Source organism: Triticum urartu, chromosome 5A (genome assembly GCF_056163025.1).
Source record: "Triticum urartu cultivar PI428250 chromosome 5A, HENAU_Tu73, whole genome shotgun sequence".
Taxonomy (NCBI): Eukaryota; Viridiplantae; Streptophyta; class Magnoliopsida; order Poales; family Poaceae; genus Triticum; species Triticum urartu.
In genome coordinates, this window is record NC_141877.1 from 116,708,888 (window position 1) to 116,780,976 (window position 72,089).

At 43.5% G+C, this 72,089-nt stretch overlaps 1 pseudogene; it reads left to right on the top strand.

Moving 5' to 3' along the window:
* The first annotated feature begins 21,254 nt into the window (after positions 1-21,254).
* Positions 21,255-22,620, top strand: LOC147970508 (uncharacterized; annotated as a pseudogene).
* The last annotated feature ends 49,469 nt before the right edge of the window (positions 22,621-72,089 follow it).

A 72,089-nucleotide genomic window follows, 5' to 3' on the forward strand; every position in this document is an offset into this window, starting at 1 on the left:
ACCTTACGATGGATAGACCGGTACACCTACTTTCCCCTACATCTGCTAGTCTACCCTGTAAGAGTTCGCACGACTTAGTCAACTATGCCAGAGCCCATAATGGCTTGTGGCTGCACACGGAAGTTACTAGCATGAATGATCATATGATCCCTTTGAGCCTGGGTGGCGGTCCGAAATAAAAACAGGCAAGTCCCGATAGACATCAGGTGCCTCAATCCACCCAGATGTGTATTTAAGTTGCCACCTTATGTAAACCATTAAAATTTAACAAACTCACATCTGTCATGGATATCACTCACCCAATCCACGTCTACTAGCATAGCATGGCATAATAAGCAAACGTAGAAGTAACTCCCAAAGGTTTCATAATAAACGGCAAAGTTGAGTGTAGAAATCGTAACCCTAACGTATCACTTACTCGTCGTAAGATAATCCTGCAACACGAGACGTTGCAGCCCGAAACGGGTCAGTACATTGAATGTACTGGCAAATTCACACCATAGAGAATAATGAATAATGACTATCACTACATGCATATTTGGCTGGTGGAAAAGCTCTATGGTTATAAGGTTTTTGCGTAAAGCCAATTTTTCCCTACTGCAAAAGAATACATTTTAATTAACTATCATGGTGGTTGTTGAACATTGACAATGGTAGACAGCATTCTCAATCCCAATTAAGTAACATCATTAAACCCAACCATATTCATTTAAAGTAACGTGATGAGATCAACAGGATAATCCAAGAACTAGATACTCAAGATGTCCATAACCGGGGACATGGCTAATCATGATTAGTTTATACACTCTGCAGAGGTTTGCGCACTTTTCCCCACAAGACTCGATCGCCTACGTTTGGTTTCTCGCACTACATGGTGTTTGAGAAGACGGATGACCGAGACACAGTTTTTCTGAAGCGCTAGCACCTTACGATGGATAGACCGGTACACCTACTTTCCCCTACATCTGCTAGTCTACCCTGTAAGAGTTCGCACGACTTAGTCAACTATGCCAGAGCCCATAATGGCTTGTGGATGCACACGAAAGTTACTAGCATGAATGATCTTATGATCCCTTTGAGCCTGGGTGGTGGTCCGAAATAAAAACAGGCAAGTCCCGATAGACATCAGGTGCCTCAATCCACCCAGATGTGTATTTAAGTTGCCACCTTAAGTAAACCATTAAAATTTAACAAACTCACATATGTCATGGATATCACTCACCCAATCCACGTCTACTAGCATAGCATGGCATAATAAGCAAACGTAGAAGTAACTCCCAAAGGTTTCATAATAAACAGGTAATAGGTACTACCTCATCTACTCCCATCCCACAATTTAATTAGATCCTAATCATGCAATGTGTGAGGATTGATCTAATGCAATAAAACTGGGTTGTAGAAAAGGTATGATCAAAGTGTTACTTGCCTGCAATGTTGATGAAGATGATTCGCACTCAAAACTCTTGATAGTTCTACTCGTCACACTCCGGTCAATCTATCGTAAGCAAACAATAGTAACCACACATAAGCAATCACTCAAAAGATCAGAAAGATCGAAGAAGACGATTCGGAAAACATCAAAACCAAGCAAATAGCTCTTGCAACATAAAACAATTTCTAACAGTACCAAAATTATATGAATTTGGCCTTATCAGAAAGTTTAGGTCAAGAGCTTCGACTTGCAAAAAGAATCAACTCAAACGGAGTTACGGATAAAAAGATATGATCAAAAGAAGTTTGAATTCAAATCTGATCTAATTCAAATTTTAAAATTTTCAAAAACATGTTTGGGTTGGAATTCTGGATAGAGGACATCATAATGAAGAAGTGGGCGTTGGTTTCGTTGGATTTGGACTAACGAGTAAAAAGTTATAGTCATCTGAAGTACAGGGACTAAACTGTGAAGAGATTTATCACGATTAGGTCCCTGGACGAAAAATAACAGAAAAAGAAGAAAAAAAACTAAAGGGCGAACGTTCGTTAACTAGTTCTTAAACAGAGAACGTTCTCTAAATAGATCTAATTAAAAAAACTAAACCGTTTTTTTTAAACGAAAACCGAACCCTAAAAAAATCAGGCGAACCGGGCGGTTTTATTACCGGTTCGGCAGCGGGTCGTCGGCAGCGGAAGATCGGCGATGGCGGCTCTCCGGCGAGGCAGGGCGAGGCGCAGGGCAATGCGGCGTGGGGCGGCGCTGCGAACGGCGGGGCAGAGTGCGGCGCGGGCAGCAGCAACGGGCGGCGGCGAGCGGCGGCGGCGCATGCGGCGTCGGCGGCGAGAGGCGGCGAGAGGCGACGCAGGCAGCGGCGAGAGGCGGCGAGAGGCGACGCAGGCAGCGGCGAGATGCGGGAGGGGCGGCGCGGCGCAGCAGAGAAAGAGAAGTCGGGGCGGCGGCGGCGGCTTTATAGGGGAGGGGAGGAGAGGGCGGCTTGGGCGAGGGGCCATGGAGAGGCGGCGGCGCAACGGACTCCGGGGAGGAGTCCCGGTCGGGGACGACGGGCGAGGCGGCGCGGAGCTGGGCCTTGGCCTGGCTTCGGCTGGGCCGGCCCAGTTGGCGAGAAGGTTTTTTTTATAAACATTTTTTTTCAGAGAACTAAAATAATAAAAACAATATAACTAAAAATATTATATAGGCATATAATATATCAAAATTTTCAGAAAAAGATTTCCAACAACATGGACATTTTTCTAGCATTAAATAAAGTACACACAAATTCCAATAATTCAAAGAGTGCTACTGGTCTATTAAAATCCAACAAAAATCATTTTTAAAAATACCAAAATGATTTCAAATTAATTTTTTCTCCAAGTTTCTATTGTAGGGAATCATGTTACCCTAATTTCCATATATTTTATTTTTGGGGAAAAATAATTTGAATAAAACTCAAATAAATCCAAATTGAAAAAATTAATTCCAAAAGGACTTGAAATTGATCCTTCGAAACTCCCAACTCATATTTCATAATTTGAAGAAGTCATTTTATCTTCTCTCGTGAAAATCATTGAGTTGCATGAAGTTTATGAATTGAAATATTTCCAAATGAAATTCAATTATTTTCAAATACCCTTTCATTTAATTTTTTAAATGGAAGAAGTCATATCATCTTCGCTCAAGGGTTTTGTATTTGAAAATAATTTGAATACATGGAGATCAGAAAGCAAATATGAAAGTTTGGGAAAGTCCTTTTATTCCCTCTCATTTAACTTTCAAAAAGTTTCGAATTCACTCACTTTCAGACAATCAATCAAATAATCAATCAAATCTATCTATTTATTATAACATTCCAAAATTTAGAATTTTGGGATGTTACAAACCTACCACCCTTAAAATGAATCTCGTCCTCGAGATTCGGAGAGGATAGAAAGAAATAGGTTAGGGTTGGGGTCTCCTAAAAATCCATCAATTGTCTCCGGGGTCTGGGGTGCTACCACCCTTAGAAGCATGGTTACAGCTCCATCGAAACTCATATACTTCATCCATATTGTTAACAGTGTCGGTCTTCTCAAATCCTCGGAAAATTCCTTCTCTGGCTCTTCCGGTAGTGGCATAACCTTTTCCTCAATTCTTCTGTCCTTTCCTCTTGGTAAGGTTATTCCGAGATTGGGTCTTCTTAGCTGACGGGTCGGGCGCCAAAACTAAACAACTATCGATATCTCATGGTGGTCAACAATTTATGGTTTCTCCTGCAGGAAATGGGTCTGGGTTGATCCTCACCGTATAACCTATGGTTGGCAAAAAGCTGCCGTGTACAAGGGAAAAATCTTATACCATTCTAAGGTTTAACAAGGTTTAATATCGTCGTCTCTCTACTATAGGCAAGTCACTCAGATTTACCATCCCATATAGCAAGGCGAATAATAAGAGTAAGTCGGTATGGTGATCAATCCATCCCGCACCCAAATCATTACCTTGTATATGGTTTAGCAAATCTCGCATTGTAACACTCGGTCACCCTCACAAGCATTGCAGAATTTCTCTCGTCGACGAACCAAGTTCGGAATAATCCATTGATTCTGCAAGCCCGACAAACATCTATCGTTCCTTCACAACTCTCAAGTTTTGCGTAAACTCCTATAAAATCGTCTGTCGACAAAGGTATATCCACTTCCAGGGTTTTTCCTTCAGCAAGAATGTGCTTGCTTCTTGGCAGGTCCTGGGGCCTGTGGGTTATGGCCCATCTCATCACTTGTAGTCCTTGAACTTATCATCGGGCAACTGATCATTTTTCCAACTTCCTAGTATTCTTAAATCCATCCAATTGTACTGTCTTCCTTCCTTCTATTGGCACCAAACTAAGACGTGTGTACTCAGACTTGTCATGGGGTTGCCATTGCTCCATATTACCAACATCATACCTCCTTTATATCCAATAGTACTTCATCTCTTCGTCCTCGTGGGATTTCCCACATACCGAGGTAAAACTTATACTTATGAAGTCCATACTCTACTTCGTGGAACATCATTATCCTTTCCAGGGTCAAGCGTCCTTACACGGGAATATTGTCCATCTCTGCATGGCACTTCTTCAATTGGGAAATGTGAAACACATCACGAACTCCTGAAAGTCCTTTGGGTGACTCCAACTTGTTGGCCACTTCTCCCATATGCCCCAAAACTCGGTACGGTCCTACTTTCCTTAACTCCAAATCATTTAACTCCTCGCAGAGGGAACATATGAAGACATGCTTTTTCTCCAATTTCATAGACTACCTCCTTGAGTTTTTGAGTCTACATAACTCTTCTGTCTGGACTGAGCTACCTTCAGTCTATCTCGAATCTACTTAAAATTCTCTTCTGACTCCTTGATCACATTTGGTCCAAATAACTGACGTCTCCAACTTCATCCCACATACTCTTGGGGCATCACACATATTGAGACAAAACTCGTATTCATTTTTGTCCGAAATCCACTCAGTGGAGTATCCTTATCTTTTCCAGGGGTCAATGGTTCTTACAGGGTACTACCCCCCTTAAAATGCACAAACCTTCCATAGACCATATTTCTCTTATCCTCAAAAATGGTCAAAATCCTTCTTCATAGAGTAACAACTCATAAAATCCATATCAGTACCAACGATGCTACTTTATTCATTCTCAAATGATTTCAATCTCTCGCTTCTCCATTACAAGTCTCAACTCACCACCTCAATATAAAAGAAAATGTTCTCACTTCTACTACTCCACTTCTTTTGTTGCAAACTCAACTATCTAGCACAAGTTTCCTTCTCCTTGGGGCATTCTCTGGCAAAGTGCCCTGCTTCATTACAACTAAAACATATTACTTCTGACAAGTTTCGAGGTTTCCTTGTGATTACGTAGCCTACTTGGGTCCTTGGCTTCCTTTTTGGGCAATTGTTGAGGTAGTGCCCTGACTCCTTGCACTTATAACAGGTGACATGACTCAGATCCTTCCTGGAATCCAATCTACTTCTCTTTCTGGACTTTTCCATTCCCATTAGAGCTTCTATTTCCAGTGGGTCATACTCTACTTCCTCTATCGGGAATTCTACTAAATCCCCATTCAAACAATTCTGGGAGATGTGTCCTTCTTCTCCACATGAATAGCAAGACTTAGTGCAGGGTTTACTCGGGTCTTCTTTAGGTGTGTCCTCCACCTATTCCTTCACCATAGTTTCTTCTAAAATTCCCATAAGGGCTCCTTTCTTTACTTCTTTCTTCTACTGGATGGTTCATTGTACCATGGGGTAAATGTGACACTGAGCAGGATAGTGGGTAGTCCCTTCACCCAAGAAACAAGTGATCTGCCTAGTTGGGCATTCTTCAGCTGGGTGACTTCCTTCACAATTAGGGCATACATCCTTGTGTTCTTTATGGGTGTGTCCTATTTCTCCAAAAATCTTGCATGCACCATGTTTCTTCATATCCTTTCCATAAGGTTTCAACTTCTGGGACACAAACCGAGACTTTGGCAAAGTCAACTTAAATTCTTTCCAAGTGGTTACTCCTTGCCATCCATTCATTGTTTGGTACATCCTCCAACAAGTAGCAGCACCTCTTTCAAAGCACAGAAGAGCATGCTGGGTCATATCATGTCCAACTATAGGGTTATTCTCCATGTGATCCTCCATGTTCTAAATCCATCGGTCTGCCTCCAACTGACTCATCGGTCCAGAAAATACAAGCTCATCTCCATTCATCCTCTATTGGGTCCATGGGTTTGGGGTAAGATAAGAGAGATAGAGAGGGATGCACACAATACAAACAAAAGTTTTGAAAAGACAGATTTTATTGTGGCTGTCGGAAAAACAACAAACAAATGACAGCTCACAATCATCGCATCTAACGTAGGTGTATAACAGGGGTTTGGTCTTCTAAGGTCAACGTCGCCAGACTCTTCAAGTCTTGTTCATGCCTCCAATGGCTTCTTCCGATCGTGTTTGTCCTTCTCAATTTCTTCTGCCAGATCCTCTCTGTTGACGTGAAATCTCTCGTGACATCCTTTAATATTCTGGAGTTGTATTTCAAACTTCTAGGTTTCAACATCCTTCACATGAACCATGGTCATACTATCCTGAAGTTCCTGACAAATCTCCGGTATCTCAAGGTTTTGCTCCTCTAGCTTGGCTACTTTCAGTTTCTAGGTCCTGAGTTCCTCATGAAATACTTCCTTGTCAAAATACTGCTTCTTGTAGGTCCATCTTAACTTCTTGATGTAACACTTCCAGATCCTGGTGATACACCAGCTAAGGTTAAAACTGCATCCTTAACTCAGCATGGTGACAATAGCATCAGCGGGCGATGACATCACGGATAACCGTGTTTCTGCTCTTGTCATTCCCATGAGCTATCATTCCCTATTTGATATCTCCTACCTTACGGTTTTCCTTGAAAAATCCTTGAGTTCTTAACTCTACATGCTCCGGTCTTTCTCCAACACACCTCGATCTCGGGCATTGACAACTTCCATAGTCTGCCAAGTTCCATAAGGGTAGCCTTCCTAGGTCATATAAATCTGGGAATTCTTCAGAGCCTTCAAATTCTACTTGTCTTCGGTCTTCAACCGTTGTAGTTTCCATTATTCGGAGGCATGGAAAAATACTCTTCATTCCGAAGTGGTCTTAGCTGTCCGATGTCTTGTACTTCTTGGAGTGGTCTCATCAGTCGAATCTTCGTGTGGTCAAAAGGGGAAAGGGGTATGGTCTCCCTAAAGGGGATTTTGAATAAGCTCAGAAGAGAAAAGGGGTAAAAGATCTTTTTGTAGAGAAAAATCTTTGCTATGGGCTTGCCAGTTTCTAGGGTCACGTCCTATAGTCAACATGTGCTCTGATACCATCTTGTAGCGACCTGACCCGAATGGATCAAGTCTCTGTGCTTAAGTGTCATCCCTGGATCGGTATGCTGACACACACAGTACTCGAAGGATTTATAACAGAGGTAAATCACATGTATAAAGTAACATAAATACTATTACCTCAATCCATATAGCGGAAGCAACAAGGTTGTGGATTCCCATCAACACCAACGGCAAAGTTGAGTGTAGAAATCGTAACCCTAATGTATCACTTACTCGTCGTAAGATAATCCTGCAACATGAGACGTTGCAGCCCGAAACGGGTCAGTACATTGAATGTACCGGCAAATTCACACCATAGAGAATAATGAATAATGACTATCACTACATGCATATTTGGCTGGTGGAAAAGCTCTATGGTTATAAGGTTTTTGCGTGAAGCCAATTTTTCCCTACTGCAAAGGAATACATTTTAATTAACTATCATGGTGGTTGTTGAACATTGAGAATGGTTGACAGCATTCTCAATCCCAATTAAGTAACATCATTAAACCCAACCATATTCATTTAAGGTAACATGATGAGATCAACAGGATAATCCAAGAACTAGATACTCAAGATGTCCATAACCGGGGACATGGCTAATCATGATTAGTTTATACACTCTGCAGAGGTTTGCGCACTTTCCCCCACAAGACTCAATCGCCTCCTTTTGGTTTCTCGCACTACATGGTGTTTGAGAAGACGGATGACCGAGACACAGTTTTTCAGAAGCGCTAGCACCTTACGATGGATAGACCGGTACACCTACTTTCCCCTACATCTGCTAGTCTACCCTGTAAGAGTTCGCACGACTTAGTCAACTATGCCAGAGCCCATAATGGCTTGTGGCTGCACACGGAAGTTACTAGCATGAATGATCATATGATCCCTTTGAGCCTGGGTGGTGGTCCGAAATAAAAATAGGCAAGTCCCGATAGACATCTGGTGCCTCAATCCACCCAGATGTGTATTTAAGTTGCCACCTTATGTAAACCATTAAAATTTAACAAACTCACATCTGTCATGGATATCACTCACCCAATCCACGTCTACTAGCATAGCATGGCATAATAAGCAAACGTAGAAGTAACTCCCAAAGGTTTCATAATAAACAGGTAATAGGTACTACCTCATCTACTCCCATCCCACAATTTAATTAGATCCTAATCATGCAATGTGTGAGGATTGATCTAATGCAATAAAACTGGGTTGTAGAAAAGGTATGATCAAAGTGTTACTTGCCTGCAATGTTGATGAAGATGATTCGCACTCAAAACTCTTGATAGTTCTACTCGTCACACTCCGGTCAATCTATCATAAGCAAACAATAGTAACCACACATAAGCAATCACTCAAAAGATCAGAAAGATCGAAGAAGACGATTCGGAAAACATCAAAACCAAGCAAATAGCTCTTGCAACATAAAACAATTTCTAACAGTACCAAAATTATATGAATTTGGCCTTATCAGAAAGTTTAGGTCAAGAGCTTCGACTTGCAAAAAGAATCAACTCAAACGGAGTTACGGATAAAAAGATATGATCAAAAGAAGTTTGAATTCAAATCTTATCTAATTCAAATTTTCAAATTTTCAAAAACATGTTTGGGTTGGAATTCTGGATAGAGGACATCATAACGAAGAAGTGGGCGTTGGTTTCGTTGGATTTGGACTAACGAGTAAAAAGTTATAGTCATCTGAAGTACAGGGACTAAACTGTGAAGAGATTTATCACGATTAGGTCCCTGGACGAAAAATAACAGAAAAAGAAGAAAAAAAACTAAAGGGCGAACGTTCGTTAACTAGTTCTTAAACAGAGAACGTTCTCTAAATAGATCTAATTAAAAAAAAACTAAACCGTTTTTTTAAACGAAAACTGAACCCTAAAAAAACCAGCGAACCGGGCGGTTTTATTACCGGTTCGGCAGCGGGTCGTCGGCGGCTGCAGATCGGCGACGGCGGCTCTCCGGCGAGGCAGAGCGAGGCGCGGGGCGGCACTGCGAACGGCGGGGCAGAGTGCGGCGCGGGCAGCAGCAGCGGGCGGCGGCGAGCGGCGGCGGCGCATGCGGCGTCGGCGGCGAGAGGCGGCGAGAGGCGACGCAGGCAGCAGCGAGATGCGGGAGGGGCGGCGCGGCGCGGCAGAGAGAGAAGCCGGGGCGGCGGCGGCTTTATAGGGGAGGGGAGGAGAGGGCGGCTTGGGCAAGGGGCCATGGAGAGGCGGCGGCGCAACGGACTCCAGGGAGGAGTCCCGGTCGGGGACGACGGGCGAGGCGGCGCGGAGCTGGGCCTTGGCCGGGCTTCGGCCGGGCCGGCCCAGTTGGCGGGAAGGTTTTTTTTTATAAACATTTTTTTCCAGAGAACTAAAATAATAAAAACAAAATAACTAAAAATATTATATAGGCATATAATATATCAAAATTTTTAGAAAAAGATTTCCAACAACATGGACATTTTTCTAGCATTAAATAAAATACACACAAATTCCAATAATTCAAAGGGTGCTACTGGTCTATTAAAATCCAACAAAAATCATTTTAAAAAATACCAAAATGATTTCAAATTAATTTTTTCTCCAAGTTTCTATTGTAGGGAATCATGTTACCCTAATTTCCATATATTTTATTTTTGGAGAAAAATAATTTGAATAAAACTCAAATAAATCCAAATTGAAAAAATTAATTCCAAAAGGACTTGAAATTGATCCTTCGAAACTCCCAACTCATATTTCATAATTTGAAGAAGTCATTTTATCTTCTCTCGTGAAAATCATTGAGTTGCATGAAGTTTATGAATTGAAATATTTCCAAATGAAATTCAATTATTTTCAAATACCCTTTCATTTAATTTTTTAAATGGAAGAAGTCATATCATCTTCGCTCAAGGGTTTTGTATTTGAAAATAATTTGAATACATGGAGATCAGAAAGCAAGTATGAAAGTTTGGGAAAGTCCTTTTATTCCCTCTCATTTAACTTTCAAAAAGTTTCGAATTCACTCACTTTCAGACAATCAATCAAACAATCAATCAAATCTATCTATTTATTATAACATTCCAAAATTTAGAATTTTGGGATGTTACAAAGATGCAATGCACAAGATGCAAAGATGAATGCAATAAACCAACAACTCACACGACAAAAACCCGGAAAACCTGGAAGACATCTGAAGCTCCGGTCTTGGGGCATCACAACACTCCACCACTACGAGAGGATCTCGTCCCGAGATCTAGGATGGCACCGGAGGGAAGCGGTAGAGGAAGAGAAAAGGTAAAACTAAGTTGCTTCTTTGCCAAACGAGTGAAACCAATAAACCTTGTGAGGTTGAACAAATTGAAAAGAAGAAAACAACGGAGATGAACAAAGTTGAAAGCGCTCTGTTAGGAAAGAGGAACAAGGAAGAACAAATTCGGACAACACTCCGGTTGAAAAGAGAAGCAAGACTTGATAAGGCAAAAAGAACTTGAGCAAAGGGCACAACACTCTGGTTAACTGGAAAAGCATGAAGAGATCACGATCCTGGCAAAACAAGAAGATGGGTTGAAAAGAACAACATCACAATACCTCCGGAAGAAAGGAATAGAAGACATAATTGAAAGAAAAGAATGGAGAAGAAAATGCCAGCTTCTGCCACAAAAGAGCTTGAGAAGGCATCCTTAGGAGAAGGGTCGAACGGAGTTGTTAGAAAGTCAACAACGAAAAAATAAGATTGTAGTGGGCTTCTGGAGAACATCTCAAAACTAAGTTGAAATTCTGCCACTGACAGAAACGATAGATTGGATTGGTATCCACAAGGAGACGAGAAACTATTTCACCGGGAGGATAAATGACGAACTTGGATCATTTATAAGCACCATAATTAGCAATAATCCTTAGGGAAAGTTTTAGGTGAAATATAACCCAAGATAACTCCAATGAAGAGGTTGATGGATTTAAAATACCTCATTCTTAACAACATGTGAATCATGAAACAAGAACTCAAATTATCAAGAATGACATAATACCACCTCCAATGATACGGAAGAAAGAATTGCACTCCGGATTGCAAAATGAAGAATGATTGAGATCCTCTAAAAAGAATCTTGATGAACACTTCGAGAAGGAATTAAATCCTTGATGAACCATCATGTAGAACCTTCATGAAGAACTCCGGTAACAAAAGGAATGACCGAACAGAATGAAAGAGACGTTGAAAACACAAAGTGAAGCCTTGCGATGATTTAGATGAATCTCTGTGATCATATAGTAGCGAGAGCTTTGAACTCCGTAAAAGAAAGATGAGCACTTGAAACCAAGAATTTAATCATCGTGAACAAACTCCGGAAGAAAGGGTTAACATATGGATGAAACAAGAATAAGAATTACATTATGCGTATCCTTCATCAATTAAATTGATGACAAACAATGGATTTGGCACACTACTTATTCTCGAAAAAAGGATTAAGATAACATAAACTTGAGAATGTCTTCCATGAACTACCGTTAGGATTTGGAAGAACGAATAAATTGATATGGTAACCAAGGAAGAGAACTCTTGAACGAACCACCGTAAGAATTGAAAATGATCGAAGTAGGGGTGAATCACCGGTAAGAATTAGCAATTGAATGAAGATATATGAGAGAGTTTAGATATAAGAGAACGAAGAGATCATGAACTGATTAGAGAATATTTGAATGATGCACCGGTAACATTTGGAGAATGTGAGGTGAAAGCTGGAATGAATAATATTTGAAAAGATGGCCTTCGTAGGAAAGAAATGGAAACAACTCATTAAATGTTTCGGGTGGGTGAAAAGAATCCTCACAATCAAAACAATTATGAGAGGATGTCATAAGGCTAGCACCATGAATCTTCAAGAGAACGGAGAGAGAGGAACTCATCTTCGGTCTTCACAATCCAAGAATGACGACGAGAAACACCATGAATTATTGGGCACACGGGAATGAAAAATAGAAAAGGTTGAGCCAATGATGAAAGAATTTGAAAGATCTTGGAGAAAAGGCATTTGACTGATGATAAATCATTCTGACGTCAAACTTTGAAAGATTAGAGAATAGCTCCGGTAAAATAAGAAGAGTCAGGTAAGACCCTGTGAAAAGACCTGTGGGTTAGGGCCCACTCAAAAGTTACACCGTTGGACAATTTCAAAGAGAGATTGCACCGGTTGAATAAATGACTTGAATGAGATAACAACCTCAAAATATCTTGGACGGATTGATAATGGAGACACAAATCTTCTAAGATATCTTCAGCACTCCAGAACAAAAGAATAGCGAGACGTGAATTATTATGAGGTGCACCGGTATGAGAAGGCATTGAAACGAGGAAAAATATGAACGACAAAGCTTGAATTTAATCCACCGGAGAAGAAAAAGAATGAGGAATGATGAACTTGAAGCTCCGTTAGAATCTTCATGAGAATCGTCAGATTAGAATATTGACGGAAAAGAATGGAGAGACTTCACATCAAAAAGATGGATACTCGATAAAGAAATCCGAGTCCTTGAAAAAACAAGGGTGGGAGGGTGGGAAAAACAAAGGCAACTTGTGATGGATGAAACAAACAACATTGAGAAGACTTGGAGTTGATCTTGCTGATGTTGAAATGGTCGGATCCACTTGAAGAGAGACACACCGGTTCAGAAGAAATTGAGATGGAAAACTCGAAGATCAAGAAGGATTGTATTCACATAGGATTATGAGAACACCATTTAGGAAAGGTATGGAATCAACACTTGACATTGAAGCAACTCGAATACCACAACTGAAAAAACAAAACAAAGGATTGGCTTGCAGAATAAGCCGGAACAAACATATGATAGAGATTTCGTCCAAAGTTTTCGTGGTGGGGCCTACATGGGCTCGATCGTACATCACCATCATGTACAAGGCAGTGCACATGACATACGAAGCGTCCCCGAGTCGGTATAGCCAAGGACTCTTTAAGACACAACGAGACCACTGTAAAACCAACCGTGGATAGGCGGACCACTAGACGTCGAACCCCAATTTCATATCATACATATGTCGGAAAGATATCCTAAGAGCTACTTGAAATCCCACTTATAAACTCCCGAAACTTTCCGGTTATGCAATCAGGTGTTGGGGATACAGGGGAAGTATAATATCTCACCCAAAACTAACAAATCCTACATCCAGCTGTATCCATCCTTCAACACATAACCAAGAAACCTTCGGAAATCGTTTACCTCAACCTTCGAAAAGCATCCGTTATATGAGTTATGGCAATACTTCTGAACTCCCGCCCCAGTACAGGTGGTGTCGAGGTTATCTCACCAACAACTGCATAAAAGAGATTTTCGATGTCGGCGAAACTCAGGTATTCCAGAATTGCAATGATAAAATTGTGACGACAACACCTTGGAGCTCAACTCCCCGGGACACTGCCACAACCCCTAAATGTCAGGAGGCACCAAGAACAATGTTCTCATCACAAAACCATCAAAACAATTCCAAGATACCCGCGTGATCCTAAATTTTTTTAGTGAAATTTGAGAAGAGAAGAGTCAAAACTATACGTCAGAATGCCTCACCAGAGTGATGAAGGGACTGAGGAGTAAAAAGAATTCCTAACTCTCCGATATATATAATCCTAAATGACTCAAAACATTTTTTCTAGACTCAACAACGCCAACGATTCGATCAAGCATGGGGCTCCTAAGGTCGGGGAAGGATCTGATTACCAACTTATAACGCCCTCGATGCGGCTATATCTCCCACGTGTCGAAGCACGACTTAGAGGCATAACCGCATTGAAAGCAATGTCGCAAGTGAGGTAATCTTCACAACAACCCATGTAAATAAATAAAGGGGAAAGGGATACATAGTTGGCTTACAATCGCCACTTCACACAATACATGAATAAAGCATTACATTCATCCTGATACACTTAGGGTCCGACTACGGAACCAAAATAAAAGAAGACTACCCCAAATGCTACACAGATCCCCGATCGACCCCAACTAGGGTCCACTACTAATCAACTAGAACGAAACAACACAAACGACAAGATCTTCATTGAGATCCTCCTTGAGCTTGGTTGCGTCGTCTGCACGGTTCAATGGCACCTGCAAGCTGGTTTTGGAAGTATCTGTGAGTCACGGGGACTCAGCAATCTCACACCCTCACGATCAAGACTATTTAAGCTTAAAGGAAGGGGTAAAAGGTATGAGGTGTAGCTGAAGCAAGCGACTAGCATATATGGTGGCTAACATACGCAAATGAGAGCGAGAAGAAAAGGCAAAGCACGGTCGAGAAGCTATGATCAAGAAGTGATCCTAGAATAACCTACGTCAAACATAACTCGAACACCGTGTTCACTTCCTGGACTCCGCCGAGAAGAGACCGTCACGGCTACACACGCGGTTGATGCATTTTAATTAAGTTGAGTTTCAGGTTTTCTACAACCGGACATTAACAAATTCCCATCTGCCCATAACCGCAAGCACAGATTTCGAAAGTTCAAATCCCTACAGGGGTGTCCCAACTTAGCCCATCACAAGCTCTCATGGTCAACGAAGGATATTCCTTCTCCCAAGACAATCTGATCAGACTCGGCATCCCGGTTACAAGACATCCTTGACAATGGTAAAACAAGTCCAACAAGACCACCCAGATGTGCCGACAAATCCCGATAGGAGCTGCACATATCTTGTTCTCAGGGCACACCAGATGAGCAAGACGTCGGGTAGGCCAGCCCAGAGTTGCCCCTGGTAGCCACCGGACATCGCTCAGTTTGGACCAACACTTAGACAAGCACTGGCCCGGGGGGTTAAAATAAAGATGACCCTCGGGATGCGCAACTCCCAAGGGAAAAAGGCTAGGTGGCGAATGGTAAAACCAAGGTTGGGCCTTGCTGGAGGAGTTTTATTCAAAGCGAACTGTCATGGGGTTCCCATAATACCCAACCGTGTAAGGAACGCAAAATCTGGGAATATAATACCGATATGACGAAAACTAGGGCGGCAAGAGTGGAACAAAACATCAGGCATAAGGCCGAGCCTTCCACCCTTTACCAAGTATATAGATGCATTAATTAAATAAGAGATGTTGTGATATCCCAAAAATAATCATGTTCCAGAACACGGAACAACTCCAATCTTTACCTGCAACTAGCAACGCTATAAGAGGGGCTGAGCAAAGTGGTAACATAGCCAAACAACGGTTTGCTAGGACAAGGTGGGTTAGAGGCTTGTCTTAGCAATATGGGAGGCATGATAAGCAAGTGGCAGGTATCGCAGCATAGGCATACCAATAGAGCGAGCAACTAGCAAGCAAAGATAGAAGTGATTGCGAGGGTATGGTCATCTTGCCTGAGATCCCGCAAGGAAGAAGAACGAGTCCATGAAGAAGACAAACGGACGTAGTCGAAAGAATCCTCACAACGCAACGTTATCGAAACTAACCCGAAGAAGCAACACCGGAAAGAAGCAAAAAACAAAGTAAACAATCATCACATAAGCATGACATGATGCACAAGCAAATATGATGCATGTCCTGTTTAATGAAGCATGGCATGGCAAAGTGCACAAACAATCCTACAAATTAAGTGGAGCTCAATATGCAACTCCATTGCATATTGACGGAACACCACATTCAAGTTATTTAGTTCGATCTCGTCTATGTACCCAACAATATTAAATGTTGTTAAGCATGTCAAGAGGTGAAACATAAAGGGATTATCTATCTAAACAATTTAAATGGGCCGGATATAGCAAACAACAAATCCGATAAATCCCCATATGCCTTTAGCAAATTAATACCAACAACAATTTTAAACATTCTTGAAGTTGTCAACATGATGCGGATGACATGTGCAAGTTTATGCAATTTTTATTAAAAGTTTGACAAGAGCATTATGAAGTATTTGTCATTGTGGTGGAAAGTAAAAGGGGTGCCACGGCAACGATAACGAAAATGGTGCCACGGCAACGTTCCGGTTCCGGTAACTCGGTTGAGATACCGATGCAAAGGAGAAGTGTGCGAAAGCATGCAAAAGATGGTGGGGTGATCCCGGTAACCGGGTTCCCACGGATTAGCGGCAGAAGAGGAGGACCGAGCAAGTGACAACTCGGGCACGGTGCAACACGAGCATCTCGACATCGCAAGCATTCGGTCCACAGGCGGTCGTCTTGGGGTTATACCTTCGAAGCATGTGTTTCGGGCGGAACGAGTTCGTAGTGGAAGTAGTCGTTCACATTCGTTTTCGGAGAGGTACTTGACGAATCCAAGGTTTCCGGGGGCGACGATAGTAGAACCTGGCGAATCCGAGTTCTTCGGAGGTCGTCATCGAACTTGGTCAAATACACGATGTGGGTAGACGTTCACTCGATGGCCTTCGGCGATGGTAGTTGTACACGGGTCTTTGGCCACAGAAGTAGTCGTACACGTTTTCATAGAGGTTCGGGATCAACGACACAGAACTTGACGTCCACGGGTTCTTTGCGAGTCGACGGTAGTGGTTCATGTTTTGTAGCCGTTCGAGTCATCAGTGGAGGAACTTGGCGGTCCATGTAGTCGAACTTGGTGCGTCCGAATGGTACTTGGTGAATCCCCGTAGTCGAACTTGGTGCCCTTGACGAACCGAAGTGTTAGTACACAAAAAAAAATGGTAACGGTAGTCCTCGGAGATGTAGTTTCATGTACAGAACTTGACAGGTCAGGAGATCTCGGGAAGGAAGGAGCTTGGTTCATGTCAAGGTCGCGGAGGGGCCAGACATGGCGTTCCTGATGGGCGGGCGAGGCAGCGTAGACTTCTGGAGGACCACGGGCGTGTGAGGAGGCAAGATGGTGCGACGGCAGCGCAGGAACGGCGGCTCCGGCGTGGGGCTGCCGGGATCCTATCGGAGACATGGCCAGAGGTGGGCGGCGCGGCTTCCTGAGGAGTCTAGGATGACCATGTAGTAGTGGGAGGCGCGGGCAGGAGGAGGCGCTGAGGCGGAGGGGTGAGAGGATGGCCATGGCGGCGCTGGTCGCCGGCATCAGGCTGCGTGGCCTGCGGCCAGGCAGCGAGGGCGAGGAGGCTGTCCCGGACGCGTGGAAGGGCAGCAAGGCGCCGGGTCGTGCGTGGGTGGCCTTCCTGATGGAGCTCGGCAGCGACGAAGGCATGGGACGTGCGGCGGCGAGGGTGCGTGGCCATGGGGATCGGGATCCCCCTCCTGGTCGCGCTGAGAGGGAGGGAGGAAGCGAGAGGAGGGAGGAGCGAGAGGAAGAGGGAGGTTGGCGTCGCTTGTGGGAGAAGGAGGTGGGGCATCGAGGTAGAGATCCGGTGCGAGCGAGGGAAGGTTGGGATCGAGCGCTCGGCTCTCCTGGTGGCGCAAGCGGGACAAGGAGGAGGGGATCGAGGGAGAGGGTCCGTTGGACTAGGGTTAACCGGGGAATAGATGGGCCAAAAAGGCCGGCCCAGTGGGGAGGGCGCCAGCTGGGCATGAGAAGAGCAAGGCTGCAAGCCTGGGTTGGGCTCTCTTTCCCTCTCACTCTAAAGAAAAGAAAAAAAGAAAACAAAGATAAGAAAGAAAGAATAGAAAAAATGAGTTAGGAAAAGAAGTGGGACACGCGGATAATTTTCCGGACTCGCAAAAATGAGCTTGATCCAAGAAAATAGAAGTGAGCATGTGCGTGAAGATTGGATTCAAACTCGTTTGAATTTAAGTCCAAATGAGTTTGAATAAGAAGTGTGTATTCGGTAGGTCCAAAAATATTGAGAATTTAGGAGGAGGCTCGATAAATGGGAAAAGAATTGTTGGCAAAGATTGGAGGTGCAACTTGAAGCATAAGAGGCATGGAGTTAAAATTGCAAGTGGGTTATGGTGATGCCAAAGTTAATGAAATATTTTATAATATCTCCCTAAAAATAGTAGGAGACTTAGAATATGTTTTAAAGAGAAGTCACCATGTGCATTTCCCTCAATTTAAACGGATTGAAGATCCATACGATTTATTTAGTTGAGTTGCAAAAATTAATAATATGATGGCATGATGACAAGATGCAATGCATAAGATGCAAAGATGAATGCAATAAACCAACAACTCACACGACGAAAACCCGGAAACCCTAGAAGACATCTGAAGCTCCGGTCTTGGGGCGTCACAGGTTCATACTCCTTTGCTCTTGCATCACTGTATTTACTCATACCAACTAATTTCAAATTTGAAGGATGCAACTGAAACTCCAATGGCGCAACAGGTGTGTTTTAAACATGTTTCTTTAACGTGTTTTCTATTGTAACTTGCTCTATGTTAATTTCAGTTTCAATTGAATAAACAGTTATGTTCTCATGCCATGCACATTACAAGTGTTGTTATTGCTGTGTAGTTTGCCACACTTATATTCTGTTTATGCTGCTTTTTCTTAAATAGATATGGTTTGAACTGTCTCTATCTTGATTTGGCAACATAAACTAGAATGATATAGACCATACAATGACCATACTACATGGATATATGTTTGTTTCATGTTGTTATCCTGTCCACCTTACTACTAAACTGATTTACCAAAATGAGTTTCATATACAACATGGTAAACCTGTGATGTGTCTATTTGTTTCTCTTTAGGAATGCGGATAAAATATTGGAGAAGAGTACCCCGTTATGCAATGGTAAAGGAAGTAATGCACATAAGGTTCAAGATAGTGAGACATCCCTATTGGTCTCCCAGAAAGCTGATAAAAACTATATTGAAGACACTAAGACAACCCCAAAGTCCTGTCTTGATGTAGTGTTTGAGTTACTGTCCACTACTGCTGGCACTAGCTATTCGAACTCGTTGCTTCAATCAGTTCAGCTTCTTGAGTCTCAAATTCAAGTTAAAAGACATCGATCAGATGTTCTACGACAGGAAGCCGAAGGACTGAGGAAGTCCCTGCAGAATTCAGATGCTTACTTTCTGGTGCAACATCAATCGCTGGAGGATTTAAGCGCCAAACAAGAGAAAGTTAATAAGCTTGCTAAGCATCTTGCCAGCATTATGGGTACCCGGGATATTGTTTCTTGAGCTCTTTTGAAGTGGTTTCAGTTCTGGACTTGTTTTGCTACAGCGTTTATTTGCACTGGTCGCCAACTTTGACAACCAGTGTATGTGATATGTTGCTTTGTTCCCTATATTTGCACTGGTGGCGAATTTGATGCCCAGTGGATGTAATATGTGTAATAGCCATGATAGCCTAGCGTAAGTTGCTTGCTTATTTATTTCCTTGTTGTCTTATTTATTTGTTTTCTTGTAGTCAGTGCAGTTCTTTTTCTGCGTTTTGCTAGTGGCCACAATAACCTATTTTTTAAAACTAGGCCACAATAACCATGGGCTACATATTTACTGTAGTGACCCTGGGCCTCCTACGGGCCATAGAAACAATGGGCCTTCTACGGGTCGTAGAAACAATGGGCCTTCTACGGGGCGTAGCATCAATGGGCCTTCTACGGGCCGTATGATCGATTGGCCAAACATGGGCCAATAACGGACCGCATTATGGGTCGTAAACACGCTAGAGTTGGAGTCGTCCGTTCATGGGCCGACCATAATGGGCCATTGTTAATCAGCCATATTTGATGATGCTACGAAAATGGCCCAATGGATTAACGGGCCACAAACGGGTCGACTGTAACCACAGGCTGAATTAGGCCCACAAGCAGAAAAGGCCAGTAACGGGCCGTAAGTAAGCGAATGTTGGAAATGAGCCCAAGAATAACTGGGCCGTGGGAAGGCCGAAAGATAACACAGGTTGGAAACGGCCCAATGGAATAATGGGTCGTTAATGGGTATAAAGCTATACACCATTCATTACGGGCCAGTTTCACCACAGCCCGTTAATGGGCCAAGAGTTACAAAGCGCCTCATATGGGCCGAAAGACGTCACGGGCCATACCTGGGCCAGAAGTTACAGCGGGCTAGAATCATATTGGACAGCCCAGATGATGCTACTGGGCCTAATTCGGATAGGCCGTAGCGGGCCCTAAGTTAGCGGGCTGTAAATGGGCTATATGTGAACATGCCATTAACAGGCTTTTCGTGGGCCGACCCGCTACCTTTTGACCAGGTCAAATGGGCCGACCTTTTCACAGGAATGGGTTTCTGTTGAGCCATGCCATGTGTCGACGTATCATAGGCACCTTTGGTCCAATGAGTGGATGACATCTGTCCCAACGGAGAGCCGACAAGTGTTTCCTCCAGCCAATGATGATTTCACACGTGGAAAATCCCCATTAGTGCGGGCTGTTAACGGGTTATCGGATCCAAACGGGAACCCGATAGCTTAACGGCGCCCCGTTACGGTGGATGCCACATGTCGGTTACCCTTGACGAAAGCACTTCCATGACGCGCCATTTATCGTCATGGAAGTGGACACTTCCGTGATGATAATTTTGGTATTGACACGGAACACTTCTACGACAACACAAGTATGACTATCTTGATTCTTTCATAAAATAATCATGGATGTACATGCATGACAAAAAAAGTGACCTACTGTGACAAATGTTAGAGTTATAATATAAGTCATGTACCCCTTTTGTATTTATCCCGTTGTATGAGGGGTTTCCTGCATATGTTCCACACCTGTACATGTATATATATATCGGCCTATGGCCTCATGGGAATACAAGTTGCTTATTCCTAACATGGTATCAGAGCTAGGTCAATTTTTTGCATGCCGCAACTCGTGCTGATTGATCCGCCTCGCGACGCCACCGTCCTCTGTGGCCGTCGCTCTGTTCTTCGTCGCCGCCGTGTGGATCGCCAGGCTGGGCCGCTGCCTTCGCTCCCGCCCGTGCGATTCCCTCTCCTACTGATCGCGTCCACACCGTGCTCCCTGATCCGGATCAAGCCGCCAGCCGTTCCCCTCGCTGGATTCTACCGCTGTGATTTCCCTGGTTCTGATCCAGTCGCCGGCGTTATCTCCAGTGGACGGCCGCCCGCCCGATCCGGTCGCCTGTTTCCACCAATTGCCAGCGCCCTCCCGCCCAAGCTACTCCGTTCTATCCATCGCACGCCACAGCCGCCGCTAGCCCCGTCCGATCCAGCAGCCGGCCAAGTAAATTCACGTATACGTCATCTACGTCTACGTGTTTGTTGCTTGAGAATCCATCAGGTTTGGTCTAGCTAGCTTTGCACTTCGCGTGCACAGCATCGCTAGCCCCGCGCGCTACAGCCGTCATTCACCAAGCCCCGCTCGCCAGCCCCGCGCACTTCGCCAAGTCTAGTCAGTTCTAAAAAAAATGTCTGCTGCATCGGGCTATGTTGCTGTCCCTCGCTGTCCGGTGATCTTTGATGGTACTAACTACACCGAGTTTACTGGCTTCATGCGCATTCACATGCGTGGCATCCGTCTTTGGGGTGTTCTTTCTGGCGAGGTCTCCTGTCCGCCACGTCCAGTTCCTCCGGTGGCCCCTACTCCGCCAACTCCATCGGTTCTTCCTACGGATGCTAATCAGGCCGCCAAGGATGCGGCTAAGCTTGCTGATGAGGCTGCTGATCGTGCTTATGATGAGAGGTTTGGCTTATGAGGAGGCTCTTCAGACGTATCATGGTGCTCTGTCTGTTTACACCCAGTGGCTTGATGATGATGCTCGTGCTGCAGCTGTTCTCACTGCTAGTGTTCTGCCTCAGTTTGCTTCTGAATTTCTGGGTCTTCCTACTGTCTTTGAGATGTGGACCCGTCTTCGTGAGCGCTATCAGCCCTCTGGTGATGCCTTATACCTCTCTGTGATCCGTCAGGAGCATGCTCTTCAGCAGGGTGACTCTACTGTTGATGACTTCTATGCACAGAGTTCTGCTATCTGGCGCCAGCTTGATTCTCTCCGTAGTGCTGGGTGTCATACCTGCCCCTGTTGCCAGGCTGTCCAGGCCAATTTGGAGTTTCATCGCGTCTATGAGTTCTTGTCTCGGCTCCGTAAGGAGTTTGAGCCCCGGCGTGCTCAGTTGTTTGCTCGTGGCCGTATTTCTCTCATGGAGGCGCTTTCTGAGATTCGTGCTGAGGAGACTCGCTTACGTGGTGCTGGTTTGCTGGAGGTTCCCTCTGTGCTTGCTACTCGTGCTCCTACGCCACTTGCTCCATCGACCACTTCTCGCTCGAGTGCTCCGCCGCTCTTGCCCACTCCTTCTGGAGCCTCAGGTCGCCCCCGTCCACATTGCGCCTACTGCAACAATGATGGTCATCTTGAGTCTCAGTGCTACACAAAGAAGAAACACCTGCGCAAGGCTCGATCATCATCTTCAGGGACTTCGTCATCTACCTCGACAGCTTCAGCCATTGCTTTGACTGAGCAGGATATTCTGAGACTTAAGCGTCTGCTCGCGGCTTCAGGTTCTTCCTCGACGGGTACTTCCGGTTCTGTGACTAATGCTTCCCGCACTGGGCAATCAGCCTCTACACAGTCAGGTACATCCCCATGGGTTCTGGACTCTGGAGCTTCTTTTCATATGTCTTCTCATTCCTCTACTTTGTCCTCTCTTTGATCACTGGATTCTCCTATTCATGTCTTCACTGCTGATGGTACTCCACTTTCTGTTGCTAGTAGAGGCAATCTTACTACTCCTTCTTATTCTGTTCCTGATGTTGCTCATGTTCCTCGACTTACCATGAATTTGTTTTCTGCTGGTCAACTTACGGATTCTGGTTGTCGCGTCATCCTCGATGTTGACTCTTGTTCTGTCCAGGACCGTCACACGCACACTCTGTTTGGGGCTGGCCCTCGCCGCCGTGATTCTCAGGGTCTTGGGGAGTTGGACTGGCTTCATGTTCCTTCTGCTGCCACCACCATCGCCGGTTCTTCCGCTTCTGTTGCCTCCGTCACTGGTTCCTTCCAGCAGTGGCATCATCGACTTGGTCATCTGTGTGGTTCTCGGTTGTCTTCTTTAGTTCGTCGAGGCCTTCTGGGGTCTTTCTCAGGAGATGTCTCTTTAGAGTGTCAGGGTTGTCGTCTTGGCAAGCAGATTCAGTTACCATATTCACATAGTGAGTCAGTGTCTAAGCATCCTTTCGATTTAGTCCATTCTGATGTACGGGGTCTGGCCCCTTTCGCTTCGAAAGGTGGTCATAAATACTATATTATTTTCATAGATGATTTCTCTCATTACACATGGCTTTATTTCATGACTTCTCGTTCTGAGGTGTTGTCTATTTATAAGCGTTTTGCTGCCATGGTTCATACTCAGTTCTCTTCACCCATTCGTGTTTTTCGTGCTGACTCTGCTGGCGAGTATATCTCTAAGATGTTGCGTGGTGTTCTTGCTGAGCACGGGACTCTCTCTCAATTCTCTTGTCCTGGTGCTCATGCTCAGAATGGTGTGGCTGAGCGAAAGCATCGACATCTTCTTGAGACGGCTCGTGCATTGATGATTGCTGCCTCTCTCCCGCCTCATTTTTGGGCTGAGGCCGTCTCCACATCCACCTATCTTATCAATATACAGCCTTCCGCTGCTCTACAGGGTGGTGTTCCTTTCGAGCGACTTTTTGATCGTTCTCCCGATTATTCGATGCTTCGCTTGTTTGGTTGTGTTTGCTATGTTCTTCTTGCCCCCCGCGAATGCACCAAACTGACCGCTCAGTCTGTTGAGTGTGTCTTCTTAGGCTACAGTGATGAGCATAAGGGCTATCGTTGTTGGGATCCTATTGGTCGTCGGATGCGTATCTCTCGAGATGTGACTTTTGGAGAGTCTCGTCCCTTCTACCCACGCCCATCTTCTTCGACTTTTTCAGTGCAGGATATCTCTTTCCTCACTTTTCCTGACTCACCTATCACCCCCACCGACACTGTACCTCTCTGTTCCACTTCCTCTCCTTCTCCACATCTAGTTGATTTGCCGCCACCATCCTCCCCGGTCTCCTCGCCTAGCATGTCACCGGGTTCTCCACCTTCATCTCCGGTGACTTCCTCCCCGATCTCCTCTCCCAGTCTGTCACCGGATTCTACACCTTCATCTTCGGTGACTTCTTCGTCGCCACCCCCTGATTCTACCTTGCCGATTCCTCCTTCTATTATTCCATCTCTTCCTCATCATTACACTCGTCGTCCACGACCAGTCGATGCCTCTGTGGATGGGTCGTCATCTTCCTCTCAGCCTACTTATGGCTTGCGTTCTCGTCCTCGTCCGCCTGTTGATCGCTTTGGATTTCCCACCGCTGGTGCTGCTGTTCTTGAGCCGACTTCTTACCGTCAGGCTGTTGTTCATCCTGAATGGCAGTTTGCGATGGCAGAGGAGATTGCTGCTCTTGAACGCACTGGTACCTGGGATCTTGTTTCTCTTCCTCCCGGAGTCCGTCTGATCACTTGTAAGTGGGTCTACAAGGTTAAGACTCGCTCTGATGGTTCTCTTGAGCGTCACAAAGCTCGTCTTGTGGCTCGTGGTTTTCAGCAGGAGCATGGTCGTGATTATGATGAGACTTTTGCTCCTGTGGCTCATATGACCACTGTTCGTACACTTCTTGTCGTTGCCTCTGCACGCCACTGGTCTATATCTCAGCTTGATGTTAAGAATGCCTTTCTTAATGGTGAGCTGTGTGAGGAGGTGTACATGCAGCCACCGCCTGGGTATTCTGTTCCTGATGGCATGGTATGTCGTCTTCGTCGCTCTCTCTATGGCCTTAAGCAAGCCCCCCGCGCCTGGTTTGAGCGCTTTGCCTCTGTGATCACTGCTGCTGGTTTTTTAGCAAGTGCTCATGATCCAGCATTGTTTATTCACCTTTCTCCTCGTGGTCGGACTCTTCTTCTTCTTTATGTTGATGACATGATCATCACGGGGGATGACCCCGAGTATATTGCCTTTGTAAAGGCCCGTCTTAGTGAGCAGTTTCTTATGTCTGATCTTGGACCCCTTCGCTACTTTCTTGGGATTGAAGTCTCTTCTACCTCTGATGGCTTTTTTATATCCCAGGAAAAGTATATCCAGGATCTTCTTGCTCGTGCTGCTCTTACTGACGAGCGCGTTGTTGAGACTCCTATGGAGCTCAATGTTCACCTCCATGCTACTGATGGTGATCCTCTCCCTGACCCGGCGCGTTATCGTCATCTTGTTGGCAGTCTTGTCTATCTAGCTGTCACTCGTCCGGACATCTCTTATCCGGTTCATATTCTGAGTCAGTTTGTCTCTGCCCCCACCTAGGTTCACTATAGTCATCTCCTTCGTGTTCTTCGATATCTTCGAGGCACGATCTCTCACCGTCTATTCTTTCCTCACTCCAGTTCTTTACAGCTCCAGGCCTATTCCGATGCTACGTGGGCTAGTGATCCTTCCGATCGCCGTTCACTTTCTGCTTACTGTGTTTTTCTTGGTGGTTCTCTCATTGCCTGGAAGACGAAGAAACAGCTTGCAGTTTCCCGTTCGAGTGCCGAGGCTGAGTTGCGAGCAATGGCTCTTTTGACGGCAGAGGTGACTTGGTTACGGTGGTTACTTCAGGATTTTGGTGTTTCTGTCACTACACCGACTCTGCTTTTATCTGACAGTACAGGTGCTATCAGCATTGCACGCGATCCTGTGAAGCATGAGCTCACCAAGCATATTGGTGTTGATGCTTTCTATGTGCGCGCTGCTGTGCAGGATCAGGTTATTGCTCTTCAGTATGTGCCTTCCGAGTTACAGTTGGCGGATTTCCTGACGAAGGCTCAGACTAGAGCACAACATGGCCTTTATCTCTCCAAACTCAGTGTTGTTCATCCACCATGAGTTTGAGGGGGGGTGTTAGAGTTATAATATAAGTCATGTACCCCTTTTGTATTTATCCCGTTGTATGAGGGGTTTCCTGCATATGTTCCACACCTGTACATGTATATATATATATATATATCGGCCTATGGCCTCATGGGAATACAAGTTGCTTATTCCTAACAACAAACACGTATCATCACGGAAGTGTATTTTTTTGTAGTGGGTCTCGGAACATAAGAGACCAAAAGGTCGAACACGAGTCATATACTAGATATGATCAACATGGAGATGTTCACCATTGAAACCACCTCATCTGACGTGATGATCGAACTTGGGTTGGTGAATTTGGATTGTGTTACACCCGGACAACTGGAGGGATGTTGATTTGAGTGGGAGTTCTTAGGTAATATGATTAATTGAACTCATTATCATGAATAATAGCCTAAGTTGTCTTTGGAAATTATGTTGCAGATCAATAGCTCGTGCTATAGCTACCTGTTTTAATATGTTCCTAGAGAAAGACTAAGTTGAAAGATATTGTAAGCAATTATGCAGACTAGGGACGTAGTCTAAGGATTGTCCTCACTACTACACAGAAAGCTTATGTCCTTGATGCACCGCTCGGTGTGCCAACCCCTCGACCATCGTCTGTGGATGTTGTGAACATCTGGCAGACACATTGTGATGACTACTTGATAGTTTAGTGCACCATGCTTTACGGCTTAGAATCGCGTCTCCAAAGTCGTTTTGAACGCCATTGAACATATGAGATGTTCCAAGAGATGAAATTGGTATTTCAGGCTCATGCATGTCCGAGTTGAGAGGTATGAGACCTCTGACAAGTTCTTTGCCTACAAGATGGAGGAGAATAGCTCAGCCAGTGAGCATGTGCTTGGAATGTCTGGGTGCTAAATCGCTTGAATCAAGTGAGAGTTAATCTTCCAGATATGATAATGATTGACAGAGTTCTCCAGTCACTATCACCAAGCTACTAGAACTTTGCGATGAACTATAACATGCAAGGGATGGAGATGATCCTAGAGCTGTTCGCGGTGCTTAAGGCCGCAAAGCTAGAAATCAAGAAGGAGCATCAAGTGTTGATGGTTAAAAAGACCACTAGTTTCAAGAAGGTCAAGGGCAAGAAGGGAAACTTCATGAATGGCAAGCCAATTGCCGCTCCAGTGAAGAAACCCAAGGTTGAGCCCAAACCCGAGACTAAGTGCTTCTATTGTAAGGGGAACGGTCATGGGTAGCGGAACAACCCCAATAGATAATAAGGCTGGCAACTTCAACAAAAGTATATTTGATATACATGTTATTGATATGTACCTTACTAGTACTCCTAGTAGCACCTGGGTATTAGATACCGGTTCAGTTGCTAATATTGGTAACTCAAAACAAAAGCTGTAGAATAAATGGAAACTAGCTAAGGGTGAGGTGACGATGTGTGTTTGAAGTGTTTCCAAGGTTGATGTGATCATCATCGCACGCTCCCTCTACCTTCGAGATTAGTGTTGAACCTAGATAAATGTTATTTGGTGTTTTCATTGAGCATGAACATGATCAGAACGTGTTTATTGCAATACAGTTATTCATTTAAGTCAAAGAATAATGGTTATTCTGTTTACATGAATAATATCTTCTATGGTCATGCACCCAATGCGAATGGATTATTGAATCTCGATCGTAGTGATACACATGTTCATACTATTGATGCCAAAAGATGTAGAGTTGATAATAATAGTACCACTTTCTTGTGGCACTGCCGCTTAGGTCATAATGGTGTAAAGCGCATGAAGGAACTCCATGCTGATGGGTTTTGGAGTGACTCGATTTTGAATCACTTGACACACGTGAACCATGCCTCATGGGCAAGATGACTAAAACCCCGTTTTCCGAAACAATGGAACGGGCAAATGACTTGTTGTAACTCATACATGGTGATGTCTGCGGTCTGATGAGCGTTGTCGCGCATGGTGGATATCGTTACTTTCTCACCTTCATCGATGATTTGAGTATAGATATGCTATGTTTACTTAATGAAACATAAGTCTAGAACATTTGAAAAGTTCAAGCAATTTTAGGGTGAAGTTGAGAATCATCATAACAAGAAGATTAAAGTCCTACAATCCGATCGAACTGGAGAATATCTGAGTTATGAGTTTGGCAATCACTTAAAACAATGTGGAATTGTTTCACAGTTGACACCACCTGGAACACCATAGCGTAATGGTGTGTCTGACCATCGTAATCGTACCTTATTAGATATGGGGTCTCTTGCCGATCTACCGCTATCATTTTGGGGTTATGCATTAGAGGCAACTACATTCACTTTAAATAGGGCACCATCTAAATCCATTGAGATAACACCGTATGAATTATGGTTTGGCAAGAAACCTAAGCTGTCGTTTCTTAAGGTTTGGGGCTTCTACACTTATGTGAAAAGGCTTTAGCTTGATAAGCTCGAACCCAAAATGGAGATGTGCATCTTCATACGATACCCTAAGGAAACCGTTGGGTACACCTTCTATCTCAGAATAGATCCTTTCTAGAGATGGGGGTTCTCTCAAAAGAATTGAGTGGGAGGAAGATAGAACTTGACGAGGTTGATGAACCTTTACTTCAACCAGAGAGTAGTGCAGCACAGAAAGATGTTTCTGTGGTGCCTACGTCGGTTGAAGAGGAAGCTAATGATTATGATCATGAAGCTTCGGATCAAGTTACTATCGAACCTCATGGGTCGACAAGGGTACGTACAACTCTTGAGTGATACGATAACCCTGTCTTGGAGGTCATGTTGTTAGACAACGGTGAACCTACGAACTATGAAAAAGTGATGGTGGGCCTAGATTCCAACAAATTGCTAGGAGCCATGAAATCCGAGATAGGCTCCATGTACAAGAACAAAGTATGGACTTTGGTGGACTTGCTCGATGATCGGCAAGCCATTGAGAATAAATGGATCTTTAAGAAGAAGACAGACGCTGATGGTAATGTCACCATTTATGAAGCTCGACTGTTTTTGACAAGAAGTTTTTGACATGAAGTTTTTGACAAGAAGGAGTTGACTATGATGAGACTTTCTCACTCATAGCGATGCTCAAGCCTGTTAGAATTATGTTAGAAGTTGCTGCGTTTTCAATTATGAAATCTGGCAGATGGATGTCAAAACATCATTCCTTAATGATTTACTTAAGTAAGAGTTGTATATAATGCAACCGAAAGGTTTTGTCGATCCAGAGAATGCTGACAAAGTGTGCAAGCTCCAGCGATCAATTTATAGACTGGTGCAAGCATCTCGGAGTTGGAATCTTCGGTTTTATGATGTGATCAAAGAGTTTGGGTTTATACAAAGTTTGCAAGAAACTTGTATTTACAAGAAAGTGACTGGGAGCACCATAGCATTTCTGATAAGCATACGTGGATGGCATATTGTTGATTGGAAATGATGTAGAATTTCTGGAAAGCATAGAGGGTTGTGATACGTCTACAATGTATCTATAATTTTTGATTGTTCCATGCTGTAATATTATCATTCTTGGATGTTTTACAATCATTTTATAGCAACTTTATATCATTTTTTTGGAACTAACCTATTGACATAGTGCCAAGTGCCAGTTGCTATTTTTTGCTTGTTTTTTACATCACAGAAAATCAATAGCAAACGGAGTCCAAACGCAGCGAAACTTTTTGGAGATTTTGTTTGGACCAGAAGACATCCAGTGGGCCAAAGAAATACAAGAGGGGTGCCCTGAGGGGGGCACAACCCACCTGGGCGTGCCTGGGGGCCCAGGCGTGTCGTCGTGGGTTGTGCCCACCTCAATGGCCTCCCGCACCGCCTCTTTGCCCTATAAATTGCCAAATATTCAAAGAAAACCTCAGGGTAACCCTATATCGGAAGTTCCGCCGCCGCAAGCCTCTGTAGCCATGCAAAACCAATCTAGACCTCGTTTCGGCACCCTGCCGGAGGGGGAAATCATCAATTGTGGCCATCTTCATCATCCCGACGGCCACCATGATGAGGATAGAGTAGTCCACCTTTAAGGCTGAAGGTTTGTACCAGAAGTTATGTGTTTAATCTCTATCTCTCTCGTGTTCTTGAGATGTCACGATCTTGATGTATCGTGGGCTTTCTTAATATAGTCGGATCTTGGTGTTTTCCCCTCTCTATCTTGTTGTGAATTGAGTTTTCCCTTTGAGATTTCGTTTTATTGGATTTAATACTTTTATGGATTTGAGAGCACTTGATGCATGTATTGCTATGAATACCCGTGGTGATAATGGGGTATCATATTGATTCACCTGATATGTGTTTTGGCACTCAACTCACGGATTCCCGAGGTGACATTGGGGTAATCTATGCATAGGGGTTGATGCATGTTCTTGTGTTTTGTTTCTCGGGTATAAATCTTGGGGCACTCTTTGAGGTTCTTTGTGTTGGATTGAGTATTATGAATCTGATTTTGCTTTGGTGTTATTTTAGTAAAAACCCTTGATAGATCGATCGGAAAGAATAACTTAGTGTTATTTTAGTACGAACTCTTGATAGATCGATCGGAAAGAATAGCTACAAAAAATTTCTTCTTGTGTTCTCCACTAGATAAGAACTTTGGTGTGATTCTTCATTGCACGTTGAGGGATGGTTATGCGATCCAATTATATTAGCATTGTTGAGAGATTGCACTAGCGAAAGTACGGACCCTAGGCCTTGTTTTCAAGCATTGCAATACCATTTGTGCTCACTTTTATTACTTTCTACCTTGCTATTTTTTTCCTATTACAAAAATCAATATCTACTATCCATATTACACCTTTTTCACCATCTCTTCGCTGAACTGGTGCACCTATACAATTTACCATTGTATTTGGTGTGTTGGGGGACATAAGAGACTTTTTATTATTTGGTTGCAGGTTTGTTTGAGAGAGACCATCTTCATCCTACACCTCCCACAGATTGATAAACCTTAGGTCATCCACTTGATGGAAAATTGCTACTGTCCAACAAAACTCTATGCTTGGAGGCCCAACACGAGTCTACAAGAATAAAGTTGCATAGTAGACATCAAGCTCTTTTCTGGCGCCGTTGCCGATCTTTAGATCTTGCAATTGAATCTTTTAGTTTCTTGTTTTATCACTAGTTTGGTTTAAAAAAGAAAACTACAAAAAAATGGAATTGAAGTGGTATCATATTATTCATCTTTATCATGTCTTTCTTGAAAATGATGGAGAGGAAAATTGTGCTCAATTGATAGAATAAGAATTCTATAAAATGTTTGACAAAAAAATCTTTGAACGATGAGCATGATTGCAATGTTGTTACTATGAACTCTTTGAATACCCATGATGCTAACTATATGCAAAGCCATAAGCTTGGGGATTCTATGTTTGATGAAGATGATATTTTTAGTCCCCCAAGTTTTGATGAGAGAATTTATTATGATGAAAGCATGCCTCCTATTTATGATGATTATAATTATGAAAGTGGATTTGGAGAGGTCATGACTTTATTTAGTGATGAATCCACTATTTTGGAGGAGGTTTCAATTGATTATGACAACAAAGTTCCTATATATGATGATTATGGTATGACATGTACGCTATAAAGAATAATGATAACCATGAAACTTGCCATCATGATTTTAATTTTCAATCACATGATAGTTATTTTGTTGAGTTTGGTGCCCCTACTATTCATGAGAATAAATTTGCTTATGTGGAGAGTAATAAAATTTCTATTCTTATGTATCATGAAAAGAATGGTTTATGTGATAGATATATTGTTGAATTCATTCATGATGCTACTGAAAATTATTATGAGAGAGGAACATATGCTTCTAGGATTGTAATAACAAGTTCCCTCTCTTTATGTTGAAAGTTTTGAAGTTGCACTTGTTTTGCCTTCCTATGCTAGTTGATTTTTGCTCCCTTAATTTGTTTCATCACAAAATCCCTATGCATAGGAATGGGGTTAGAATGAAATGTGCTAGTCATATGCTTCATGATGCTCTCTTCATGTTTCAATTCTCATATTTTTTGTGAGCATCATTGAAATCATCATGCCTAGCTAAAAGGCACTAAAGAAAAGCGCTTGTTGGGATACAATCCAACATTTACCCCTACTGTTTTCGTGTGTTCACATGATTAAGCTACTATAGTAATCATGTTTTATAGCTTTTGTTTCAAAAAAGTGCCAAGTAAGACCTTTGGGATGGTCTATGCTGATAGTTGATTTGATGTTGCTGAAAAACAGAAACTTTTGCACCCACTAAAATAATTTTCACTTTTTACAGAAGCGTGATAAAATCCTGATTCCTTTTGCAAAAGATCGATGTACAAATTTCCCAGGTTTTCCTAAGCTTTCAGAATTTTTTGAGTAGCAAAAGTATGGTTGTTATCCAGATCATTACAATCTGTTCTGTTTTTGACAGATTCTGTTTTCAATGCATAGTTTGCTTGTTTCCTAGTTTCTATGGCTTATATTGTTCAATATAAATTGTGGAAATGATAAGGTACAGTAGGAATTGTGTGAGAACAATTATGAATATTGTCTTTGACAGTACCAAAGTGAATGATTTTCTTTATCATACTAACTTGTCTCACGAAGTTCCGTTAAGTTTTCTATGATTGAAGTTTTCAAGTTTGGGGTAAGATATCGATATGAGGAGAATAAAGAGTGACAATACCCTAAGCTTGGGTATTCCCAAGGCAACCCAAGTTAATATTCAAGGAAGATCCAAGCAACTAAGCTTGGGGATGCTCCGGGAGGCATCCCCTCTTTCGTTTCCAACATTATCGGTAATCTTACTTGGGGCTATATTTTCATTCATCACATGATATGAGTTTTGCTTGGAGCATCATTTTATTTTGTTAGTATTTTCTTGCTGTTATTAAGAGTAATTTTTTTCATCTTTTATTTCAATAGAAGTGGCAATGATAGCCTTTACTATGTTTATTTTGCAAGTCTACATGTTGCTGTTTGAAAACAGAAAGTTTATCGCTGTTGCCAAAATTCTCTAGAAAAGTCAGAATGCGATAAAATTTTGAAACTTTTTGCACAATAAGCTATGATAAATTTTCTACAGTGTGGTAAGTTTTTTGAATTTTTGGAATTACAGAAGTATGAATGTTCCTGCATTCTTTACAGACTATACTGTTTTGGCAGATTGCTGTCTTGGTTGAATTGTTTGCATATGTTTGCTTGTTTAATGATTCTATTTGAGTATAGGACTATTAAATATGCAGAGGCATTTAGTATGCAATTATAAATTATAATTTTAGTGATTTTCTACAGTAGAGAATGATAATGTGTAGCATTGGTTTATACTAACGTATCTTACAAGTTCTTGTTGAGTTCTGTGTGGATGAAGTTTTTAAGAATTAGAGTAACCGTGTTATGAGAATAATGAAGAAGACACAAGAGATCAAGCTTGGGGATGCCCAAGGCATCCCAAGTTAATATTACAATAAGTCTCAAGCATCTAATCTTGGGGATGCCCTGGTAGGCATCCCATCGTTCTTCTTCAACAATTATCGGTTAGTATCGATTGAGCGTAAGTTTTTGCTTCTTCACATGAGTTCTGCTATTATTGGAATGGAATTTTGTTTTGTTTTGATTTTTATTTTAATAAAATACATAGATCCAAAAGTTTTTTAAATAAGAGAGAGTCCTCACATAGCTACCTATTTACTTAACTACTCGCTTGATCTCCACTTATATCTTTTTGGAGTAGTTTGTCTTTTGCTACAATGCTTCACTTATATATTTTTGAGCATAGTGTGCTTTAATATATTTTGAAGAAATGCTCTCATACTTCACTTAGACTTATTTTAGAGTTAATAGATTTTTGAAGAAATTCTCTCATGCTTCACTTATATTATTTTGAGACAAGAAAAAAATTTATGCTCATGTTCTTCACTTAAATTTGTTTGAGCTTATCAAAAGAAACATATGAAACTAGTCCCAAAGTGATAGATATTCAAGAGTGATATAATAAAAACTTTCATGAAGATCATTGGAAAAAATAAATTTGATTCTTTGTAATAGTTTTGCGATATGATGATAGTGATATGTGAGTCATGTCGGTGAGTAATTATGCTTTAGTAAGAATACTGGTGTTAAGGTTTGTGATTCACTATGCAAGCACGAAAGTCAATTGTTATGAAATGAAATTAGATCCTACTTATGGTGCATTATTCGGTGCTAGTTATGCTTAATGCTCGCTTATGTCATTTTTCGTTTCTTGGTTGGATGCTTCTCAATCTATTTGCTAGCCTTCCCTTGTACTAAGTGGGATTACTACTTGTGCATCCAAAATCTTTAAACCCAGTTTTGCCTTATGAGTCCATCATACCTACCTATATATGGTATTTTCGTGTCATTCTAAGCAAATTTGTATGTGCCATCTCTAATTTTCAAAATAAATTCCTTTTTGTGCGCTCGTACCGGTCATGAAACGGTAGGGGGTGGCTGATATTTTTCCATGCTAGATGTGTTATTCTCAAGATGAGTGTTTATTCACTTGTCATTGCACGAGAGTATGGCGAAGGTATTAGGGATGCCCAGTCCTGAAATGAAAAAGAATTTACTTTATGTTGTCAAATAATAAATTCCTTGGAAAGTGTTGGTATGGACGGCACCCGTGGATACGGTTAGCTGTGGAATGTGAAAGTATTGTGGAAAAAGGAATCAACTTAAATTTTTTTGTTTGGGAACCGCCTATCATATATCTAGCATGGAAAGTATTGGGAACTACTCGATCGTTTTCGTTGACATGAAAACATGCCACCCAAAATGTTTTATCTCTATATTTTTTGCTTTGAGCTCTGGCACCTCTACAAATCCCTACTTCCCTCTGTGAAGGGCCTTTCTATTTACTTTATGCAATTTTTATTTCGAGTCTCCATCTTCTCTTATAAGAACCAACTAAGGGGCACTACGTGTTGGGGAACATAGCATGCAATTTCAAAAAAAAATCCTACGCTTACGCAACATCTATCTAGGAGATGCATAGCAACGAGAGGGGGAGAGCATCTTCATACCCTTGAAGATCGCAAAGCGGAAGCATTTATCAACGCGGTTGATGTAGTCGTACACCTTCACGATCTGTCCCGATCAAGAACTGAACATACGACACCTCCGCGTTCAGAACATGTTCAGCTCGATGACGTCCTCGCCTTCTTGATCCAGCAAGATGGGCGAAGTAGTAGGTGAGTTCCGGCAGCACGACGGCGTGGTGACGGTGTTGGTGAAGAACAATCTCCGCAGGGCTTCACCAAGCACTACGGAAACTATTACGGAGGATAAACTAGAGGGGAGGGGGTTGCCGGCACATGGCTTGGTGATTCTTAGTGTGCTCCATTTGCTAGCCCTGCCCCTCTATTTATATGTTGAGTCCTGGGTCGAAACTTGGAGTAAAAGCCTCCTGAAAGTCAGTTTTCCCTGCAAGAAAGAGTCCTTCTCGGACTTCCAGGACCAGACGCCATGGTCCTTCGCATCTGGCACAGACGCCATGGGCCTCGGCATCTGGCCCAGGGCCAAACACGAGGGTCTCCGGCGTTTGTACCCCTAGCCTCTGCAAAAATCCTTTTGCACCGACCTAAAGCCCTGTGGGCTTCACCCCTTGGCTGAACCATATCATCCTATATATCAATCTTTACCTCCGGACCATTCTAGAGCTCCTCGTCATGTCTGTGATCACATCTGGGACTCCGAACAATATTCGGTCACCAACATACATAACTCATATAGTACTATATCATCAACGAACATTAAGCGTGCGGACACTACGAGTTCGAGAACTATGTAGACATGACCGAGACACCTCTTTAGTCAATAACCAATAGCGGAACCTGGATGCCCATTTTGGCTCCTACATATTCTACGAAGATCTTTATCGGTCAAACCTTATGAAAACATATGTAATTCCCTTTGTCATCAGTATGTTACTTGCCCGAGATTCGATCGTCGATATCTTCATACCTAGTTCAATCTCCTTACTGGCAAGTCTCTTTACTCATTCTGTAATACATCATCCTGTAACTAACTCATTAGTCACATTGCTTGCAAGGCTTCTTATGATGTGCATTACCGAGAGGGCCCAAAGATACCTCTCCGATACTCGGAGTGACAAATCCTAATCTCGATTCACGCCAACCCAACAAGACACCTTCAGAGATACTTGTAGAGTATCTTTATAATCACCCATTTACGTTGTGACGTTTGATAGCACACAAGGCATTCCTCCAGTATCCAGGAGTTGCATGATCTCATAGTCAAAGGAATATGTATTTGACATACATGAAAGCAATAGCAATAAAACTGAACGATCAACATGGTAAGCTAACAGATGCGTCTTTTCCATCACATCATTCTCCTAATGATGTGATCCCTTTATCAAATGACAACACATGTCTATGGTCAGGAAACTTAACCATCTTTGATTAATGAGCTAGTCAAGTAGAGGCATACTAGGGACACTATGTTTTGTCTATGTATTCACACATGTATCAAGTTTCCGGTTAATACAATTCTAGCATGAATAATAAACATTTATCATGATATAAGGAAATATAAATAACAACTTTATTATTGCCTCTAGGGCATATTTCCTTCACTACAATCGTACTTGAGCATTGGGTGTAGCTAATATGCGAGTGTGTTTCATGAATGGATCAATGATGGAGCATGATGGGCTAGCGATAACTTGCTTTAGTGTTGATATTTTGAAAGACATGGTTGCTTGTTGACATGCTTGAGTATTTAACTCTTCATGTCAAAACTAGACTATTTCTTTGAACCATCTAAAAGTCTAAGTGTCCATGATACAAAAGAAAATAAAATGTGATGAACATATTAGGAAGAATTCCACATCAAAAAATTTGTTTTTATCATTTACCTACTCGAGAACGAGCAGGGATTAAGCTTGTGGATGTTTACGTCTCTAACGTATCTATAATTTTTGATTGTTCCATGCTGTTATATTATCATTCTTGGATGTTTTACAATCATTTTATAGAAACTTTATATCATTTTTTGGGACTACCCTATTGACATAGTGCCAAGTGTCAGTTGTTGTTTTTTGCTTGTTTTTTATTTCGCAAGAAATCAATACCAAATGGAGTCCAAACACAGCGAAACTTTTTGGAGATTTTTTTTTGGACCAGAAGACATCCCATGGGTCAAAGAAGTACCAGAGGGGTGCCCCGAGGGGGGCACAACCCACCTAGGCGCACCTGGGGCCCCAGGCGCGCCCTGGTGGGTTGTCCCACCTCAGTGGCCTCCCGCACCTCCTCTTCGCCCTATAAATTGCCAAATATTCCAAAACCCTCGGGGTAACCCTATATTGGAAGTTCTACCGCCGCAAGCCTCTGTAGCCACACAAAACCAATCTAGACCTTGTCCCGGCACCCTGCCAGAGGGGGAAATAATCACCAGTGGCCATCTTCATCATCCCGGCGGCCACCATGATGAGGAGGGAGTAGTCCAGCCTCGGGGCTGAGGGTTTTTACCAGTAGTTATGTGTTTAATCTCTCTCTCTCTCCCTCTTGTGCTCTTGAGATATTCCGATCTTGACGTATCGCGGGCTTTGTTAATATAGTCAGATCATATGGTGTTTTCCCCTCTCTGTCTTGTTGTGAATTGAGTTTTCCCTTTAAGATTTCGTTTTATCGGATTGAATACTTTTATGGATTTGAGGGCACTTGATGTATGTATTGCTATTAATACTCATGGTGACAATGGGGTATCATACTGAATCACCTGATATGTGTTTTGGCACTCAACTCGCGGATTCCCGAGGTGACATTGGGGTAATCTATGCATAGGGGTTGATGCACGTTCTCGTCTTTTGTTTCTCCGGCAGAAATCTTTGGGCACGCTTTGAGGTTCTTTGTGTTGGATTGAGTATTATGAATCTGAATTTTCTTTGGTGTTATTTTAGTACGAACTCTTGATAGATCGATCAGAAAGAATAACTTAGTGTTATTTTAGTACGAACTCTTGATAGATCGATCGGAAAGAATAACTTGGTGTTATTTTAGTACGAACTATTGATAGATCGATCGAAAAGAATAGCTACAAACAATTTCTTCTTATCTTCTCTGCTAGATAAGAACTTTGGAGTGATTCTCCGTTGCACGTTGAGGGATGGTTATGTGATCCAATTATATTAGCATTGCTGAGAGATTGCACTAGCGAAAGTATGGACCCTAGGCTTTGTTTTCAAATATTGCAATACCGTTTTTGCTCACTTTTGTTACTTGCTACCTTGTTGTGTTTTATTGTTCCTATTACAAAAATCAATATCTACTATCCATATTACACTTGTATCACCATATCTTCGTCGAACTAGTGCACCTATACAATTTACCATTGTATTTGGTGTGTTAGGGACACAAGAGACTTTTAATATTTGGTTGCAGGGTTGTTTGAGAGAGACCATCTTCATCCTATACCTCTCACAGATTGATAAACCTTAGGTCATCCACTTGAGGGGAAATTGCTACTGTCCTACAAAACTCTGAGCTTGGTGGCCCAACACGAGTCTACAAGAATAAAGTTGCGTAGTAGACATCAGGTTGTTTGAAAGGATTATTTCAAAGGAAGACCCGTGTAAAGCTGCTTACATATTGGGCATCAAGATCTATAGAGAAGGAGTTCAAAATGGATCAGTCAAAGAAGGAGTTCTTGCCTGAGTTGTAAGGTGTGAAGTTAGTAAGACTCAAAGCTCGACCACGGCATAAGAAAGATAAAGGATGATGGTCGTCCCCTATGCCTTAGCCATAGGCTCTATACGGTATGCCATGGTGTGTACCGCACTTGATGTGTGCCGTGCCACATGTCTAGAAAGGGGGTACAAGAGTGATCCAGGATTGGATCATTGGACAGCGGTCCAAATTATCCTTAGAGGAATGAGGAAATGCTTCTTGGTTATGGGGTGATAAAGAGTTCGGCCAAAAGGTTTATGTCGATGCAAGCTTTGAGACCAATCCGGATGACTCTATAGGTAGCAAACCGGATACGTATAGTGGAGCTGAAAGTGCTTTATATCGACTAGAGGGGGGGTGAATAGGCGATTTTTACAAATTTTTCATTGAGGAATTTCAGGGCGAGGAAATTCATAAGCAATGAACTATTTAGCAGTGGAATAAGTACTCAGATGCAAGCATAATAGAGTAGTAGCACAGTCATCATGAAGAAATGAAAACAAGCACATAGTACATAAAGTGTAAACACATGATAAGAAGGCTGAGGACAAACTGACTGAAGAAATTGAACTGAGGAAATTGAGAAAATCTTCAGTCAAAGTCTTCAAATAGTAATGATCAAGAATAACAACATAGTAATGACGAAATGAAAGGGTTGAAGAAATAGAACCGGTTAGCTCGGTGAAGACAATGATTTGGTAGACCAGTTCCAATTGTTGTGACAGTCGTACGTCTGGTTGGAGAGGCTAGGTATTTAAACCTGAGGACGCATAGTCCCGGACAAACAGTCCTCACCGTATTCTCCTTGAGCTAAGGTCACACAGACCTCACCTAATCACTCGTGGTAAGTCTTCAGGTGACTTCCAAACCTTCACAAACTCGGTCAATCGGTGATCCACAATTTCCTCTTGGATGCTCTAGACCATGACGCCTAACCGTCTAGACGATGCACAGTCCTCAAAGGTAACAAGCGTCGGTTCCACACAGGAAAAATCTCTTCAGTGATGCTCAATCACTTTGGGTTTGTAGGTGTTTGGTTTGGGGTTTTGGGTTTTTCCTCACTTGATGATTTTCGCTCAAAGTCCTCGGAGGATGGGATGCTCTCAATGACATGTGTCAGTTTCTCGCAGAGCAGCCAACCATCTAGTGGTTGTACGGGGCGGCTATTTATAGCCTAGGGAGCAGCCTGACATGATAAGACATAAATGCCCTTCAATGATATGACCTTTAGGTGGGTGGATATTTTGGGATAGCTCGCACGTAGCACAGCAACGGTCGGAAATTTGGCTATCAAATTGCTCGGGGCTATCATGTTCCTCACTTGTAGGCAATCCGCACTGGCAAATTCCTTAATCCCTAGTCAGGACAAATTCCTCAGAGAACAGAAGATATTTGTCTCTGTCACTGAAGAAATTGACTGAACTGTATGAGATTTCCAGTGGTTTCACTCGAAAGGATTGGTAGGTGTAGGATTTTGAGATGAGCATCACTTGGAAACTTTTCCTTAGTTTTACCTCGACCCCTTTAACAGTACGGTGTTTCCTATGACTCAAGAAAGAGAAAATGAAACTACGAAAACAAAAGTCTTCATGCTTCATGTTCCTCGCATGAATATCAAGTCTTCATGGTCACACCAATTTCTTCACTTTCAAAGTCTTCAGAAATCCAAAGTCTTCAGTTGAAGACATTCATTTTTAGGGGTCGACTTTCTCTATAAGTATCAAACTCCTTGTAGACTTATAGACCTGTGTACACTCATAAACACATTAGTCCCTTAACATATAAGTCCTCAATACACCAAAATCACTAAGGGGCACTAGATGCACTTACAATCTCCCCCTTTTTGGTGATTGATGACAAAATAGGTAAATTTTTCAACGGGGATAAACATATGAAGTGTAAATACTGATATTGAGGAATTTGATTGCAAGATATAGAAGAACTCCCCCTGAGGATGTGCATATGTGAGCAATTTGCTTTTGAAGCATTGCACATTGAAGAGTACAATCATGGAGATCTCCGCCTATATCTTGTTATTCATACACGCATTTAACATATGATATGAAGAATTTGAAATGCATGATGAAATATGGTGGCTGATGTAATTCAGCATGCGTGCATTAACATATATGAGGAAATAGCATGCAGAAGAACATAGTGAAAGTATCAGACCACCATCAGAGTTAAGATTACAACTCGATCCAACAAAGTTTTCAAAAGAACGAGAGTTGTAACTTAGCAAAAAAGCCTATATATAGACCCGCTTGAAGACTAACTCAAATTTCTCCCCCTTTGTCATCGAATGACCGAAAGGGTTGAAAAATGAGGACTAATGCCCCTGAAGAATATCATGAAGACGATGGAGGAGCACCAGCGTTGTTGGGGTCAGTTGTTGAAGTAGGGCCTGCCGCAGTGTCGTTCAAGTCTTCATTTTCATCAGTCTCGCATGATGAAGAATAAGAGCTGGCCACTAAGTGAGGAACTTTGACCTTCTTGAATTTCTTCAAAGGTGGCTGATGTCGGTGTCAAAACCGGCGGATCTCGGGTAGGGGGTCCCGAACTTTGCATCTCGGATCGATGGTAACAGGAGACGGGGGACACGATGTTTACCCAGGTTCGGGCCCTCTCTATGGAGGTAATACACTATGTCCTGCTTGATTGATCTTGATGAATATGAGTGTTACAAGAGTTGATCTACCACGAGATTGTAATGGCTAAACCCTAGAATCCTAACCTGTATGACTATGGTAATGAGTATATCCTTTCCGGACTAACCCCTCCGGTTTATATAGACACCGAGGGGATCTAGGGTTTACATAGAGTCGGTTACATAAGAAGGAATCTTCATAGTCGGTTGCCAAGTTTGCCTTCCACGCCAAGGAGAGTCCAAGTTTGCCTTCATGTCTTCACAGCCCATCAGTCCGGCCCATGGATAACAGGCCGGATGCCCGAGGACCCCTTAGTCCAGGACTCCCTCAGTAGCCCCTGAACCTGGCTTCAATGACGAGGAGTTCGGCGCGCAGATTGTCTTCGGCATTGCAAGGCGGGTTCCCTTTTATCCGAACTTCAAGATAGTCTTTCGATGCGATGATAGTATCCGGACATGTCACACACACCATACATAACTGTAGAGAGAATATATATTTTTACACGAGTTTAATCTGCTGACAGCTTTTTACAATATGACATCATGTCTATCCGGTCATAATTTTGAACCGTTTTTCGTCTGCCGCTCCACGTTTCGAGACGCGGTTGCCCTTGGCACGTCTTGTCGAAGTAGAGATCGTGTCCCCTTATTACGGGATTCTCATCAATACGGGCGTGGGCGACTCAACTGTGCCGCTTTTCACGGCCCTTGGGAATAGGCGAGTTTAAGGCGAGTGGGGAGACGCTTGATATTCATGGCCTCTACAAGGGGATAAGGATTCCCTTTCACCCACACCTCGGCTCCCCCTCAATCCTTCCGTCCATGAGCTCCAGCGCCCAAGCTTTTAGCTTTTCCCCCGTCCGAGAAAGCACTCCAAAGATGTCCGGATCCGGAGCTGGGGGTAAGTGGATGGCCTCCTCTATCAAGAAGAGGGATATCATGGTGCTCCGGGAGGCTGGATGTCTGGCCAAGGAGATCGCTCACCGACTCCCGGCCAAAGGACAGATTGTCCCTACTCCAGAGCCCCACGAGAGGGTTGTGTTTCTCACGCATTTCGTTCGCGGGCTGGGCTTCCCTCTTCACCCCTTCGTCCGGGGACTGATGTTTTACTACGGTCTAGACTTCCATGACCTAGCCCCCAACTTCATCCTCAACATCACAGCATTCATTATTGTGTGCGAGGCCTTTCTCCGCATCCCGCCTCATTTCGGCCTATGGCTGAAGACCTTCAATGTGAAGCCGAAGGTGGTGAGCGGCCAACAAGCAGAGGGCGGAGGCGCCATGGTGGGCAAGATGCCCAACGTCACCTGGCCCAAGGCTCATTCGCGGAGAGGGTGGCAATCGGGGTGGTTCTATATCACTGAGCCGCGTGACGCCAACTGGGTGGCGGCCCCCGAATTCCGATCCTGAATCCCGATGCGGCTCACCTCCTGGCAAGAGAGGGGGCTAACCTAGGGTCCCTCGGACGAGCTGACTGGGCTCCAGAGTGCGTCCAGAGCATGAAAGATAGGAAGATCAAGCTTGTCAACATGGTCCTGGTAATGCTCATTCGTCGGGTCCTTTCGTGCCAACGCCGGACTTGCTATCCATGGGAGTATGATCCGGCCAAGCACCAGACGCTACTAGAGCTCTTCGGCACGACGCACAAAGAAATCTGGAAAGTGCTCTTCAAGGCCGGCGAGACACCATCGCCCAGGACCGAAGATCGCGGGCTTAGCTTAAAACACCAAGCTAACCCGGTAAGTTCTTTTAATGTTTTCAAGGCGTACCCTTTACTAGCATATTTTGAGAAAAAACCTCAGCTTTCCTACCCGTGTTTTCAGGCCTGGATCAAGATAGCTGAGGGGATTAACTGCCCAGCTCCTCTACCCGAAGACCAAGAATTCCCATTACTGATGAAAATGCTTTTTCTAGCACCTTATGAGGTGCCAGATAAGATGGCCAAGAAAGCCGCCAAAGGGGCCAAGAAGGGACTTCGCAAAAAGGTGCTCCGGACGTGAAGTCCAAAGACGAGACTTCCTCTTCGTCCGCTGACAATGACAACGAAGAGGAAGAAGAAAGCGACTCCCCACCTGAAGTGGGGAGGAAGAAGAGAGTGGCCTCCACAAATCCGGAGGCGAAAGCGCCTAAGAGGGTTAGAGGCTCCCTCGCGGATAACTTCGTGTGGGATGTTGATAGTAGTCCGAAGCGACCTCGCCGGACCAAGCCTCGGGCCGCCTCATAAGTACCAGAATCTGAAAATGTCTGGCTTTCTCGGTTTGTAATATTGATATACCTTAAACCTTGTTATTGCAGTCCGGCACGCGATGGCTCCCTACGATCCTCGACAGAGGGGTCGTGAGACTCAAAGGAGATGGCTAGCATGTCTCCGCCACCTGCTCATTCCGTCTCTCCCAAGGGTGACGACGAGGTGGTGTCGCAAAAGACCTTCCCCGACCGGGGGGGCTTCCGGAGATCATCGGGGTGGTGCCCCAAGACGATTCCTCAGTCTCCGAACACATGGGAAAAAAAGGCCCTATGGGGACTGGTGACGGGGGCCGAGTTCCCTTCGGACCTGACCCGGATACCATTTTGGAGATCTATGCGGCTCCGGAGTCCAGCGAATGGCATTCCCCAAAAGGAGGGAATGTGCTTGTTCCGCCGGTGACCTCTATCCAACGAGAGGCACCGGATAATCTGCTGGAGGCGCTACGAGGTGCCTCTATTGTGGACGAACACCGCGCCCTTATGGGCACGGTAATAGAGAAGGTCCAGTTCGTAAAAACGGATTGACCGAAGCCTGCACTAGCCTTCTATCAGGCTTTGAGGTAAGTAATGCGTGTGTAGGAAGAATATCACAGTATAGACAGTAGCCCCTGATGCTCTATTCGGTGTTCGAAAAGAAAAAGGCGAAGAGAGGATTGAGAAGAAATATCGCAGGAGTCTAACATAAGTTGTCTGTGTGAATAAGCAGGTATCGCTGCAGGCTGCCACCGCTCATGCTGCGGAGGTCTTTGGACTGAAGCGGAAACAGGAGTGGGCCGAGGAAGAGCTTGGCCTCGTGAAGAAGTAGCTGGAGGATAGCCAAGGTATGCTGTAACCTGTGGGTACGTTTTAAGAAAAAAATTAATAGTCCATCCGGACTGAGGTGTCATAAACTTTATTAGGGGTCACGGCCGAGGTGGCAGCCCTCAAGAAGGCGTTAGCCGAGGCCGAGGACAAAGCGGCCAAGGAACGCGCCACGCGCGAGAAGCACGAGGCCTAGGTTGGCGAGGCACAACAACAGCTCCAGGGCGTGATCGAGAGATTTGAGTCCTTGGAGCGCGATTGTAAGGCGCAAGAGTCCGAACTGGCGAAGGCCCGCCACGGCACACAGGATGCACAAGTCGAAGCCTAGAACGCCCTCCAGGAAATTCAGGTGGCCAAGGAGATTGCGGCGGGTAATTCACTCCCCATGCCAATATGTAGAAGAAACATTCCTTGTACTTATCCGAATTTGGGTTTTCCAGGGGCGTTTATGGATCTGCCGCATAGTATATCAGATGCTGCCAAGCATTATAGAGACAAAGAAGGGATGTCTACTGAGAAGCTATTCTGGTCCCAATATCTTGGACCCGAACATCCGCTGCCCTTCAGCAACCAGCTAAAGCAGTTGGTTGAGCTGCACAGGTCGGCAGAGCTAGCCATGAAGGACCTGATAGTCCGGCTGTGGCCTGCCGAGCCTATACCTAGCAGCTACTTCGGGCTTGTTAAGCGGCTTGTAAGTGCCTGTCCGCGGCTTGAAGCCATGAAGCGGTCGGTCTGCATTGAAGGTGCGCGTATGGCCTTTGCCCGCGTCAAGACGCATTGGGCAAAACTGGATGCCAAGAAGCTGATGACTGAGGGACCACCGGAGGGCAAGGAGCATCGTCAACCCGAGCTCTATTTTGATGGCGTCCTAGAGGGGTCCCGTCTTGTGGCGGAGCAATGACCGAAGGATGTCATATTCCCATGAGAACATTTGTATTATCCTAGCATGTAATATGGAACAATGATGTTATGTATTATAATGTTTTACATTTTACCTCATGTGCGGCCGTTTACAAAATCTGAGGGTTGACCAGTCGTTGGCTCCTGCCCCCACGTAGATAGTACGGGGGTGTTTGTGATAAATCTAAACACTCTTTACTCCACATTCTGGTCCTTAAAGGAGGTGTTTAGCGCAACGAACAAGGCAATCAGACTATGCGGCCTTTACCGCCCTCACTTAGCCATAGGAGTTTGATAATTGAGAAAGTTGGCGAAGCCCCTATTATTCGGAAGGCCGAACTAGGGGCATTATACACGCCTCATTGGAGCAACTGACTCTTCTCAAGAAGCGGAAAAATTCTCTAACGATTTGGAACCTCTCGAACAGCTGACCAGCTCTCGCCGCATCATGACAGTCAGTTTTCGGCTTTCTCTACTAAGGTGCTTGTCCAGAAGAACCAGGACACAATCGCAGTAGTTCTCCCTTTACTACGCTAGCCGATGTAGCGAAACGTAAGGTAGTAAGCACAGGAGTCGGGCAAGCCAACTATTGACCAAACACATGATTCGGAGCCGATGCATATAATGCTATAAGTTCGGGGTGCCGAACTATACTGGAAAAGTGTTCGGACTTTTATTGCCGTAATGCGGGGTGTAATGAAGCCCGTGGCGCAGTGATACGTACCATGGTGTACGTGTGCAATAAGTAAATACGAACTCAGCTGTTCGGTTTGCAAAATTTTACGTTTTTTCAAATTATTCTTTAACCATAGGGAATTAGAGAAAACTTTCAACATGTGAAAGGAGCGGTTTTGCAACCGCTTTCCAACGCCATATTATATGCCTCATTCCGATAAACAGTTTAGAAATGCAATCGAAAATATGATTAATGTTTTTTGTGTGAAGAAAAAACGGTTTTCAAAACTGCTCTTAAACCGCTTACATTTTGCCAAATAACATCGAAAATACGAACTCAGCTGTTCGGTTTGCAAAATTTTATGTTTTTTCAAATCACTCTTTAACCATAGGGAATTAGAGAAAACTTTCAACATGTGAAAGGAGCCGTTTTGCAGCAGCTTTCCAACGCCATATTATATTCCTCATTCCGATAAACAGTTTAGAAATGCGACCGAAAATATGATTAATGTTTTTTGTGTGAAGAAAAAACGGTTTTCAAAACTGCTTTTAAACCGCTTACATTTTGCCAAAAATTTAAGTTGGGTCATGATACTGGTGTCCATAGCTTTCCAACGGTATATCGCAAGCCTAGTTCACAAAGTTCAACCTAGTTCACAAAGAAGTTCAACGTACTACTAGCGGGGCAGGTCAGGTTGTGATCGGAATATTATTCTCATCCCGTGATCAGAATAGTGTTTATGTGTGTGTGTGTATAGTAGCACTATTCTAATCCTGCGATTAGAATAGTTATTTGGATCACAGCGCCCCTATATAGAGACAATCAGACGTTCCTGAGATAAAAACACCCTGGCCACGAGTGTGGGGGGCGCGCCCTACCCCCTGGGTGCGCCCCTTGCCTCGTGGGACCCCTAGTGGCCCTCCGATGCCCATCTTCTACTATATGGAGTCTTTCATTGAGGAAAAAATTATAAGCAAGATTTAGGGACAAGACTTCGCAGCCACGAGGTAGAACCTTGGCGGAACCAATCTAGGGCTCTGGCGGAGCAGTTCTGCCGGGGAAACTTCCCTCCGGGAGGGGGAAATCATCATCATAGTCATCACCAACGATCCTCTTGTCGGGAGGGGGTCAATCTCCATCAACATCTTCACCAGCACCATCTCATCTCAAACCCTAGTTCATCTCTTGTATCCAATCTTTGTATCCAAACCTCAGATTGGTACATGTGGGTTGCTAGTAGTGTTGATTACTCCTTGTAGTTGATGCTAGTTGGTTTACTTGGTGGAAGATCATATGTTCAGATCCATTATGCATATTAATACCCCTCTATTATGAACATGAATATGCTTTGTGAGTAGTTACGTTTGTTCTTGAGGACATGGGAGAGGTCTTGCTATTAGTAGTCATGTGAATTTGGTATTCGTTCGATATTTTGATGAGATGTATGTTGTCATCCCTCTAGTGGTGTCATGTGAATGTCGACTACATGACACTTCACCATTGTTTGGGCCTAAAGGGAGGCATTGGGAAGTAATAAGTAGATGATGGGTTGCTAGACTGACAGAAGCTTAAACCCTAGTTTATGCGTTGCTTCGTAAGGGGCTGATTTGGATCCATATGTTTCATTCTATGGTTAGGTTTACCTTAATACTTCTGTTGTAGTTGAGGATGCTTGCAATAGGAGTTAATCATAAGTGGGATGCTTGTCCAAGTAAGGACAGTACCCAAGCACCGGTCCACCCACATATCAAATTATCAAAGTACTAAACGCGAATCATATGATCGTGATGAAAACTAGCTTGACGATAATTCCCATGTGTCCTCGGGAGCGCTTTACTTCATATAAGAGTTTGTCCATGCTTGTCCTTTTCTACCAAAAGGTTTGGGCCATCCTTTTGCACCTTATTTACTTTTATTACTTGCTACTCGTTACAAATTAACTTATCACAAAAATATTTGTTACCGATAATTTCAGTGCTTGTAGAGAATACCTTACTGAAAACTGCTTATCATTTCCTTCTGCTCCTCGTTGGGTTCGACACTCTTACTTATCGAAAGGACTACGATAGATCCCCTATACTTCTAGCTAATCCTCAACCTACTGGACCTACTGAAAATGAAAATAGTTGCTCCTCAACCTACTGGACCTACTGGACCGGTAGATCCCCTAATTCACCCGACCGGTAGAGCAAATAGTTTCTCCTCAACCTACTGGACCTACTGAAAATGAAAATGTTTACTTTGAAATTCCTTCGGGTATGATAGAGAAACTGCTAGCTAATCCTTTTGCAGGAGATCGAACATTGCATCCCGACTTACACTTAATCTATGTGGATGAAGTTTGTGGATTATTTAAGCTTACATGTATACCCGATGATGTTATCAAGAAGAAGGTCTTCCCTTTATCTTTGAAGGGAGATGCATTGATATGGTATAGGCTATGTGATGATATGGGATCATGGGACTACAAATGGTTGAAATTGGAATTCCATTAGAGGTTTTATCCTATGCATCTTGTTCATCATGATCGTAATTATATATATATAATTTTTGTTCTCATGAAGGAGAAAGAATCGCTCAAGCTTGGGGGAGGCTCAAGTCAATGTTATATTCATGCCCCAATCACGAGCTCTCAAGAGAAATGGTTATTCAAAATTTTTATGCTCGGCTTTCTGACAACAATCGCTCCATGCTCGATACTTCTTGTACCGGTTCCTTTATGATGAAGACTATTGAATTCAGATGGAATTTATTGGAGAGAATTAAACGCAACTCTGAAGATTGGGATCTCGATGAAGGTAAGGAGTCAGGTATAACACCTATGTTTGATTGTGTTAAATCTTTTATGGATACCGATGTTTTCCGTAAATTTAGCACTAAATATGGACTTGACTCTGAGATAGTAGCTTCTTTCTGTGAATCCTTTGCTACTCATGTTGATCTTCCCAAGGAGAAGTGGTTTAAATATAATCCTCCCATTGAAAAAAAGTAGTTGAAACTATTAAAGTTGAAGAAAATACTATCACTTATAATGATCATGTTGTTCCTACTGCTTATGTTGAGAAACCACCTTTTCCTGTTAGAATAAATAATCATGCTAAAGCTTCAACTGTGGTCAACAAAAGTAATATTAAGACACCTAAACCCCCTGAGCAAATTAAAGTTTGACCTAAAATTGCTATGGTTAAAGATCTCTTGGCCGATAATATTGATGGGCATGTTATTTACTTCTATGATGGAGCTGCTAGAATTGCTAGACCTGATGCTAAAGATAAAAATAGACCTGTGGTAGGCATGCCTGTTATTTCTGTTAAAATAGGAGATCATTTTTATCATGGCTTATGTGATATGGGTGCTAGTGCCAGTGCAATACCTATTTCCTTATACAAAGAAATTATGCATGATATTACACCACCTGAGATAGAAGGTATTGATGTTACCATTAAGCTTGCCAATAGAGACACTATTTCACCAGTTGGGATTGTTAGAGATGTTGAAGTCTTGTGTGGGAAGGGTAAATATCCTGCTAATTTTCTTGTTCTTGGTTCCCCACAAGATAGCTTTTGTCCCATTATATTTGGTAGACCCTTCTTGAATACTGTCAATGCTAAGATAGACTGCAATAAGGATATTGTTTCTATTGGTTTAGGGGATATGTCTCATGAGTTTAATTTTGCTAAATTTAGTAGAAAACCCCATGATAAATAATTGCCCAGTAAATATGAAATTATTGGCCTTGCTTCTATTGTCGTGCCTCCTACTGATCCATTAGAACAATATTTGCTAGACCATGAAAATGATATGTTCATGAATGAAAGAAGGGAAATAGATGAAGTATTCTTTAAACAGGGACCTATTCTGAAACACAACTTGCCTGTTGAAATCATAGGGGATCCTCCTCCACCCAAGGGTGATCTCGTGTTTGAGCTTAAACCATTACCTGATACTCTTAAATATGCTTATCTTGATAAAAGAAAATATTACCTATTATTATAAGTGCTAACCTTTCAGAGAAGGAGGAAGAGAAATTATTGCAAACTTCGAAGAAGCACCGTGATGCTATTGGATATACTCTTGATGATCTTAAGGGCATTAGTCCCACTCTATGTCAATACAAAATAAATTTGGAGGAAGACGCCAAACCAGTTATTGATCACCAACGATGGCTGAATCCTAAGATGAAAGAAGTGGTAAAAAAGGAAATATTAAAGCTCCTTGAGGCAGGTATAATTTATCCCATTGCTGATAGTAAGTGGGTAAGTCCTGTCCATTGTGTCCCTAAGAAGGGAGGTATTACTATTGTTCCTAATGATAAAGATGAATTGATCCCGCAAAGAATTATTACAGGTTATAGGATGGTAATTGATTTCTGCAAATTAAATAAGGCTACTAAAAAAGATCATTACCCTTAGCCTTTTATTGATCAAATGCTAGAAATATTATCCAAACATACACATTTTTGCTTTCTAGACGGTTACTCTGGCTTCTCTCAAATACTTGTGTCAGCTGATGATCAATCAAAGACCACTTTTACTTGCCCTTTCGGTATTTTTGCTTATAGACGTATGCCTTTTGGTTTATGTAATGCACCTGCTACCTTTCAAAGATGCATGATGGCTATATTCTCTGACTTTTGTGAAAAGATATGTGAGGTTTTCATGGACGATTTCTCCGTTTATGGATCCTCTTTTGATGATTGCTTAAGCAACCTTGATCGAGTTTTGCAAAGATGTGAAGAAACTAATCTTGTCTTCAATTGGGAGAAATGCCACTTTATGGTTAATGAAGGTATTGTCTTGGGGCATAAAATTTCTGAAAGAGGTATTGAAGTTGATAAAGCTAAAGTTGATGCTATTGAAAAGATGCCATGTCCCAAGGACATTAAAGGTATAAGAAGCTTCCTTGGTCACGCCGGTTTTTATAGGAGGTTCATTAAGGACTTCTCAAAAATTTCTCGGCCGCTGACTAACCTATTGCAAAAGGATATTCCTTTTGTCTTTGATGATGATTGTGTAGAAGCATTTGAAATACTTAAGAAAGCATTAATTTCTGCACCTATTGTTCAGCCACCTGATTGGAATTTACCCTTTGAAATTATGTGTGATGCTAGTGATTATGCTGTGGGTGCTCTTCTAGGGCAAAGAGTTGATAAGAAATTAAATGTTATTCAATATGCTAGTAAAACTCTAGACAATGCCCAGAGAAATTATGCTACCACTGAAAAGGAATTCTTAGCAGTTGTATTTGCTTGTGATAAGTTCAGACCTTATATTGTTGATTCTAAAGTAAATATTCACACTAATCATGCTGCTATTAAATATCTTATGGAAAAGAAAGATGCTAAACCTAGACTTATTAGATGGGTTCTCTTGCTACAAGAATTTGCTTTGCCTATTATTGATAGAAAGGGCGCTGAGAACCCCGTTGCAGACAACTTGTCTAGGTTAGAACATGTTCTTGATGACCCACTACCTATTGATGATAGCTTTCCTGATGAACAACTAAATGTCATAAATGCTTCTCATATTGCTACATGGTATGCTGATTATGCTAATTATATTGTTGCTAAATTTATACCACCTAGTTTCACATACCAGCAAAAGAAAAAGTGCTTCTATGATTTCAGACATTACTTTTGGGATGACCCACATCTTTATAAAGGAGTGGATGGTATTATTAGACGTTGTGTACCTGAGCATGAACAGGAACAAATCATACGCAAGTGTCACTCCGAAGCTTATGGAGGACACCATGCTGGAGATAGAATTGCACATAAGGTATTGCAATCCGGTTTTTATTGGCCTACTCTCTTCAAGGATGCCCGTAAGTTTGTCTTGTCTTGTGATGAATGCCAAAGAATTGTTAATATTAGTAGACGTCAAGAAATGCCTATGAATTATTCACTTGTTATTGAACCATTTGATGTTTGGGGCTTTGATTATATGGGACCTTTTCCTTCCTCTAATGGGTATACACATATTTTAGTTGATGTTGATTACGTTACTAAGTGGGTAGAAGCTATTCCAACTACTAGCGCTGATCATAACACCTCTATTAAGATGCTTAAAGAAGTTATTTTCTCGAGGTTTGGAGTCCCTAGATATTTAATGACTGATGGTGGTTCACACTTTATTCATGGTGCCTTTCGTAAAATGCTTGCTAAGTATGATGTTAATCATAGAATTGCATCTCCTTATCACCCACAGTCTAGTGGTCAAGTAGAATTAAGTAACAGAGAGCTCAAATTAATTTTGCAAAAGATTGTTAACAGATCTAGAAAGAATTGGTCCAATAAACTTGATGATGCATTATGGGCTTATAGAACTGCATATAAAAATCCTATAGGTATGCCTCCGTATAAAATGGTTTATGGCAAAGCATGTCACTTACCTATTGAATTAGAACATAAGGCATATTGGGTTATTAATGAGCTCAACTATGATTTCAAACTTGTCGGTGAGAAGAGGTTATTTGACATTAGCTCACTTGATGAATGGAGAACCCAGGCTTATGAAAGTGCCAAGTTGTTTAAAGAAAAAGTTAAAAGATGGCATGATAAAAGGATACAAAAGCGTGAGTTCAATGTAGGTGATTATGTATTTCTATATACAACTCTCGTTTAAGATTTTTTGTAGGAAAACTTCTCTCTAAATGGGAAGGTACTTACGTTGTCGAGGAGGTCTATCGTTCCAGTGCCATAAAAATCAACAACTTCGAAGGCACAAATCCGAAGGTGGTGAACGGTCAAAGAATTAAACATTATATATCTCAGGTAATCCCATAAATGTTGAAACTAATGTTATTGAAACCGTAACCCTGGAGGAATACATAAGGGACACTTTCTGGAACGTTTCAGACTACGAAAAGGAATAGGTACATGGTACGATAAGTAAACCGACTCCAACATAGTTCTAATGGCAATATTTCTTTGTTTTGGAATATTTAAGAAAATAAGAAAATAAGAAGCAGACCGGAAAGGACACGAAGCTTCCACAAGGGTGGGAGGCGCGCCCTACCCCCCTGGGCACGCCCCCTGCCTCGTGGGCACCTCGTGCGCCTTTCGGACTCCGTTTTCTTACACAATACTTCCTTTGGTCGGTAAAAATTCATTATATAATCTCCCGAAGGTTTTGACCACCGTATCACGCAAATATCTCTTGTCTTTGTTTCGAGCTGTCTTCTGTCAGGGTTGTCAAGGCCAGGCATCATGTCGACCCCCTCCTCCAACAATGGTGACAACGATGCTTGGCTAATGAAGATAGAACTAAAGAGGGAAGAACCATGGAGATCAACAAGGATGAAGGGATCAAGAAGTCCACGGAGGACCAAGTTCCGGCAACAGAAGACATCATTCAACTTGATCACAATCTTCTTACCCCAACTGAGATCGAAGCTTTCAAGATGATTGAGTTAGCTCGTATACAAAACAAGTATCTCACACGTGAAAATATTTTGTTGATGGAGCATATCATTGCACTCAAGGGCATTATCCGCAAGTTGGAGGACCTCTTACGCTCGATGTGCGACTACCCATCATCAACAACTACACCTTCTTCACCAACAAAGAAGAACTGAGTATCTGGTATGGGCACTCCCCTTGGCAACTGCCAAGCTTGGGGGAGTGCCCCGGTATCGTATCACCATCACTTTTATCTTTGCCGTTTTTCTTAGTTCAATCCTTTTGATAATATCTTGATCTAGTAGAATAAAGTTTTAGTATGATCTAGTTGTGAGTTTTGCTTTATGATCCTTCTATGCAATCGAGTCCGTGAGCTATATATAATAAAGATTAGTGTTGAGTCAAGGGCTTGATTGTTTTGCTATGATCTTGAGGGAATAAAATAGAAAGATAAAGAATAAAAATAAATAAAGAGATCATACGAATCTTATGGAGGGTAATGACTTCACATATAAGAGTATGATGAGTAAAACTTGTTGAGAGTTGACAAACATAGTTTTGGTCATCGTTGCAATTAATATGAATTAATAAACAAAGAGAGGTTCACAAATAAATATACTATCTTGGACATCTTTTATGATTGTGAGCACTCATTAAAGTATGATATGCTAAAGAGTTGACGTTGGACAAGGAAGACAACGTAAAGGGCTATGTTTTCTTTCATATGAGATAAATTATATTGTCATGGATCATCCAACATGTTGAGCTTGCCTTTCCCTCTCTTTCTAGCCAATTTCTTTGCACCAAGTATGTAACGCCCCGGATACAACTTTCCATATTTGTAACTCCGACTCTTGCCTTTTCCAGAGATGCGATATGAGATTTCCCTTCGTGGTTGGGTTTTGTCTTTGTTTTGCATTTTGTCCATCTCATGCATTTTCATATCATCTCATCATGTGCATCTCATTTGCATACATGTTCATCTCATGCATCCGAGCATTTTCCCCATTGTCCGTTTTGCAATCCGGCACTCCTACGTCCTCCGGCGCCCTCTTTTGTCTCTTTTGGTGAGTGGGTGCTAAACATTCTTGGAATGGGCCGAGATTTGCCAAGCGGCCTTGGTACACCACCGGTAGACCGCCTGTCAAGTTTCGTGCCATTTGGAGTCCGTTTGATACTCCAACGGTTAACCGGGGAACCGTAAAGGCCTCGTGTGTGTTGCAGCCCAACACCCCTCTAAAGGGGCCCAATAACCCATCCAAACCTATCCCATTTCCTTCGCCGTAGGATCACGATCACGTGGTCGAAAACCGCACCTCATTTGGACACTCCCACCTCCTTCTATGTATAAATAGGTGATCCCCTCTTTTTTCTCGCGCAGACAAAACCCTAGTGAATCTAACTCTGCGCTATCGTACATGTCCGGCCATCGCCGGACAAAACCGCCGCCGCACCTGCACCAATCCTGTCCCGCCACGTGGCGCGTCCGCCGCCCCCGTGCCGCCGTCCCGCAAGGCCTGGGACGGGCCCCCGAGCCCGCGCGCTCCTCCGCCGCCTGCGCCTCCCCGCTTCAGCGCGGCGCCGCCGCATCGTCCGCCCGCCGCCGCGTTTGCTCCGTCCGCCGTCGCCTCCCACTCCGGCCGCCGCTCCTCGTCAACCGCACGGCGCCCCACCTCCGACCATCGCCGGCGGATCCGCATCTCCGGCTAGTTCTTCATCTCCGGCCACCGCAGCGCACGTCTCCAATGAAGACTCCAACGAACCTCGGGATCCGCACCGGAACCCTTGATCTGAGTTTTTGGAGGGTATAAAATCCACCAAGTCCCTTTTCTGCTTTATTTTTAGCCCCTGTTCATCATGCCATATCTCCTCATCTGTAGATCCTCTTTGCATGCATGATATATCAAAATGTTCATCGTGATGTCCTCTTCATTTTGTTCCATTGTGGTCTGCTTGCTTGAGTCTATCTTGAGGCCCAAATCGTTGATGCAAGAGTGCTATAAAATGTTAGGTGCTGATTCTTAGCAGAGTATGAGCATTTTTCATTTTTGCTACATTTGTTGTGTGCTGCATATGGACTTGAGCTCTACATGTATTTTGGTCTATGCCACACCATCTTTACAGGGGTATATGCCATGTATTTTTGTGATCAATGTGGTGACTAGCACAAGCATGCAAAGTAGCTCTCGTGATATTGCTGATTTCAGGGACTTAGAATTTCACTAAGTCATTGCTCTGCTATTATTTGTATGCCATGTGTTCATGTTGCTACAGTGAGATCCATGCTTTATTTGAGTTACTTCAGTAAGGATGATTTTGACATATGGTTGTGCTCTATCCATCCATTCCCCTGTTTGCAATTATGGAGTGCCCTAGCATGTATTAATCTTGCTCTACTTTTGCTATAAAATGTTCCTGGCAGATTGTTTACTTGTTAATAAATTTTGCCAAGGTTGTTGTAGTTGATCCATGCTTGCTATGAACTTGCTATTGCCTTGGTTAGCTTCTTGAACATGTCTTCTTGTAGGTAGTATGCCTATCTTGTCATGTAATGCCTTGTGTTGAGTGAATCGAGCTCGCAAACATGCCTTCATATTTCTGTTTATGCCATGCTCAGTTTTCTGCCAAGTCTGAATCTGTTAACGAAACTTGCTATGTTTACATGGGTGCCATCATATCTTCTGATCCTTTTTGGCTTATGGTCAGTAAGGTACTTTTGTTCTATGCTTTGAGTAGATTCATGCCGTGCCTTGTTTTTCTATGATATGTTCCTGTAGCATGTTGTTTGCTTGCTCTAAACATTGCGTCTTGATGTTAATTCCTGGCATGTTGATATTTTCACCAAGTCTATGATGCTGATATCTTTTGCACTTTTGCCATGCTTGTTTGAACCTGTTCTAGTGTGTTTTAGCTGTAGCTCAGTGTTCATCTTTTATCAAGCATCTTGAGTAGATCAGTTCCATGTGCTTTGTTGCTATGTTGGAGTGCAGTAGCTTAGTTTCTTGTTGCATTCTAGATTGCATTGTGCTGTTAATCGCAGAATTGTGCCATTCTTGTTTTGCTTGCCATTTTCAAACCATGCATCCGATTCCGGTGATCTTTATATCGATTTCGACTGACATCAACTCATCTTTCCAGCAGCACACTTGGTTTGCCAAGTTGAGGCCTGGTTCAATCTTTCCCTTCCGAAGCATGCATATGCATTGCATATCACATCTCGCATATCATGCCATGTTTTGCATCATGTTGATTGTGCATTGCACCATGATTGATTGTTGGTCCTTTGCTTGTGTTCTTGCTTTGGGTAGAGCCGGGAGACGAGTACGTGATCGAGGAACCTGTCGAGTACGCTTACGAGGATCAAGCTTTCGTCAACTCTGAGAACATTGCAGACAAGATGACCATACACTCGAAATCACTTCTATCTTTGCTTACTAGTTGTTCGCTCTATTGCTATGCTGTGATACCTACCACTTGCTATATCATGCCTCCCATATTTCCATGTCAAGCCTCTAACCCACCTTTCCTAGCAAACCGTTGTTTGGCTATGTTACCGCTTTGCTCAGCCCCTCTTATAGCGTTGCTAGTTGCTAGTTGCAGGTGAAGATGAAGTTTGTTCCTTGTTGGGATATCATTATTATATTTTGTTTACTTAAATGCATCTATATACTTGGTAAAGGGTGTAAGGCTCAGCCTTATGCCTGATGTTTTGTTCCACTCTTGCTGCCCTAGTTTCCGTCATACCGGTGTTATGTTCCTTGATTTTGCGTTCCTTACGCGGTTGGGTGTTATGGGAACCCCTTGACAGTTTGCTTTGAATAAAACTCCTCCAGAAAGGCCCGGCCTTGGCTTTACCATTTTCCTACCTAACACCATATACCTTCCCTTGGGTTCTGCAGACTCAAGGGTCATCTTATTTTAAACCCCCCCGGGGGGCAGTGCTCCTCTAAGTGTTGGTCCGAACTGAGCTGCCTGCGGGGCCACCTCGGGGAAACTTGAGGTTTGGTTTTACTTGTAGCTAGTCTCATCCGGTGTTGCCCTGAGAATGAGATACGTGTGACTCCTATCAGGATTTGTCGGCACATCGGGTGGCTTTGCTGGTCTCATTTTACCATTGTCGAAATGTCTTGTAACCGGGATTCCGAGACTGATTGGGTCTTCCCGCCAGAAGGAATATCCTTTGTTGACCATGAGAGCTTGTGATGGGCTAAGTTGGGACACCCCTGCAGGGTTTTGAACTTTCGAAAGCCGTGCCTGTGGTTATGGGAAGATGGGAATTTGTTAATGTCCGGTTGTAGAGAACTTGACACTTAACTTAATTAAAATGAATCAACCGCGTGTGTAGCCGTGATGGTCTCTTTTCGGCGGAGTCCGGGAAGAGAACACGGTCTCGTGTTATGCTTGAACGTAAGTAGCTTCAGGATCACTTCTTGATCACTATTAGTTTCTCGACTGTTGCATTGCTTCTCTTCTCGCTCTTATTTGCGTATGTTAGCCACCATATATGCTAGTGCTTGCTGCAGCTCCACCTCATTACCCCTTTCCTACCCATAAGATTAAATAGTCTTGATCTCGCGGGTGTGAGATTGTTGAGTCCTCGTGACTCACAGATACTTCCAAACAGTTGCAGGTGCCGATGATACCAGTGCAGGTGACGCAGCGCAGCTCAAGCGGGAGCTCAATGAAGACCTTTTCATTGCTGTGTTTCGTTTCTTTTGATCAGTAGTGGAGCCCAGTTGGGAGTTGGGACGATCGGGGATCTAGCATTTGGGGTTGTCTTTCTTTATTTGGTTCCGTATTCGAAGATTGGTTGTATTTTGGATGATGTAATGCTATATTTATGTATTGTGTGAAGTGGCGATTGTAAGCCAACTCTTTATGATGAGACCCGACTAGACGGCGAGTCGTTCATAGGTCCAATCTTTCATGGTACTCAATGAATTAGCAAGAACGTCGACGAACAATCATCGCACCAGCAGCAGCGTATATAAAAGTAGTAGTACGACTCTTCGGATCAAGCAAAGACGCAAGAAGACCAAAGAACAAAAAGACTTGCGCAAGAATTCGTTTAGATCAAATCCTACGCGTAGCAGCACTGAAATCCCTCGCGGATCAGCAAACACAAGGATTTTGATGCATCCCAACGTGATGCGTTTTCTGGTACTTTATTTAACTAACTCTCCCATACAAAGGCCTGAGCCTGCCTGTTATATAGGCGATGTGCATAAGTAAAACTATGGAAAAAAACCCAACTACAATCGGACTCTATCTCTTTCCTATTCAAACTAATTAAGTATCCGGCAAGTTGATCACAAAAGTCCCAAACGGACTACTACTCCTGACCCTCCATGCTACGTAACTTGTAATACTAGGAAATAACACGCTGGACACTTGACCTTAATTCATAAACAGCACGTACAAGTATATTTTGTTATTCTACGTAACGCGGAGGTGTTCTGATGGTCGGCTTAATATCCTCCGGCTTATGATCTGACAACGGAACTGGCATCCATATTTTTCCAATAAAGAAAAACTCTTCTGCCTTGGTCTTCTTAGTTGGTGCCGTCAGCAACTCCTTCTGAACATGTGTAGGTTGTATTATTATTTCATGTGAAATATTATTTTTGGTTGCACCCATGGCCACGTCATCCCCTCCCCCTTGAATCGAAACCGTCCTCGGTTTCAATGTAGTTTTCCCAAAAAAATTCTGTAATGAAACATTTCCGTCCACCTTGATTGCATTATCAAACATTGGTTGCAGAACACATCGCTTCCCAGCATCCCAAAATGAATAAGTGTTTGTCCGACCTTGATGTGTAGCACTATGATCATACTGCCATGGTCTCCCCAGTAACAAGTGGCATGCATCCATTGGTATGACATCACATATCACCATATCAGTATAGTCGCCAACTGAGAATTTGACGCGTACCTTATGAGTGACCTTGAGCTTTCCAGTATGGTACAACCACTCAACACGGTGGGGTTGTGGGTGCTTCCATGCCGGCAACCCCAAGAGCATCAACTAACCCTTTGCTGACTGCATTGGTGTAGCTTCCACCATCTATTATTAGCTTGCAATTGGTGTTGTTGATCTTACACTCGGACTGAAAAATATTCCATCGCTGCCCCTTATCCTCAATACGGTCTTCTTTCACTCGTTGCACCATTAATGATGGGTATGCTTCTGCAGCTTCAAAACTCATAGTCACTTTTTCATCATCTTCAGATTTCTCACTAGATCTGTCAGTATTTTTTTCTCCGTCACTCACGGACATGTATCCTTCTTCTGTGAGGACTACTCTCTCCTCATTAGGGCACTCAAACTTCTTATGCCCCCTGCCACCACACTTAAAGCACACAATATCACTAGTACGAGAGTTAGAAGCATGAGACGATTCAACCTTGGATGGAGATAGTTCCTTGGCAGCTGAAGTAGAATCAGATTTGAATCCACTATTACCACCACCCTCTCTCTGAAAATTACGTCGCATCGAGTTTGATGAATTATCATGACCGGCACGGCGCTTTACTTGCTGCTCCGCTCGAATGGCATGGTGTAATAATCCTTGTAATCCATTATATTCTACCATATCGACACGATCTCGTACCTCTGATTTCAGACCATGCATGAATCGTGCCATTGTAGCCTCTTCATGCTCCTCTACCCCTGTACGAATCAATAATATTTCCATCTCCTTATAATACTCCTCAACACTAGAGTTACCTTGTCGAAGCTACTGCAACCGTGTGTACAAGGTCCTAGTGAAGTGCTCCGGAACAATGCGTCTCTTCATGATACTCTTCATCTGTTTCCAAGACTCCTGACGTCCACCCGCGCGACATAGTTGGTTCCACCATATTAAAGCATAGCCCGTGAACTCAATAGATGCAACACACACCTTTTTCTCCTCGGTGTATCGTTGTCCATAAAAAATCTGGTCCACGCGCATCTCCCACTCCAAATAATCATCCGGGTTGTCTTTGCTGCTAAACGACGGTATGGAAATTTTTATTCTTCCAATACCATCATCTTCGTAGGCGCGCCGCGGACGTTCATGTCCTCCCCCATGGTGTAGACCACTTCCATGATGGCTATAAGCACGCCGCACAGGCTCATAATAGCTACCAGCCCCCTCAGACTGATGGTCTTCAAGGTCACCATTGTTGCGAACTTGCTCACCTACCCGCTGTCCAGATAATTGTCGATGACGACGTGGTGCAGCAGACCCATCGCTAGGTGGTGAACGTGGTCTCAATCGATGAACGACCTCAGTCAAATCAGCAATCTTTTTTCCTAGACTTTCCTCAACCTTGTCGATGCACCTCCCCACTAGATTCAGCACATAGTCACGAGTTGCCTCCAATCCAAGCACGATAGCCGAAGCAACACTTGGATCATAGGTGGGCAAGGGCAGCTCGTCTTCCGCATCTCCTTCATGTGCACCATGCACACTTGAATTTTATTTCTGTGAATTCACCATTGTAGCAACTCAAGTAGATCAACAGAAGAACTAGATAGAGAAAATTGTACCGTGATCAACCTTGCTCTGAATACCACTTGATGAGACCCGACTAGACGGCGAGTCGTTTGTAGGTCCAATCTTTCACGGTACTCAATGAATTAGCAAGAACGTCAACGAACGATCGTCGCATCAGCAGCAGCGTATGTAAAAGTAGTAGTACGACTCTTTGGATCAAGCAAAGACGCAAGAAGACCAAAGAACAAAAAGACTTGCGCAAGAATTCGACTGGATCAAATCCTACGCATAGCAGCTCTAAAATCCCTCGCGGATCAGCAAACACAAGGATTTTGATGCATCCCAACGTGATGCGTTTCTCGTACTTTATTTAACTAACTCTCCCGTACAAAGGCCTGAGCCTGCCTGTTATATAGGCGACGCGCATAAGCAAAACTATGGAAACAAACCCAACTACAATCGGACTCTATCTCTGTCCTATTCAAACTAATCAAGATTTAACTAATCAAGTATCCGTCAAGTTGATCACAAAAGTCCAAAACGGACTACTACTCCTGACCCTCCATGCTACGTAACTTGTAATACTAGGAAATAACACGCTAGACACTTGACCTTAATTCGTAAACAACACACACAAGTATATTTTGTTATGCTACGTAACGCGGAGGTGTTCTGAAGGTTGACTTAATATCCTCCGGCTTATGATCTGACAACGGAACTGGCATCCGTATTTTTCCAATAAAGAAAAACTCTTCTGCCTTGGTCTTCTTAGTTGGTGCCGTCAGCAACTCCTTCTGAACATGTGTAGGTTGGATTATTATTTCATGTGAAAAATTATTTTCGATTGCACCCATGGCCACATCACTTTATCCCTTTCTTATTCAGTACATGGGATGTGTAAAGATTACCCCTCTTGCGACAAACCTACCATGCGGCTATGCCTCTAAGTCGTGCCCCAACACGTGGGAGATATAACCGCATTGTGGGTGTTACAAGTTGGTAATCAGAGCCTTCCCCAACTTAGGAGCCCCCTTCTTGATCGAATCGCTGGTGTTGTTGAGTCTAGAAAAAAAATGTTTTGAGTCTTATAGGCTTATATATATCAGAGAGTAGGATTCTTTTTACTCCTTAGTCCCTTCGTCGCTCTGGTGAGGCCTCCTAACGTAGAGTTTTGACTCTTCTCTTCTCAAATTTCACGAATTTTTTTAGGATCACGCGGGTATCTTGGAATTGTTTAGATGGTTTTGTGACGAGAGCATTGTTCTTGGTACCTCCTGACATTTAGGGGTTGTGGCAGTGTCCCAAGGAGTTGAGCTCCGAGGTGTTGTCGTCACAATTTTATCGTTGTAGTTCTTGAATACCTGAGTTCGCCGACATCGACAATCTCCTTTATGCAGTTGTTGGTGAGATAACCTCGACGCCACCCAGTATTGGGGTGGGAGTTTGGGAGTATTGCCATAACTCGTATAACGGATGCTTTTCGAAGGTTGAGGTAAATGATTTCCAAAGGCTTCTTGGTTATGTGTTGAAGGATGGATACAGCTGGATGTACGAATTGTTAGTTTGGGTGAGATATTATGCTTTCCCTGTATCCCCAACACCTGATTGCATAACCGGAAAGTTTCGGGAGTTTATAAGTGGGAATTCAAGTATCACGTTGGATATCTTTCCAACAGACACATGATACGATATGGGATCTATCATATGTTTGTTCCGGCTTATTCTGCAAGCTAATCCTTTGTTTTGTTTTTGAGTTGTAGTATTCGAGTTGCTTCGAAGTCAAATGTGCATTCCATACCTTTTCTAAATGGTGCTCTCATATTTCGATGTGAATACTAATTCCTTCCTAATAATCGAGATTGTCATGGCAATCCTATTGAACCGGTGTGCTTCTCTTCAAGTGGATCCGATCATTTCTACATTTGCGAGATCAATTCTCAGTTCTTTGCAATGGTGTTTGCTTCATCCGTCCCAAGTTGCCTTTTTTCCCGCCCTACTACCCTTTTTCTTGAAGGACTCAGATTTCTAATCAAGTATCCATCTTATGGATGTGAAGTCTCTTCATTCCTTTCTTTTAGTGTTCTTATCCGGTGATTCTCATGAAGATGATAAAGGAAGTTCCAAGTTCATCATTCATCATTCTTTTCTCTCCGGTGGATTTAAGTCAAGCCTTGTCGAATCGTTTCCTCATTTCAAATGCCTTCTCATGTCAGTGCATCTCTTAATCATTCACCTCTTGCTATTCTTGTTTATCTGGAGCGCTGAAGATACCTCAGAAGATTTGTGTCTCCACTATCAATCCGTTCAAGCTATTTCGAGATTGTTATCTCATTCAAGCCATTTAATTCAACCGGCGCAATCTATCTTTTAAATCATCCAACGGTGTTTATTTTGAGTGGGCCCTAACCCACAGGTCTTTTCCCAGGATCTTACCTGACTCTTCTAATTTTTTTCGGAGTTATTTTCGAATTTCTGGCAAAGTATGACGTAAGTATGAATTGTCATCAGTCATATGTTTTTCTCTAAGATCCCTCAATCCTTTTTCATCGTTGGTTCAACCTTTCCATTCTTCATACCGGAGTGCCTCAACAATTCATGGTGTTGTTTCTCATTGTCATTCTCGGATTTGAAGATCGAACAAGATTTTTCTCTCAATCTTGCCCCTTTCTCTCAAGGATTCGTGATTCTAGCTTGTTGCCATCCTCTCATAATTGTTTTCGATTTGAAGACCCGCCTGTCAACGCAGAAGCAAATCCTCCTAAGCCGTCGGTTCATGATACCACCGTTAACCCTTCTGCCACTGGACCATCCACCTCGGCTAACCCGCCATCACCGTCTGCTCAAGACGTTCTGATCACTGGTAGCCGCTTCGTTTAGCCGGGGAATCCCACCGTGTTGGCTTGTCATACTGCGAAACAAGAGGCGCTGGAGAGACAAAAAGTGTGTTTTGATATTTCGCATTATGACCATCTGAATGCCAACGACATATTATCCGGCTATCTCAGCCATGTGCACTCCAGCCGTGACTCAGAGATCGAAATGGTCAAGCAGTTGCAACTGAAGTACGAGGTATGTTCTTCCAACTTTCTTATATTCTGCCAGCCCCCAAGTCTTCAGATTATGAGAAAACCGGAATGATCTATAGACTTTATGATATAGGCTTAGACTTTACCTTTAGAATTTTCTGGAGTCCAATAAAATAGAACAAAGCTTCACCTGTAGTCCCCAAGGGCCGGTTCATTTCACCATAAATGAGCCGGTTCTTTGAATTTTCATAACCGTCTCATGCCGAACTCAACAAATACTGTAGTCCGGCTTACCCTTGAGATACTTGCTGAATATCATACATTAGCCCCCAAGTGCCAAGTGTTGTTACTTTGTAAAGTACTTGGGACTTGAAGTATAGTAGAGTCATAAAAATTTGTTTTGGCATACATTAGCCCCCAAGTGTCAAGTGGATTTGCAGTGCAAAGGCACATGAGACTTAAATCTTGAATTTTAAGCTTTGATACACCTGTATATGTCTTGCAGAGCGCCCTATCTGAATTGGGTTCCCAATTGACTAACGCCAAGACCCGGCTGGCGGATCAGGAGGCAGAAATCAAGGCTGCCGACTCCAAGCTTCAATTAAGTCCTAGTGAGACAGAATAACTGAAAACAGCTTGACTGCCAAGAAGAAAACCTGGGCTGAAGAGAAAACACTGCTGACACAATGCGCCGAAAAGGCGAAAGCAGCTCTTGAGGAGGTTACTACAGAGCTGACCAGTTTAAAGAACCGGGTATCTCAAATGGTGTCCGCCATCTTTGGTAAGCCATCTGTACTGACCTTTTGTACCTTATGCTGACCCGGAATATAAACCGCTGGCTGATCCTTTGTTTATAAAACATGTGCAGGCCCACGAAGCAAGAATTTGAGCCAAGACAACGTGATTAAACTGAAGGCGGTGTATACCTTAGTAGATAAATTGTAAATTGGCGCACAACGGGCACTTGCCGCTATTTCTCCTGCCAATCAAGGACCCAACCGACTCAGTGATGTCTTAAAAAAGCTGTCAATCTTACCCGCCAGATTCCAAGAAGTTAAGCGATCCTGCGCCAGAGCCGGAGCTTTGACTGCCATGAGCCGCTCCAAGGCTTGGGTGCCAGATCTAGACCTGGAGGATGTAGCCAGAGGATACCCCACGGTAAAGGAAGACGGGTCTCCGTTTGAACAGGATGACTTCATTGCTTGCGTGAGGGAGGTGAGACCTCAGGGCACCAATCTCGGAGACGAAACAAACATCGATAAATACCAACCGGGTTTTGATTTGGACAATAAGAAGATGGCGACTCCCTCCTACACGGTGACCGACCTTATCCCGCCGATTCATCAACATACATTTGCTCCGGATGTTGATCCAGCCAGCTTGATTGATGACGAAGCAGAATTTATTGCCTTGAACGGTTTTGACTGGTCAAAACCCAGCATCCACTCAGCAGAAGGCAGCGAGCCAGCGAGGGAGGAGAGAAAACCATCTTCATGGTTTTTTTAAAAGCCTTGTAATAGATTAGCTGTGAAAACACTGCATAATTTGCCTATGCCATCGCGCATAAGACACTATGTATGATTCTGTGTTTTGCTGATGTCAATATATGCATCATATTTATGGTTGTCCCCGCAATATTCCCGTTCTGTTCCTATAGATAAAAAAGGAAAAACTGGCTTGGCGGCTTAGTACCGAACGGGTCAGAACACCCGGTTTACAGCCAATATTGTTATCATAGTAGAAAACAGAACCAGACGTAAAAAGAAAACAAGGTTGAAATAACCTTTGATTAATACAGAATGAACTGTTCATAGCCATACATGTATCTTTGACCTCCAGACCACCGGTTTATATGACCCGGGTGATGAGGTTGATAATCAAGTCTTCACGAGAATTCAATGCTTCTGAATACCTGATGATTATCATGCCCTAGCGGCTTGTTGTCAAATAGTCAAGCCGGTGAAAAGACCATGACTGATTATTTTGAAATTGAGACAACAAAACACCAATAAGACAAATAACAGATGGTAACCAAAATTAGCCTTGTAACTAAGGATTGGGGGTTTTCTTATTCCAATACGATCAGCAAACCGGACCAAAGGGGTTAAGCTAAGATTAGAATATGATCATATAGCCCCCAGTGGCTTTGGCGTTGCACCGATCAAAAGGGTACCAACATCTATGTTCTCTTTGGTTCGAATACAACCTATGTTTTAACAGAAATCCCCTAAATGACCTTGAGAGGTTTTTAATGACCCTGATTCGAATGCAATCCAAGTTGGACCCAAAAGGGGTTAAGCTGTGATTCGAATACGATCAAGAAGCCCCCTAGTGAGTTTGGCTTTGAGCCTATCAAGAGGGTTATGACAGCTATGTTCCCTTTGGTTCGAATACGACCTATGTTTGAACAGGAAGCCCCCAAGTGACCTTGATAGTTTGCAGCTAGATTCGAATACGATCATAAGCCGGACCAAAAAAGGTTAGACTTGATTCAAATATGATCAGCTCCTTAATAGTCATTTGAAAATAGTAGTAGAAAATAATAAAGATGCGTAATCTTTCTGAAAAGAAAAGAGACCGATGGTCCTGCTTTATTACTTATCATAGTATATACAACCTCAAAGTATGTACATGATGAGAGCCGGTGGCTCAGGTGTAGTATGGCCGGAGTTGAGCAATGTTCCATGGCCGGCGGGTCTCCTCTTCCGACTTACGTGAGTCTTTGTGCTCTCGAATGTCAATGAGGTAATATGACCCGTTGTTTAAGTTCTTGCTGACCACAAAGGGTCCTTCCCAAGGTGGGGATAGCTTGTGTGCATCTGATAGATCCTGGATGAGCCGAAGCACCAAGTCACCTTCTTGAGAAGTCCTGGACTTAACCCGACGGTTGTGATAACGGCATAGGTCCTGCTGATAAATTGCTGATTGAGCCGCTGCTAAGTCTCTTTCCTCATCTAACAAGTCAAGTGCATCATGTCTGGCTTGTTCATTGTTAGCTTCAACATAAGCCACCACACAGGGCGAGTCATGACAGATGTCACTAGGCAACACTACTTCCGCTCCATAAACCATGAAGAAAGGTGTATAACCTATAGACCTGTTAGGGGTGGTGTTGATACTCCACAACACTGAGGGTAAATCCTCTACCCAACAACCCGGTGTTCGCTGCAAGGGAACCATAAGCCAGGGCTTGAGACCTTTTAAGATTTCCTGATTTTCTCTCTCAGCTTGACCATTGGATTGAGGATGGGCTACAGAAGAAACATCAAGCCGATGCTTGCGCTGACAGAACTCCTCCATAGCCCATTGGGATAGATTAGTGCCATTGTCAGTGATAATGCTGTGTGGAAAACCAAAACGGAAAATCACCTTTTTCATGAACTGAACCGTTCTGGCCGCATCACACTTACTCACTGGTTCTGCCTCAACCCACTTTGTGAATTTGTCAACTGCCACTAAAAGATGTGTCTTTTTATCCTTATACCTTTTGAAAGGTCCAACCATGTCAAGCCCCCAGACCGCAAACGGCCAAGTGATGGGAATCATCCGCAGCTCTTGAGCCGGCACATGTGCTCGTCGTGCAAATTTTTGATATCCATCACATCTACTGACCAGATCTTCTGCATCAGCGTGAGCCGTCAACCAGTAAAAACCATGATGAAAAGCTTTGGCCACCAGAGATTTTGACCCGGCAAGATGACCACAATCGCCTTCATGGATCTCACAAAGTATTTCTTGGCCTTCTTCAGGGGAAACACATTATTGAAATGCTCTAGAGACGCTGCGATGGTATAGTTCTCCATCAGAAATTGTCATTGACTTAGACCGTCGGGTTATCTGTTGGGCCAGGGTCTCATCCGCTGGCAGCTCGCCCTGGGTCATGTAAGCCAAGAACGGCACTGTCCAATCTGGGATGACGTGAAGAGCCGCCACCAACTGCGCCTCTGGGTCAGGAACGGCTAGATCTTCTTCTGTAGGTAACTTAACAGACGGGTCATGCAAAACATCCAAAAAGGTGTTAGGTGGCACCAGCTTACGCTGAGATCCCAACCGGCTTAAAGCATCAGCCGCTTCGTTCTTCCTACGGTCAATGTGCTCCACCTGATAACCTTTAAAATGCCCTACAACAGCATCAACATCATGGCGATAAGCCGCCATGAGAGGATCTTTTGAATCCCACTTGCATGACACCTGTTGAGCTACCAAATCTGACTCGCGAAGACACCGGACCCGGCTCAGGCTCATCTCTTTAGCCATTAGAATACCATGGAGCAACACTTCATATTCCGCTACGTTGTTAGTGCAAGGAAACATCAGCCGCAACACATAACAAAATTTGTCACCTCGAGGGGAGGTTAAAACAACTCCAGCCCCCGAGCCTTCCAACTGTATGGACCCATCAAAGTGAATAGTCCAATATGTGTTGTCAGGTTTTTCCTCCGGCATCTGCATCTTTGTCCAGTCATTAATAAAATCAACTAGTGCTTGAGACTTGATCGCCGTACGTGGTACATACTTCAACCCATGAGATCCAAGCTCAATGCCCCCCTTGGCGACTCTTCCAGTGGCTTCTCTATTTTGAATGATGTCTCCCAAAGGAGCAGAGCTAACCACAGTGATTGGGTGACCCTGAAAGTAATGTTTGAGCTTCCGGCTCGCCATGAACACCCCATATACGAGCTTTTGCCAATGTGGATATCTTTGTTTAGATTCAATCAACACCTCACTGACGTAGTAAACCGGCCGTTGAACCAGATGTTCCTTGCTAACCTCCTTGCGCTCCACCACAATTGCCACACTAACAACTCGTGAGTTGGCGGCTATGTATAACAACAACGGCTCTTTCTCAACTGGAGCAGCAAGGACCGGCGGCTCAGCAAGCTGTTTCTTCAGATCCTCAAAAGTAGAGTTCGCAACATCACTCCAAACAAAATCATTCGTTTTCTTCATCATCTGATACAAAGGCATCGCCTTCTCCCCTAACCGGCTTATGAACCGACTCAGAGCAGCAACACGACCCACCAGTCATTGAACGTCATTGATGCATGTTGGTTTGGCCAGGGATGTGATTGCCTTAATCTTCTCTAGGTTAGCTTCAATACCTCGGTTGGACACCAAAAAACCCAAGAGCTTGCCAGCTGGGACTCCAAAAACACACTTGGCCGGGTTAAGCATCATTTTATAGACCCGGAGGTTATCAAAGGTCTCTTTCAGATTTGTGACCAAGGTTTCCTCTTTCTTGGATTTTACTACTATATCATCTACATAAGCATGAACATTACGCCCAATCTGATTGTGAAGGCAATTCTGCATACACCGTTGATAAGTTGCCTGGGCACTCTTGAGCCCGAAGGGCATAGATACATAGCAGAAGGCTCCAAACGGAGTGATGAAGGTTGTCTTCTCCTGGTCCTTGACTGCCATCTTGATCTGATGATAACCTGAATAAGCATCCAAAAAACTCAAACGTGTGCAACCCGCCATAGCATCAATGATCTGATCAATATGGGGAAGAGCAAAAGGGTCAGCTGGACAAGCCTTATTTAAATCGGTGTAATCCACACACATACGCCAGGTGTCGTTCTTTTTGAGTACAAGCACCGGGTTGGCTAACCACTCTGGGTGAAAGACTTCCACAATGAATCCGTCCGCCAAAAGCCGGGCAACCTCTTCTCCAATGGCCTTGCGCCTTTCCTCGTTGAATCGTCGGAGAAATTGCTTGACCGGCTTAAACTTTGGATCAATATTGAGAGTGTGCTCAGCGAGTTCTCTCGGGACACCCGGCATGTCAAAAGGTTTCCATGCAAAGATGTCCCGATTCTCACGGATGAACTCGATGAGCGCGCTTTCCTATTTTGGATCCAAGTTGGCACTAATGATGAACTGCTTGGATGAATCGCCAGGCAAAAAATCAACCATCTTGGTGTCATCAGCTGACTTGAATTTGAACACCAGTTCATGCTCCGTTGTTGGCTTCTTTAAGGACGTCATGTCTGCCGGGTCAACATTATCTTTATAAAACTTTAGCTCCTCTGTTGCACAAACAGACTCAGCATATGCATCATCTCCCTCTTCACACTCCAGGGCTATTTTTCGGCTTCCATGTACTGTAATGGTGCCCATGTAACCCGGCATGCATCTTGAGCTGTAGATACACATAACACGGCCGAGCCATGAACTTGGCGTAAGCCGGCCGTCCAAACAAAGCATGATATGGGCTTTTGATCTTAACCACCTCAAAGGTTAATTTCTCCGCTCTGGAATCATATTCATCTCCAAAGGCTACTTCCAGTTCAATCTTACCAACTGGGTATGCCAACTTGTTGGGCACCACACCGTGAAAAACAATGTTGGATTGGTTAAGACTCTTATCAGTCGACCCCATCCGGCGAAACGTTTCATAATAGAGGATGTTGATGCTACTGCCTCCATCCATGAGCACTTTAGTGAATTTATATCCACCAACCTGAGGCGCCACTACCAAGGCCAACTGACCCGAATTGTCGATCCGGGGAGGATGATCCTCTCTGCTCCACACAATAGGATGTTCTGACCATCGTAAGTAACACGGAATCCCCGGCTCAACGGCATTGACAGCCCTTTTGTGAAGCTTTTGGTCCCTCTTGCACAAGCTAGTGGTAAATACATGATATTCTCCACTATTCAACTGTTTTGGGTTACTCTGATATCCAGATTGCTGCTGATTACCTTGGTCGGGTTGTGGATTATAACCTCCTTGGTTACCCGTATGCCCGTGACCTTGAAAACTGCCTCCACTTGAACCGGCGCCCGGGCCATGAAAGCCGCCTCCACCTGAACTACCGCCAGGGACGTGACTTCCATCAAACGTATTTGAATTCTTGAATGCCTTCATGATTGTACAGTCCTTCCACAGATGGGTGGCTGGCTTCTCCCGGGTGCCTTGTCTTTGACAAGGTTCATTCAATAGTTGCTCAAGGGTGGGACCTGACCCGCCCGACCGAGGGGGTTGCCTACCCTTGCGTCGTTGATTGTTGCCCTGCGCATTGGTGTTAGCCACAAATTCTTCAGCCTTACGTTTATTACCTCCTTGATTTTCCAGGTTATGCTGGTGACCCTTGACGTTGTCGTTCTTCTTTCCATTCCCTGTCTTTTCTTCATCAGACACAGGGTCCTTGGTACTATCAGAATCGGCATACTTGACAAGAGCCGCCATCAACTGGCCCATGTCATGGCAGTCACGTTTAAGCCGCCCCAGCTTCTGCTTCAGAGGTTCAAAACGGCAATTTTTCTCCAACATTTAGACTGCCGAACTGGCATCCATCTTATCAGATGAATGAATTATCTCCTTGACCCGGCACACCCAATGGGTTGTGGACTCACCTTCCTCTTGTTTACAATTAATCAAGTCCACGATTGACATAGGTTGTTTGCATGTGTCCTTGAAGTTCTGAATGAACCGGGCCTTTAACTCCACCCATGAGCCGATGGAATTGGGGGGAAACCCATTTAGCCAAGTACGAGCCGTTCCATCCAACATCATGGTGAAATATTTAGACATTGTCGCGTTGCTAACCTCCAACAACTCCATGGCCATCTCATAACTCTCAATCCAGGCCCCAGGCTACAAATCGGCCATGTAATTAGGCACCTTACGAGGCCCCTTGAAATCCTTTGGCAAACGCTCATTACGTATGGCCGGAACCAGGCAAGGAACACCTCCGGTTCTTGTGGCCACTCCCGCCTCAACCGAGGTTGCTGGATAAGCTGGAAACGTCTGATGAGCCGCCTATTCCGCCACCAGTTGAATCGCTCGCTCAGCCTCTTGTCAGATCCTCTCCTGATCCGCCAAGTTAAGGGCTCCAGCCTGTCCCGGCTCATGCCTATGCGGCTGGTTGCGGCGTTGAACATTGCTTGACATGTCAGCTGAATCCATACGCCTACTGTAGCTTGGGCTCCGGCTCGGGCGAGGTGTTGAATGGATCCTATCTCGATTGTAAGAGTACGCATCCCGCTGCGCCAGAGCTGTTTAAAGAAGTTCTCTCACCCTTCATGTTTCGATTGCCGCCGGAGAGTCGCCCTCCATCGGGAGAGCCGCCAAACGAGCCGAAGCTGCAATGAGGTTTTCCAAGGGATTGGAGAAGTGACCCGGTGGTGTTGGTACATAATGAGGCGGAGTGGTATGTATACGAGGCGGTTCCATGGCACGCAGCTGAACCGTGCCCCGGGTGTCGTGATCCGATTTGCCTCTGGCAGGTTACTTGTCCCGGCCCCGGGCGT